This window comes from Phasianus colchicus, chromosome 5 (assembly GCF_987193195.1).
Source record: "Phasianus colchicus chromosome 5, bPhaCol1.hap1.1, whole genome shotgun sequence".
NCBI lineage: Eukaryota > Metazoa > Chordata > Aves > Galliformes > Phasianidae > Phasianus > Phasianus colchicus.
This window is the reverse complement of record NC_143440.1, coordinates 41,915,024-41,967,568: the sequence shown is the minus strand read 5'-3', so window position 1 is coordinate 41,967,568 and position 52,545 is coordinate 41,915,024. Positions and strand designations below refer to the sequence as shown.

Below are 52,545 nucleotides of genomic sequence, written 5' to 3'. Positions count from 1 at the left end.
TGTTTTTGAACTGAAGTAGTACATGGCATTCACAATTGTGCAATTACTGGCTGTAGTAGCTCACTTTTGAAAGGACTCTGCCATTGTGTTTGTCTGAATACTACTAACTCTCACTATAGAAGATCCGACTGCTGCCTGTTCAGTTTTATCACTGTTCCCCAAAGACTGTAATTCCATGAAAATAGTACTGATAGTGTAGATATTACAAATGGAACTTTAAAATACCTCCCTGAAGGTGGAGATTCATGGAGTATTCTCTGTTCTCATGATAGGCCTTCCAAATTGATGGGTGAAATGATCAATTGCTATCTTGTACTAGTCCAACAAAGCTAGTCTCTACTTCTGGCTGAGAATGGGTCTGATCCTGCTGGCAGGACCAGGCACTCAGGCCTCATAAAATTTTTAAGGAAGCTGATGCAGAGCAGCTTCTGCCTTGAGTCTTCATGTCTGCAAGAGACATAGAGTGCCATACCACAGTATGTTTGCTTACTGCATGCAGATGAACTGAGCATGGCCAAGCTTCATCTGTGATCTGACCCTTTTTAGCAGCAAGTGTGACAGAAGCATGGCTTAGTGCTTCACTGTAGCAAGAGTCTGCATGATGTTCCTAGTATCTGAGTTTGCATTTCCTTAAGTACGGTGTGGAGTGTATGCACCTAAACTGCAGGAACACAGTGGCCAGCCATAAACTAGCCATGTCCTGGATGTAGCTGAACTGCAAACGATGTGAAGTTCAGATATAAGTCTCCCCACAGAGCACAGAGATGTTCTTTAGATGTGTTGCAGGAACTAGCAGTTGGTCTTCAATTCAGTACCTGAAGGGCTTAAGGGCATAAAGTAGCCTGAAGGCAGGATCCACCCTTTTTTTAAGTGCAGATGCAAGCTCAGCACAGCAAGTGCTAGAAGGAAAGTCATCTAGCCGTGTAAGGGAGAAGTATGTATGGATAGCAGTGATGTTTAGTGTAATACCTAAAGAGTCAATTGGATGGTGCCAGGTTTCTTTTGCCAGTGATGCCCAGTGACAGGACAAGGTCACAGAGAGTTCCATATTTACATGAGAAAAACCTTCATTACTTTGAGGGTGACAGAACACTGAAACAGGTTACCCAGAGAGATTGTGGAGTCTCCTTTGGAGATTTCAAAAACCACCTGAATGATTTCCTTTGCAACCTACTGTAAGGAACCCGCCTTAGTCTTAGTAGGGGGTTGGACCAGATGATCTCCAGAGGCCCTTTCCAACCCCTACAATTCTGTGATGATAAATATGGACAGATGGTTGAGGCTGGAAGGGACCTCTGGGTCTGTCTGCTCCAACCTCTTCTCAAGAAGGGTCAACCAGAGCAGGCTGCCCAGCACCATGTCCAGAAGACTCTTGGAGCTCTCCAAGGAGATTTCACACCTCTATGGGCAGCCTGTGCCAGTGCTCAGCCACACACACAGTGAAGAAGTGCTTCCTGATGTTCAGACCAAACTGGGATTAGGTAAAGAATGAGGTGGTGTAAAAATTTAGTACGATCTTAGGTTTTAGAAAGCAAAAAATATGAAGATCGTTAACTTGACTGGGTAAACTGATCTTCAAAAGAAATTCAGACTAAACCATTTCCTATTTAGGTTCATGAAATAGTGAGAGAAACTGATAGGAAGAGATTTTGTGTAACACACAAGGGCAAGTGCCCATGTTTATCATCAGTTATGGATAGCAGTAAAGTCAATGACATTAGCCTTTAATCGCTGTAAATGTAATATGAAGAGGCTTCTCCTTGCAACTAAACAAAAAACTGATAAATTGCATGTCAGGGTGGTAGAAGCAGAAGTACTCTGTTCCACGTTAGCTTAGGTGGAAGTTTTAGGAATTTGCTTTTAGAAGAAAAAAACAACCATTTGACACATAGCCAATTGGCATTTGAGATCACCAACTAATGCCTTAAAATATAAACTTATCTATAGAACTACATTCTTTTTCAATCATAAAAGTTCCCTGACATTTTATGCCTGGTCTCCTTCGTTATTTTCTTTAGATAAGGGTACATTTCATAGTTGCTGTCTTTTTCTATACGTTAATTTTCCTATACATATATATAACTTTCCCATCCATTTCCAGCAGTATAATTGTAACAGTATCTTGTGACCTGTACTGGTACGAATGTGAGACAAGAAGTTTCAAGTGAAAGAGTTGTCTTTCTGAAGGTGCATCAGCCATCACAACGGTAGGGTAGGGGAAAATAGGGAGAAAACATGCACTTCTCACTCAATCTACTGTGTACAAAACAACGTGTCGACAAAATTGTGACTGTGTGACTTTGAGACATCATAGCTCAGTTTGCTTGCATTCTTCCACAAGAATTTGGTTTTGCATTGTCATAGCAGGAAGGTAATCGTTGACTGGGTCTTGGATGCTTGTAAGAATCTGACCTAACCCTCGGCTGATTCTCTGCCCATAAGAGCCGCTGCTGTTTTTGACTGACATTGTCTGACCTCTGTAGACTTGAGCCTGATGCTCACATATACCAAACTTGCTCAGCAGGATAAACACATCTCTTCGGAAAGCTTTGGTGAAAATAGCGTATAGAAATGGGTTGGCACAAGAATTAAGTGGGTAGAAAAGTACCAGCAAAATCTTGGAATTAGTGACTGTTATCAATGGTTTGTTCATGATAGCAGATAGGGCATGGAAAGAGATAGGAGCCATGCACAGAAAGTCAGTGAAAATCAACACAGCCATCCTCTTGGCAATTTTGGTGTCTTTGTCTCCTGACTTGTACTGAGGGTTTCGCACAGTGACATAGATTTTTATGTAGCAGACACAAATGATAACAAAAGCAATAATGTTACATATTAAAACAAAGACAACATAGGCTTCAGCCACTGGCGTTTCAGTGTCCATAGGTAAGCAGATGCTGACTTTGCTGTAGCTGCTGACTCCAACCAGTGGCAAAAGGGCAAGAAGAAAGCATGAAAGCCAACCTCCCAGCATGATAACCAAAGCATGCCGGAGGCGAATCTTTCGATTGGGACGCATGGCAAAGGTGATGGCATACCAGCGCTCCAGGGTGATCACAGTAAGTGTGTATACAGAAAGCTCACTGGCAAAGACTGTGAAGAAACCTGCTGTGTTGCAACCAGGCCCTGTCTGCCACTCTATAGCATGATTATAATACTCTGATCTGGTGTAGAGGTCCACTGAAGCAATCAGGAGAAGGTATAACCCCATACAGAAATCAGCAAAGGCTAGGTTGCACATAAGAAAGCGTGGTACAGTCAGTTTGTAATGGCTGGTTAGAAGGATGAAAAGGACAAAAACATTACCTACAATGGCCAGCAAGTTCACAAACCATACCACAATCCTCAGAAACTGGTATCCCATTATGTCCTCACAGGGATTAAACTCATCAGGCTCCGGAGTGCATATTACATCCTCACTGCCTCCACAGACAAGATAGTCATAATGACTGTCAAAGGCCTGCATGTCTTCAGTTTGAGGGTTTTTGAGCTCTTGGCCAAACCCAACATTTTCTTCCCCGTGTTCTTCCAAAAATATATAATATTGGGAATTTTCATGGAAATTCCTGAACTTGGTGTTTCTGTCATAAACAGAATCAGTGCGGTCTGTGTATTCTTCTGTATAATCTTTGTAAAATGGTTCTCTGATAGCTCTGAACGATCTTCTATTTCGAAAACTGTGACTGCCAGTCTGGTTACACATCAAGTACTCCAGAATTCTGAAAGAGGACAGAGGGAAATCACCACTGGCATTTACAGTTTGAGGTGAATAAAGGGAGGACTTAAAAAAAAAAAATTACCAAAGGAAAATGTAGCTATAATAATGTAATCAGTTACGTATTTCTTAGCAGAACATAAGGTAAATGAAAAACTTGAGAATTTCTGAGATCAAACAGAAAATTCATTATCAGAATAGCTGCTGTTTCTTAACTTACATCTTTCTTTTCTTTGAGCCTATCAGATACCCCCAGAAGCAAGTTGGTCTGCCATCTTCTATAATCCCCCTTATTTCTCGGAATCCACATTCTTAGTCATTCACAAGCCTCCTTATAACTTTCTAGATAACACACAGTATTGTATTCCTCTTTATTTTTACTCACAAACCAGTTTTTCACAGATCTTTAATAATTATCAATTCTGTTCTGTGCATTTTCTCTATCTTCCTTACAGCTAACTACCAACATAGTATCGCAGAATCACAGAATGGCCAGGGTTGGAAGGGACCTCAAGGATCATGAATCTCCAGCCCCCTGCCACATGCCGGGCCACCAACTTCCCCATTTAATACTAGACCAGGCTGCCCAGGGCCCCATCCAACCTGGCCTTGAACACCCTCCAGGGATGGGGCATCCACCACCTCTCTGGGCAGCCTGTTCCAGTACCTCACCACTCTCTCTGTGAAGAATTTCCCCCTGACATCCAACCTAAATCTTCCCTCCCTCAGCTTAAGACCATTTCCCCTCATCCTGCAGTTATCTACCCTTTCAGAGAATTGATGGCTGAGAATACTGTACATCATGGTGTCATGCATCTGCCTTTGTTACCAAAAATGTATTTTTTACTAGAAAGTTAGCAGTTAGGTAGTTCTTTTTTACCTCTGCTATCCATTGTCAAATAAGCTTTAGCATTTTTCATTTCCAGTTGTTTAGAATTTGAAGTTATTTACAATTTGAGATTGCCTATAATTAAATCTGAGAAATGTTTGTGTCTGCTAACAGACAAGCATGTCTCTGTTTCATTTTATCATTTGATTGTGCTGAGCTCTCTCTGCACATTCTACTTGTCTAGGTTTTGAATCTCTCTCATCCTCTGTTTTGTTTGATTGCTCTCATTTTCCCATTCCATTGTAATTGTGAATAGTAATGGTATATGAGTTTATTCTTGAATAATTCATAAATTTATCATAGCATATTTTAGTATACTATTAATTCAAACTACAAATACTGCATTACTGAAGATTGAGGCTGTCTTCTTAAATCAGAGAACGGCCAGAATAGCAATTCATAGCTCTTAAAACTTATTCAGCTTTAGAGAAAATTATAGTGGATTTGAATTCTGCGTTCTAGAATTGTGCTGCTGACCACAGCACAACGTTCCTCCCCATGTGCATTCCCCCAGCAGATGAACTGCTGTGTTCCACTAGGACATCTATAAAAGCTTTTTTTTTTTTCCTCTTAAAAAGCTCTCAGCACCTGTTCTGATGAAAGGCTAGAAATCCTTACTAAATAGTTATTTCAGAATCATATATTCTCAGATTTTCAGTTAGAAAGTATCTGAAACATGAGGTTGCAAACCTCCCAAAACTTATTTTTGCAGCCATTGATATAGCACTGTTTTTTTTTTCCTTGTGGGTTTAGCAAGAGGAAGAGCTTTGCAAAAGGTCCTACTGATCCTGTGATGTATCAAAAATTACTTCCTTTCTGAGCTTGAAGCTGTATCCCTTTGTTTCAAAGAATGTACTCAAGAACTAGAGAAAATGTTCACAAAAGTGCTGATCATGTACTTTTGTATTAATATTTAAAAATTGTCTTCTGTCTTTTAAAAACTCACCCACTGTTCTTTTTCCAGTTCTTGAAAGCACAGCAGTGACTTGGATAGGACAGATCAGCTCGAATTAGCTGAAGAAATATCTTTACAGCTGGTAATTTCTTTAATGTCCATGTGTTTTGGGCCATTAGTTCTTTAAGGCTTTCCAATCCTTTGACAGGAAGATTAACAATGACTGTTCTGGAGACATCCCTTTGTAAAGGAAGAAACAGACAAAACTGAGAATAGTAAGTGATTGGATCTGAAATGTTTCAAATTCTCACAGCGGTTTATGAGTTTCATAGAATTCTATAGCAGAAATAAAATCCAGGATAGGTGGGGATTTAGGAAGCTGCATAAGTATATTCCACTTCCAAAAAACAAAAGAGATACAGCATATTCTTATGAACTAAATAAACCTTAACTTTATACTATAGAGTAATTAAATCACTTAATCTTCAGATTCTGATGCTTTTACTAATATACAATTATATATATAATTTTATGTACATTAACATAGCCTTCTTTAGGAATACTATGTATAATTTGTAGGTATGTATGTGTTTTAAAGTTCATCTTTAATGTCTCACAGATAAGAGTGGAGATGATAAATACCAGGACTTTAAATTTACAATTTCAGAGACGATGTACAAAAATAAAGTTCTCAAAATTCTTTAACAAAACTGCATTTGCCATTGGAAGAACTATTTTCCTTCAGGCTTCTTTAGACTCATTTTAATATGTTCAAGCAGCTTGTAATCTCTAAAACAATGTCCTTTATAATCTGAAATTAAAATGCTCTATCCCAGTCTATCCTGAAATGCTCACAAAAAATTAATATTTGCTGCTTTTTATTTTCTGGAACTGAGTCTGACTCGGCGGAAATGTTGCACTGTTTATGGATTTCCTTAAGCCAGTTGAATATCATCAGATCCTGCAAGTCTTTGGCACTCATTTATTTGCTTTGTACCAAACTTAATGCTGGAGGTCAAGGTCATTTCTCAGAGTTAGCTCTGTAAAGAAGGAAACCAGTAAAAAAAGTTTCTGTTGTGGGAGCGTTAAGCACTTTCATAATGAAACATCATGCTAATAAATAGTTCTCCTTTTTTCCACTCATTGCTTTCCAAGAGTGCTGTTGTTATCCCTCTAATTCTCACCCACTCTGGCTGGTTTCCTGCATCTAAAAGAAAATAATTACTAATTTTATTCTTTGAAAAAATTGCTTCTAAACCTCTTGTTATTACATTGCCCTATTTTTCCTTTTGACTTGTAAGTGTTAGTAAGATAGAAATTGCTTCCACTGTCTGAAGGAGGGCTTTTTACACCTAATAGCTTCTTTGCTATTATATGTATCTGAATATGTCACAACTAGTTGATTTCAGTGACATCAGCTTCCTTTTTGTTCTTCTAGATCTTTTTCAGTAGGCTGTAAGTGTTTATGCTAAGCCCCTGAGATGGGTCTTACAGCAGTCTGAATGCTGCATCCTGTTATTTTGTCTTTTATAGAGTCGCAGAGTAAGTTGAATCCAGAGGTCATCCAGTTTGACCTCCCTCCTCAAAGCAGCCACTTGGAGCCTATTGTTCAAAGCTTTGTCTTGTTGAGTTCTCAGTACCTCAAGAAATGGATACTCTACAACCTGTATAGTCAGCTTGTTCAGCATTTGACTATCCACACAGTAAAGAAGATTTAGTGAACTAAACTTCTGTATTTCATTTTGTGCTTGCCTCTTGTTCCGTTGCTACCAATGAGAGTCTGGCTGCGTTTTGCCAGCTCCAACCCCATCCAATATGAAATATGATATACACTGGTAAGTGTCTCTTGAGCCTTCCCTTCTTCAGGCTAAATGTTCCCAAATCTCAACCTTTACTTATATGTTGGGTGTTCTAATCCTTCAATTAACTTAGTTGCCTTTACCTGTGTCTTTTTATTTTTCACTATTTTCTCCATTTTATATAGACCTCCTTCTAAGCAAAACATCTTGGTAAAGTAGATCTTGGAGCAGATCTTACCAAGATAAAGCTGGCCTTTTGGCAACCCCCATGGGTCTCCATCAAGTCCTCATGGTGGTGGTAGCTACCTGCAGGAAGGGAACATGGTTAAATGCTGTGTGATGGGAGTTGCTAAGGGTTTTTGGAAGGGAAAAGTGGCACATCACAAATTCTTGGGCACTCTTTGAAGATGTTCTCATATAACCACATGGAAAAAGATGATGCAGTTTGCACAATGAAGTTTTTATTTTTGAAAAGCCTTGACAAAGTCAGGTATCAAGGGCAGTTATGGTAACTAAGAGGTTATATAACAAGAATAGCTCTCGTGGATTAATAAAAAAATAAAAATAGTGAAGAAAAAGCTTGGGAATTTAGCATAAATTGTCATACTGGAGAAAGAATGGAAAATGGTTTCAAAATATACACATCATAGCAGCAGAAGTTCACAGGGCCTAGGCTAGTGCTGGTACTACTGAAATACTCATAAATAATCTGAAAAGCCAATGAGACTGGAAGCAATAAAGTTTCCTTCTGACACAAAATAGTGTAGGGTATTGAAAGCTAAGGATGCCTGAGAAAAGAAGCTGAAGAATCCTGCAATACTAAGTGACTGAGCGGTAGATGTGATTCAATATTGATGCAAAGTGCATTTAGGAAAAGCTATCTTAACAGTAGGTAGATTACAATGATGTTTAATTTACCTAGCACTCTGGGTAGATCTTGAAGTCCTCCCTGCAAATCTCAGCACATTGTTATTCAATAATGTTGAAGGGAAATAGAATGCTTAGCATTTTTAGGAAAGAAGTAGAAAATCTTCACTCCATAAATCTAAGATGACAACATCTTAAACACTATATGCAGTTCTATAAATACTACGTGCAGTTTACAATGGGTAAATAAAGTAGAAAAGTATAGAAAGCTACATCAAGGATGGTCATAGAATTATCAAATATTTTTATAGAAAGTAATAAGGACTTATTTGTTTGCCAGACTATTGTATCTTAGTCTGCATTAACATACATATAGAACACAAATTTTCCAGAATGATGTTTTTATCTTGTTGCGCTGTATGATTAGTTCTGATTCTGGACTACTAAGAAAAATAGTTATGTCAGCCTTATTAATATCTAATTATATAGATAACTAAGACATTATTAAAACACAGCCATGTTTACAGTGCACAGAGTATCCTGCTGCTACTGCAAAGCTATTGCTGGTTCACTTTTAAAAAGAAGAACTCGGATAGATTTGACTAAAAGAGACAGGAAACTGACAAAATGAATGATGAGTAACCAGGACTGGATGGTTTTCACTGAAAAGTTCTGAAGGAACTTAAGGAGGAAAGAGTTGTATTAGGAGAGGAGGTGTGCATCCTCCAACTTAGCCCCATTTAGTCCCAGAACACAAAGGCAGCAAATGAGTCAACAGTTTTGGAACATTGGGAAGCTTGTGCCTGTCGGGCTCTGATGTCTGCACTAGACTTTTTTTAGAAATCTAACAAGAAGAACAATTAATAAAGGTATAGACTAAGATGATGTGCCTGATGGAATCAGCAAGTAAAGGTCTTTGGTAAAGTCTTGGTTTAGAAACAAATCTCTCTGAGCATTGTGATAAAAACCTGCTCTTGTAGTCTCTTGTAGAACTTCCAAAAGGCCTTTTGCAAACCTCCACCAAAGGATGATATGGAAACCAGGCAGCCACATTCCTTGTGGAAGACACCAAGTGTTCAGGGATGTGGTAAAATGCTGGAAAAGTTCACTTCCAGCCCAGATCCAGCATTCATGTTGCCGGGGTTTAGAGCTCATTCAGCTCTTGGAAGTGATTGATTTGCAGTAGCAGATGTACACGCTTTGGAGTGTGCAGTAAACACAAATGCCTTTGTCCATGTTTAAAATTTTTTGTTTTTCCACATGGTTTCTTATAGATCCTATAACGTTTTTCAGCTTATGGGAAATTTGAATGTATAGGAAACCAAATGTTGCATAAGCCATAGGGAAGCTTCAGATGAATACACAAATAAAGCATAGCTTCTGATTTAATAAGCTGAGCGATCTGTATATATGATACAAGTGTTGAATGTTTAACTGCTCAGATTTGATATATTTTTAAAGATTATTATTTTTGGTCTTTATTTTTTAAAATGAAATTCAAAACTAGAGGTAACTGGTGAGTTTTTTCAAGGTTTTTTCACAGTCAGAGACATGCAGCTGTAATATGAAATCAAATGATAATGAAAATTTAAAAGACAAATTAATTGAGAAAATGAGAGTGAATGTATAGTAGCACAATTAAGGAATTTTTATCTAATCATACCCAGTCTTCTTAATATTGTACTACTATAGTAATTATAAAAGCTATTCTAATCTGGGCTATACTACACATTATTTTCATTTAAGCATAGTCTTTACATCTACAAATTCTTACTGTTTGCTTAACAGAATGCAGACTGTTTCCATTGCTTGAAGAACTGTTTTTGCCCAGTGGCATGAATAGAGTGAATCTTCCTAAGGTAGGACTGATTTCCTATAGGGGAAGCAATGCTTTAAAAAATGCCTCTGCTTTCTACAGATAATTAATTGTTCACAAATATCTTATGCAAGAATTAATAATGTTTTGAATTCAGACTGTATATTTTGCAAAATCTAACTATATTGTAAGCCTGATTATATTTTCATTGTGCTCTGCTGAACTTGTATTCTAAGTGTCAGCTCTTGTTGATACATTTTAGTAAACCAGGTCCTCTGAATCCTAGTCAAGAATTCTTTTGAGGGAAGAGCACTGCACTGTCATTATGCTGCTAAAATAGTTTTCCAAAGGGAGCAGTCCATACATCTGGATATACAGCAATGAGAGGAATCAGAATTACTGGCATTTTTTCTCCTCTCTTCTGTGATCCAACTCCCCTCTTTCTTTGCTATTGCAAACTGCAAATTTATAAACAGAAATATACCTAGATTTTTAATATCTTTCTAAACCTACCACCTAACCTGAATATACCACCTACAGCATGCCCAAACTCATGTAATTTATCTAGGATAATTCTTTTTAAGTTAGATATATTCCACTGGCTTTCTTTAAAGTTGAAATGGAAGAAAATTATCCTCTTGGGGTGGACCCAAGGTAATTATTTTAGTTTTTAGGTTGCTGTCGCTGCTGAAGTCCTGATCAGAAAAAAAGAATAGTAAACTATATATCTGTGGAATAGAAGTTCCATTAACCATAGCTTCAAGAATGTATAAAAGAATCACAAGATGATAAGTTCTGCCAGCTTGATAGGGTGACAAGGCAGAAAGAGTCTCATTTGTTGAGATCATTTTGACTATTGTAGGCAATAACATTCATTGCTTCAGGGAATGGAATATTTATCTTTTGGCAATCCTTTTCCACAGAATTATTTTCCGAGAGGAAAGAGTATTTTGAATGGAACTTTCTTCTTGAAGAAGATCCAATGTCCACAGATTCCCATGCCAGCTAATGAAACTAACAACAGCTAGATGCCTGAACCAAAAATGACATAATTATATATTAAAATCCTTCAGATGACTATGAGGCTGGAAGCCAGGTTACATGAGAAAGAAGATAAAGCAGCATGACAAATAAATTTATTCTGACTGAAATTCAATTTTCACCTCTGTTTCCATTTCCTTTACAGGTATGATACAGCAGTCCCTTGTTTTACAGTTGTACTCCCATTTCATGGTCATGAGACAGACTGTAGTATAGAATCTTTCAGAAGAAAAAACTGGAGAAAAACTAATTTTAAGAGCAAATTGATCTCCCATAGAAAAGCTTTTGCTGATCATCTTTTTGTTAACTTGCGATTCCCACCCCTCTGTTCTACTATTGATGACAGTTGAAAAGAAAGTGTAAACAAAATTACGTTATTTTTAAGGCTTTCTTTACATCACTTTCTCCTACTCACAGTAGAGTTGGTCCACTATGCACTCCCAGAAATGCATCTTCATTGATAACTTTCAGGTATTTGTTCTTGTGCAGATAGCTGCAGAAACAGACAAAACACAGGCATTTGGTAACAGTCATCCATAGGTGAAAGATATTCAAGTTTCCTTGTCTAAATAGATTGACAAAAATAAAATGTGAAGGACCACCCCATCCCAGAGTCAAGTTAAAGTTGCATGGTTAAAGGCAGGCAATGCAATGCTATTGAACACTGAAAAAAAAGTAATACAACCCAACTGAAACACTCAATTTTAAGTTCATTTTTGCATTTCTAGGTTACATTAATAGTGACTAATCTAGAATGAATCTTATTCATTTTTAAGATGAATTCCTGTTTACCATCGTCTGAAATGATAATGTGAGAAATGTAAAAATACATAGGCTGCTCCAAAAGTAATGCCTCTTATTCGTTTCCATGGATACTGCAATAGTTACAAAGAGCACAATAATACTGTTTGATAGAGCAAATTCTCAGCTGCAAAACCCTAGTTTTCAACATAGTCACCACCTCTGGCTATTCATTTTCACCAGCAATGAACAAGAGCCTGCATGCCATGCTCATAAAAATCTGTACCAGCAGAGGTGACCCACTATTTCACAGCTGTTTGGATGACTCTTGCAGTCCATCTTACATTGTCCTGAACAGTTGGAAGTCAGAAGACACCAAATCTGGATTATACAGTGGCTGTAGTAGGACAGTATAGCCAAGATCAGAAATATGTTCCATGATCTTCAAACTGGTATGGGGCCTGGTGTTAATGTGTTGCAAGAGAAAGGTTGTATTCTCAGGACTGACTCTGGAAATATGAGCCTTCAGCTTAGTGATGATGTAGTTTTGTCTGGGTTCCTGGAAATCCCGAGGGATCACCCCATTCTTAGCCCAAACAATGGTGCACATCACTTTACTCCCTCAGTGCTGTGTTCTTGATGGGAAATTCACATGTTGCCACTCCATAGACTGCCTTTTTTTTTTTTTTTCCAGCTCATAGTGATGTCATTACATCTCATCTCATTACTAGTAATGATGCAATCCACAAAACCATCACTTTCAACCTTATATTGCTTCAATAGATCCTGACAAACTTGCATACAGTGTTCTTTCTGTTACTGTGTTACTCGTGGGACCTACTTGTAACTAAACTTTGCTATATTAGAACATTACCACCACAGTTTCCAAAGGATTGAAGCCAGCATTCAGCTCTATATACAGTTCTCTTTTCATAATCTGCCAATTTGCATGGATTAGCTGATCAAGACACCCTTCATTGTGTAGCGTGGCAGTGGTGCATCTGGAATATGGCTTGTCTTCCAACTCACTCCTGCCACTACTGAAACATACTGCACACTGCCTTGTTGTGCTCACATCCACTGTTTGTTCTCCATCAATGTTCAGCAAATGCCAATGACTGTCAGTGGGTGCCATTTTTTTGAATGGAGGAACTAAATGACACGCATTTGCTCCATCTGGTTTTTCATGTCAGACTGCCCCCCTTCTGCCATCAGAACAAGGGAGGGAATCTTCAACCTCTACTGCCCTACCACCCGCATCCACCTCCAACGCTGTGGGCCAATATAGTAAAATAGAGCATTACTTTTGGAGCAGCCCTTGTATATGGATTGCAGGTAATTTAGTCAAGTTGCAAACTGCAATTGAGAGGCTACACATCTATTTCTGAGACTTTTGTTCTCAATGGCCCAAGACAGTTTATGGAGTTTTTGTGGAAGAAATTGGGAGAAATAATTGGTTTTGGTAATTCCACACTTGCAGGTCTACAAAGAGAAAACATAAACTCAGTAAACAGTAGAAGCACAGGCATCCTGCTTTTGTGCTGGAGGCACAGTGGATGTAGAGCACTGAACACTTCTACGAAATTTCTGCAAAGAGCAGATATACACAGAACATGGTGAAATGGAAAAACAAGCATTATTTTTATGTTCATCGTGTATTTTATGATGCCAGCTTCTGTATGAGTTGGGTACATTTGACATAGGGTTAGAATAAAAATGTGGTTTGGGAGAAATGTTCAGCTAAAATGTACTCCAGAAAATATCAAAGCACATTAATTTCCTTGATGAGGTTGTACTTCATGCCATCCCCTTGGTTAGCCAGGACTATCAGCAGCCAGACCTTTTAAACATAGACAGGACATGGTGAATTTGCTGAGCAATGAAAAGAGACTGAAGATTAGGTTATGATATCTATATATATATAGATATGTATGTGTTTATATGTACATACACACTGCACACATACACAGGGATGTGGATAGGACTTCACTGTGATGACTCCTTCCCTCAGCAAGCAGTTAATACCTGTGTTATTTCTGCTTGGTTCAGTCAAATTCTATCTCAAAGTTTACAAGTGAAGAAGCTTGCAGACATCAAATCTAGTCATGTTTGTTAGCTTAGTTTCATTGGAAACTGGAGTCCTGTGATGGCAGTGAGAGTCATTTACCAGATATGTTTGTCCCTGAGGAGGAAGGAACAAGTATGCAGCTCTCTTGGCTGAGGGGCACTGTATAAGCAGTGATACCCAACACTTCAAGCATCTTGTTTCTGTGCTGTGCTAAGGCAAGACCTTTGAGAGAAGTTTGAACTAAGACAGCAGTGTAGATGGTAAAATGCGGCAGGACTGAGCTTCAGGGTAGAAATACAATATGACTCATTAAGGAGAAGAACGTAGAGAATTGCTAAGGAAAGTTTTCAGGGGGGAATGAATGATCCCCTTGATGAAAGAAGGCAAAATGATCAATGCTGTAAAGGCCCTGAAGGAACGTGGTGCCTAAGGCAACTGACTCTCCCCTTTATATTCAAAATATGTTTCCTTTTTATCAATTTTCTGTATAATGGAAAAAGTAAAGGCACGAGTAGCAAAACACAGATTAAAACATGAGATGGCAGTCTTGGAGCAACAACAGCCCCAGACCATTATTACAGATAGCTTCGGTTAGCAACAACAGTGGTCACTCAGGATGAACAAGTAAAAGCATCAGGATTCCTTGACATATTGCCAGCAAAGGCTGATGGAGGTCTTGCAGTGCAAGAATGATGAAGAATAATATGACATGATGTGAGGACTATAAAACATTGCTCCTCTTAAAGCCAAGTGAAGGACAGAAACCTTGCATGGACAGCAAACAATCTGCCTTGTGGAGGTCATGTTTAAAAGGACAGATAAAAGCAGAGAAAATTGCCAATTATGCAGTTGATGTCAGGATGTTGGGTACTGTAACATTTATAAACTTTTTAAAGTTAGCTTGTGATGTAGCTAGGAAAGCAAAAAAATATAAAAGAAAGATTGTAACGCCTGCTCTCAGAGGATGTCAATGAAAATGCTATGCCCACTGTGCCAGTTAGCAGAGGAGGTATGTGACCTGTCAAACCTTTCTTAACTCTAACCTCTGTAATAAAAACACCATTTGAAATTAGTCAGCCAACTCAGAGAAGTGCAGAAGGATCACCATTTTACCTCTGTGCTGGGAGAATCTTCTAAATCGAGATAGGTGAACGGGGGGTTAAGCTGTAACAGTAATGAAGTCAGTGCGATTGTTTTTTGTTTTGGAGAAAAAAAAATTAAAAAAAAAAAAACAAACAAGTAAAGCTTTTAATCCCATCCTGGTTGAAGTCACTGGCAATTTTTCCATAACATTTGTTGTATACAAGCTCACACTGATCACCATAGTGAGAAATGAGCAGAAGTAAATGATCTTCAGCTGGGTTATTTAAAATAGAGTCTTAGGGAACCATGCCAGAATAAAATTTCTGGCATGTTATTCACTGGACAATGCCAATGCCTAAAGCCTTGCTTCTTACAGAGAAAAATAGGTTATTCTTTCTCCTCACCTATTGCTGTTTGAAATAAACTTTGTTTCTTTAAATGTATGAAGTATTATAGTATCACCTTACATCTGTAGTTTTTGAGAACTCGAAGTCTGTAAATGACAATTTTTGTTTTGAGCTGTTGCTTCATTTTGCAAATTTCAAGACTTTATCACCAAGTTAATACAAAAACCAAAAACAGAGCAAGAGCTAAGAATAATCCAGTGGTTCTGAAGGACACAAAATCCTGCCTGATCAAATTAAACTGTCTGAATTGATAACTAGATATTATTACACAGCCAGATAAACTATTTGTCCAGTTGTGAAATATTTTCCCCTGACACTTGAATAACACATTCAGTGATAAATCTGAAATTTTATAGTTCACATATGTGATAAAAATCTTCAAATTGATGAATAGAAGTGGTCCAGTGGAAACTCATGGGAAGTTCATAACCATATGTTAACAAGAAGTGGCTGTAGTGTTATTTGCCAGTTTTCACACAGATGTCTCAGGCTCATCAGAACATATAATTTCCTGATGATAATTGATTTCAGTTTAATTTTTTACTCTGATAGGTACTTCTTATAAATGGAAAAAAAAAAAAAAAAAAAAAAAGACTGTGATAAACAGTCATTTGGCAAAGAAATTTAATGTATAGCTAACATAACTCCTTACAAGAGCACCTTTAATCGCACTTTTATGCATGGCTTAATGGTATTGAATGTTATTTAAATGCAGTGCAGAAAAGGAAAGCACAATAGTGGTACACGTCAAATAGTGATACGTGTCAAAACAAAGGTTGAAAGACTGAGAATATCTGTCCTCAGTGGGGACACTAGAATAATAATCAATTTGGAGAGTTAATGGAAGGCAATCAGAAAAACATTAACATCACAGTGCAAAGTGTGCAGAAAGCATAGAGTAGGATAAGGTGATGGTTTAATTGTGCTATAAATGAAATGACAAATATTTGAATATTCAGTCATTATCAACACATACTTCATAAAGCAACAAGTTAGATAGTACACCTGAGGAAAAGCAACTCTTGATTTTAGCTTTAGAAGCTTGCAGAATCATATAATTATAGAATCATTTGGATTGAAAGGGACAATTGAAGATCATTTAGTCCTGCTCCCTGCAGAGAGCAGGGACACCTACAGGTCGATCATATTGCTCAGAGCCCTGTCCAGCCTGACCTCAAATATCTCCAGAGACAGGACATATTCCATCTCTCTGGGCAATCTGTTCCAGCGTTTCGCCATCTCTATTATAAAAACTACTTCTTATATCCACCATTAAATAGGCTCTGGACATGTAATGCATTAGTCTAATTAAATATCCTGTTTGTTTATTAATTGGAAGTTAAAGAAATGGAGAGTCTGCAAAAGATGTGAGCAATGTTAAGGATTCATCATGTGCTTCTACTACACTGTTGTTTATCTCGTCTCTGAGCTTGACCAAGCATTAAAAATTATCCCTGAGAGCGTATACCAAAATAAATATATTCTTTTGGAGTTATTTTTGTAATTAGATTTTGAAGTTGCACACTCACCATTTCAGTAATTTAGCTATGTAAAAGCTCATCTCATGCATTTTGCCATTCACTGGAATTATATTCTTAAGAAACTTCTTTCCTCATCAATTTCCTTACAGAAATAAACACAGTTGCAGGAGCACCACTTCGCAAATTCTACAGAAGTGTCAGGATTTAATGGAGAGATGTTTTTGATGAAGAGATTCAACTTTCAGATGGACACTGTTCAGTAACATGTCCATCAGTTCACCTCTTCATTCACGTTCTTTTACTTCCCTACCATTATAAAACCTGTATGGAGACATCATGGTTTGCTATAAACACAGATTCTTGTTGAATGAGAAGACCTAATAGGTAGCACCATTGCTTAACATGGCAATCATTTATGCACAACTCCACACTTACGTCTGTTTGTTTTCAACCTCCCTGAATTATGTCTTTCAGTACTGCAAGACTGGTTGAAAGGCATACCACATGGTAGAAGGTATTCTCTTGGATTCCCAAAATTTCTTACTATTTGTAGATAACATGAGGAATCTTTGATTCATCAAAAATGAAATTTTCTTTTCTATTGTTATCCTTTTTTTGCTTGTTTTGTTCTTTGAAGTAATCAATCAAAACCCATGAAAATCTTTCCCTTACTGATTTTCTCTTCTTTTCTTTTTGCTCCTAGTTTCAGCTAGTCCAAAGGGCCCTGGATCAGACCCAGAGAAAAACAGGTCCTTTCTTTGCTGTGCATTGCCTGATAAATCAGAGTTCAAATTAAAAGCGTCAGAATAAAGAAAATGAAATATTTACCTTTTGCATAAACTTAATGCTGCTACTAGAAACAACAAATCTCCACCCTTGCACTTAACAGAATTATACTTTATCTTAGCACATGGTAATCAAACTACTTAAGAAAATTAGTTTAGAAATTTCAATATAGTTTATCAAACAGATAATGACTTCACCACTGATGTTCTGCTCCATAGTTTGCCTTGTAAATCTGGAGATGTGCTTTGCTCCAGGTAAATCTTATATGATTTAATTAGGAGAAAACTCTTTGTTGTTATGAACAATTTTTACTTCTGGTAGGCAAAGCCCTGAAGGTAAGCCTGCTTTTATTTTCTATTGATTTATTTAAATAATTTTAACTAGTACATCATAAACAGCCTCTGGAAAAATTCACTTAAACAATATTGATTATAAACTTTTTCTGAAAGAAAATAAGCAGCATTTGCAGAAACTTATATATGTTTTCTCCTTCTCCTACCCAGTCAAATAAAGCAGAATGCCACAGACTCTGAATCATGTAGAACTACACTTCCATTTAATTCTTTAATAATGAGAAAAATTCCAGTGAGGCCAGAAGCAATAGCATTCGCACAGTATGAGAGAAGAAAAAAACAAACTCCTATAGAGTCATATTTAAAATGTGTTTCATCAGTATGAGAGAAGCTGAAGAGCTACACAGTTTTTCAACTGGCAAACAGAAGAGGATTAAGAATTGCATATAAAGCTTGGATTTAGTCGAGATGCCACATTCATTTAGATGTATTTTACTTCTTGTGATTTCCATGGACTTTAGTATCAAACACTGTGTCATCAAGAAAAGATTTCCTTTTTCATACAGAAGTTGAATGACTGAATTCATAAGATCTACTCCAATTCTTTAGGTTTCAAGAAGTCCAGATAAGTGTTAAGGGGGAAAGAGGCAGTTTGCAAAGATTCAGCCCATGTGAAAGATGGTCTTTCAGAATTTTTATACAACTCAAGACCTATTTAAAATAAAGAAGTAGGAAAATTTTCTGCATCCTCATGCCTCTGTGGTTAACTTAAGAGTTCACAATGAAGAAATTTCTTTAACTTGTGAGATGTTTTGATAACCAGACTAAAGCTGAGTAAGCTCTGCCAATGCAAATGGAGCTCCCAAAATCTTTCTAGATTTGTTCCGTGTGAACAGACCATTTTCAGAATGATGTGAAAAGTATATTCAGTTGATAAGTAGTAGTTTTGCAGAAATTACAATAAGAAGGTGAAGAGAAAGCTGAAATAATTGCTTCTTGCTTTGGACAGACACATCTCTCATTTTTAGGTTAAGTGCCTGGTTTCTCCCAGTTGCCTTTTTTTTTGTTTTTTTTTGGTTTTTTTTTCAGGTAAGAGATTTCTGTGAAATGTCGCTGCTATCATTACTAGTGTTACACTTATTAAAATAAACTGCCTTGTAAGATCTCAATTGTCTTTGAAATCTTTTTGACCAAAAGATATTTCATTATAACTTCAGGTCAGAAAGTTAAACAAAATTCACACTAGATTCACCTGCTGTGATTTTATTTCTGAACTATAAATATATGCATATAAAATCAAAGTACTCTGCAAAAGACATCAAAATACCTATATTTTTGTTACTGGCTGAAATTAATATCCTCTCTATGATCCTAAAAAACAATTAGAACAAGATATTTCTTTGAGAACCTCCAGTAGGTAGGGAACATTCATTATAGGTTGGTGTATTTTGCTTTATTTTTCCTTGCATGTGTTGTTGTTTTTGTCATTTTTCTGTGTGTGTTGCTTTTTTGTTTTTGTTTGTGTTTTTTAAACGAAGAAATTATCTGGTACTTACATAGCATCCAGATTTGTCCCATTAAAAGCATGGCCTTGAATGCTGGTAAAACCATTATTGTAGAGTTTGCTGCAAACAGAAATAAATAAATTAGTGTATTTTTGTGTGCTTCAGTAATGAAATACCTATTATCTTATTTATCATTTTTATTTGCAACTGCACGTTTATGAGTGAGTTAATTTCAGTGTCTTGAAGAAGTAACAATTGTAGTGCAAGGTTGAGCAGATGCCACCAGATTTCCTAAATGTAGCCAAATTAAGAATACCATGTGGCAGGTATGCTATCTTTTACTTCTTTTTGCAGTAAATATAGAACTAGACTAAAACATTTTGCCACAACTTTCCTGCTTCCAAGCTAAAACAGGGAAATAAAATTCTGCAAGGTCAAATGAAGGAAATAATAAATTGCAGTATGGGTACCATTTTACAATAATGCCTGTCTGAACTTCTAGAAGTATCATTACTACATATAATGCCTATGATGTTTCTCCATTATAAACTACTGGAGAATAGAACTGAGGTTTTTTTTTGTTTGTTTGTTTGTTTTTTAATGTAGTACCATGTGCTTGAGGGATTAAGGCAAAAAGGATTGCCTTTTTGGCTTAAGCTGGAAGAACTTACAGAGTTAGAGATTCATTACAGAGCCCATGGAAAGCATTTGCAGGCACTGAAGTCATGAAAGGATTGTCTGCAATTTCACTGGAAAAGGAAAAAAAAACATCACGGTCAAATATCTGCCTAACAGAGCTTCTCCAGAACAGTTTTATTATTCATTTTTCTCTGCCTTGATAATAAATAAAAGTGTAGAATAATAGTTTAGTTACACCTACAGCTGTAAGAGGCAAGCTGGGATGATTAAGAATCAAGGATGTTTCAGCATCCAAGAAGTGAGCTTGCAAAGTCAATGGGTTTTACAGTCCTGGTGAGATGTGCCAGCCTGCATGATTTCTGTGGTGAACAGCAAAGACAGATTCATTCTTCCGAAACCCAGATGATTTGCAAAGTGAATCATGCTGCAATGTCAACTGAGTCAGCTCAAATGACTTTAGAGATGAGATCTTGCTGTTTAGCTAGGTAAAATATCAGAGAATACATTATAACAGACAGAAGCATTTTCCCTTATAGAACTGCTTCTAAAGAAAGTGAAATAAAATTTTACAGTTCAGCATGTCACTATAATGGTATGGAACATTTCTTTGTCCAGTTTGTGCCAGCTGTCCAGGTGCCTTCCACTCCCAGCTTCTTGTGCACCCCCAGCCCCTCACTAACAGTGTGAGAAGGTGAAATTTCCTCAGTTCCATGCAAACACTACTCAGCAGTAAACTAAAACTTTGGCGTGCTATCAATATCATTCTCATTCTAAACCCAAAACACAGTACCACACCAGCTAATAAGAAGAAAATTAACTATCTTTGCTGAGACCAGGACAATCATGAGGGTAAATAGTAATATAATATGAAATTAAACTACTTGTGCTAGTGCTCAGCCACATCATGAACTGTTTTCTGATTTTCAATTAGAACATACTGTGTTCCAGTTTGTATATATGGCCTCTTATTCTAACACTAGGCACCACTGAAAAGAAGTTATCTTCATCTTCTTTGCATCTCCAGTTCAGGTACTTATACACATTGATAAGATCCCCCCAGCCTCCTCTTCCCCAGGCTGAACAGTTCCAGCTCTTAGCCTCTCCTTATAGGAGAGGTGTTTCAGTCCTCTAATCATCTTGGTGGCCCTGCGTTTCACTCTTTCCAGTTTGATTAGGAACACCATTTATCAGTATTGAATCAACATCTAGGTCAGACCACCAAGCCTTTGTAAATTACTTTCTAGAAAAAAACATCAAGCTTTTACTTAATCCATCCAACAGTCAAGCCTATTCTGGCTGAATGGTGCTATGATATGCAGACTGCTACCACTAAATAGCCACTGAGATACTTTTACTTTGTGTCAGCCTACAAGTCTTTGTCTTAGCTGCTCTTCTTCCTTAGCTTGATTGCAACCCTGATTTGAGCTTTAATTGTAAGTTAATGTACAGAGACAGATGTAGGCTTTGCTTTTTGGAATGCAAAGAAACACCTGTTGTTGTCATAGCAGTAGTGTTTGTTTCTGAAATAGCTTTAAGGATAGTAAAGGTTGGAGACACAAAACCTCCACATTTGTGTTCCCTTTCTTTGTCTCCAAGCTGTTCTGCAGTTTGTTCCAAGAGAAAAAGGAAAGAAGAAAAAAAGAAAAGAGGGGGTCCTTTAAATCAGCTAAAGTAAACCTTTTTTTTTCAAGTTGTAAAAAAAGAAGAAGGTTTTACTGTAATATAGAAATGCGTCATGTGAGCAAACTCAATTAAATTAGCAAAGCTGCTAATAGGACAATTCTTTCCAGCTGAGGACTGTAGTTAATGAGGGCTTCCCCAGGAAGTCTTGCTTAAAAATAGGTAATTGCTGCTGCTTGGTTTCTTTAATGGGATAGTAGAGTTGTGCATGAAGTGTGACTGCACAAGTAAATTTAGGCAAAGTATATGTTCATATGGAGTTGTGTTGTGATTCTAAAAGGTGGCATCTCAATCAGCTGCTGTGAAATAAGGTGAGTAACAGAAGGGAAATAAGCAGTCCTCTTTCTTAAGAGTGCCTGCTGATAGTGTAGCCAAATAGTAGTTTTCAGGAAAGATATGGTTCTTTGTTTATGGATTTTTAGGTGCAGGGCTTTTCTACATTAGCTTGGTATTGGCAGGCTGTTTTAGTAACAAACAGAAGACTTGTTTTCCTTCACAGTGAGAAGTGACACAAGTACTTAATAAGTGGAGGGAAAGTGCCTGGACAGAGAAAAGAAAGGAGTTCAGAGTACTTATGCTAGTTAGGGGCATGGCTGATGCTGGTGCTATGCCAATCACCATGGGCATGAAAGGCCATCTTGGAGGCTCCTGCAGCTGCTTGTGCTGAACATCCACTAGCAATTCTCTCAGTGTGCTACAGCCATGTATGTTTAGGGGAAAGGTGATGGACTCTGAAGTAACACTGTAATGTTAGGAAAGGGAGAAGTGTGCTTGCTATTATTCTGAAACAAGGCTGTGACATTTAGGACTAATGGAGCCCATAAGCTGAGGGTGGGATTTCACACATGGGATCACTGACCTGCAGGAGCTCCTACCACCACCTTCCAAAGATATCTAGTGCTTTTACACCCTGTCATTAGCAACTCATTAACAACCAACCACCACCGGATGCCTGGTAATAAAATAAGAGTCTAGTAGCACTAAGTTGCAACAATCTAGATTGCAGAAATGCAGGCAGGCTCACAGGATGAAGAGTGGATGTGCTCGACTGTAAAAATTCTGTATTTTGGGATTCAGCTAATTGAAGAGAAATGCAATTATGTGTATGTCTCATCCAGTTCAAATACACAGTGCAGGATGACCTGACATTTTCCAAATTTGATACTAAGAATAACTGAATGACAGTTTGAGGAACAGTATCTTGACATGCTTATTTTCTAATTTTCTCTAAAATAGAAGTCTTCACTATAGGTTTTCTTGGGATCTGAGGATGGCAGTATTCTCTCTGGCTGTAAGTAGATACTTACAGTAAAAAGTTCACATCAGATGAAGAAATTTTAGTGAGGTCAGGAAATACCTTGAGTCCAGTATTGAAAATACCACTAAAATAGAGAAGACGGAGAGAGAGTTACATGTAGTGGATCACAACAAACATTTATGTATTACAGACATTTAATGGATCAGAAGAATAGCAAAGTTAGCAATGAATTTCTAAAATATTTCCTTGCAAATGTAGTCAAAGTCCCAGCCCCTATTCTAGCTGATTTTTTGTCCTTAAAATAAAGCAGTAGGGAAAAACCTTACAACCAGTTCCAAAATGAAATGCAAAAAAAACCACTATTGTGTAAAGAATTTAGAGAGACATCTGAGAGGCCAACTACTTGCAGGTGCCAAATACTTACAGGTATTTCAACAGCGGAAGGTTCTTAAAGGCATCTGGATCTATGTAATCCAAGTTTCTAAGATTTCGAATTTCACTGCAAGGAAAAAAAGAGGGATGAGGGAACGTTACCATAATATGTATTTATTATAACAGAAACCAGCAATGTTAAAATTAAATTTCAGGGAACTACTTTCAGAAAATTTGACGTTTGCTTATAGATCTTCAGACATTTCCCTATGGTTAGGGCTCTTAGAGAACATAGGAATGGCACTTTGTAAGTTTGAGTAGAAAGAAGAAAATTTAATTTAAAAGGAGAAAAATTAAAAACAGTAATAAATTTTGCATAAAGCTACATCAGTGCCACTGTTACTATTGCTGAGTAAATCTACCTGGTAACTTAATTTGAGTGTCTGCATGATTAATAAAAATCAACATAGATTTTAAATTTTTAAAACACATTAAATAAATATGAAGGCAGAATCTTCCCTAGGGAAGTAGGAGTGGGATTTCCATGTGTGAATTTATATATTATTTATATAATTAATATTGCAGCACCCAGAACAGCAACTGGAGTGAAAGGCACCTTTGGAAAGCTAAGGCTGTGCAAAATATAATTTAAGTTGGTCTGGATCACAGATGCTTTTCTTCTCTACCTATCAGAGCCATGTATCCCATGAATGACCAGTCTCAGGACAGCTCTTAGACTCTCAGGACATCTTGTTACTTACGTAGAGAAATTTTACAGAAGACAAGTATGTGTGGCATGGTAGTGCAGTTTCTGTGCGTGATATTCTAGTCTTACATCAGTCCAAAAAGTGGTGCTACTCAGTATAGACACAGTAGAAACTGGTATTTAATTTGCCATGCCCTAACATCAAGTAACTCAAGCACAAAATAAAGCTAGCCAAATATTCTGAGAAATATAAGTGGGAAAAGAAACATCAGATAATTGGTATATCAACATGTGGAAGACTTTAGCCTCTCTCTATATTCTGCTCTACAGAGAGAGTTTCTGCTCATCTTCCAAGCCTTCTGTTCTTACTGCATCTACTTTATGAGGAAACAAGGGTTTACATTCTTCTTGCATGTTGAACTGATATAGTTAATAGTTATGCTACTGCTATTATAATGCTGAGTATTCTTCATGTATGTTAGCTTCTTTAACAGTATCGTTTTTGTTATAAGAAATCTGTGTCAGTCTCTTGCTTCTCTCAAATTACTTTAATAGTTATGTAGCAATCATACTCCCAACAGTGGAATTTTCTCCATAAACTTTGACGTGTTTTTTCCATCACTGCTACATTTAAAAAAAGTGAAGTCAGGAGCTTCATGGCTACATACTCCTTTGTTGTGCACCAAAAATATTGCGGGGAGAGATCAGTATTCAGACTGGAAATGGATAATACACTGTAGTGCCACAGAGTCATCAGGTTTTGCTATTCACAGTACTCTGCATAAATGATTTGGGTGAGAGTATTAAAAGTAAGAATTTGAAATCTGCAGATGGTACTAAAATTAGGAGCACAAAATAATTAAATGAGATTCAGTCCGATTTTATTAAGTAACTAGGCCAAGAGAGAGCAAGTGTTGGTTGACAAAGGGAAATGAAAAATGAGAATAAAAGATTTGGAATTACCAGATGAGACAGTTGGCCCCATAATCAGAGAAAAGCTTAAAGAACTCAAGTAAATTATTACATACAATGAAGAATGGGAAAAGGTTTATGCCCTTGCTATTCCAGTTTCTTGAATTGGTGATGCTGGGATTAGGGAAGAAATATGTTTTAAAATATAATGTATTTATACTTCCATTTCATCCTATACTTCGTATTCAGGAGGTTTCTTGTGGTCCAAAAGGGAGGGAGGAAAAGGCCTATTGTGGCAAGTGCTACATAAATCAGAGCAGGCAACCAGTTGCATAGAAGTCTCTTTTCAAAATTGATGAGAAAGTGGATGAGAGAGGTAAAATTAAAAAAAAAAAAAGGTGATTTGAAAAATTGATTGTTAATCTTAAGAAAAAGCTAGGAGAGAAATCCAGTTTTCTCAACTCCTAGTCCAGGCAAATGTGACTTACTAAATATATGAACTCTCATTTCATATACTATATTGATATTCTATATTCATGGAATCATAGAATCACAAGGTTGGAAAGGACCTAGATGATCATCTAATCCAATCGTACTTCCATTACCATTGCTACCACAAGATACTAAACCATATCTTGTAGCTCTTCATCCAGACACCTCTTGAACATTGCCAGGGATAAAATGAAAAAGATACCAGGGATAAAATGAAAAAGAGACAACTTTAAAGTCAGATCCATCCATGAAACTGTCATCATCACTATCTCAGCACTGGAGAGAATCCTCCCTAAAATCTCAGATTAAAGGATACCTGTAGCTCCATCGTATAGGAACCTATGAAGTGAGCTCAAAAGGAGGAAAGGTATTTTAATAATCACATCAGTTAACAGCACAACGATACACAAGATGGATTTTGATTTATTTCACAATCAGTCATGAGTAGTATATTCAGAGGTGCCAAACTGTTATAAGACAGCGGTCTTCAAATTCTAATCAAAAGACTGTTTTGGCTTAAATATTACTTATAAAGGATTTAAAAAAAAAAAAAAAAGTGCTGAGAGGTGCAGTTGATATGATGGAAGGGTTGCCATACATAGGGACCTGAACAAGCTTGAGAAGGGTACCTAATAATGTTCAATAACATTGAGTGTAAGATGTTGCTCTTGGATTGAGGCAACCTCTGACGTGGACGGAATGGGAGAAGAACTCCTTGAGAGAAGGCCCAAGGAGAAAGACTTGGAGATCCTGGCAGACAAAAAGCTGGATGTGAGCCAGATGTATGTATAAGATGATGTGAGCCATGTGCTCTTGCAGCACAGAAGGTCAACAGTACCCCAGGCTGTATCAAAAGAGGGAGAAGGAGGAGATTATCACTCTCTGTTCTGTTCTTGTAAGGGCCCATTTGGAGTACTGCATCCAGGCCTGGGGCTGCCATTACAGGAAGGATGCAGAGTTGTTGGATTGGGTTCAGAGGAGGGCCATGAAAATGATCAGAGGGCTGGAGCACCCCTCCTACGAAGACAGGCTGAGGGAGCTGGGATCATTCAGCCTTGAAAAGACAAGGCTCTGGGCCTTCCAGTACTTAAAAAGAGCCTATAAATTGGAAGGAAACAAACTTATTACATGGGCAGATAGTGACAGATCCAGGGGATATGGTTTTAAGCTAAAAGAGGGGAGATTTAGACAGGATGTCATGGAGAAATCATTTATTCAGAAGGTAGTGAGACACTGGCATAGTTTTCCGAGAAAAGTGTGGATGTCCCATCTCTGGAGGCATCTAAGGCCAGATTGGGTAATCCCTGAGGAACTCAATCTATTGAGTTGCATCAAATTCAGTAGTTTGCAACCCTGTTCATGACATAGGGGCTGCAACTAGATGGTCTTTGAGGTCCATTTCAACACAAAAAGTTCTATAATTCAATAGATTCATTAGACTGGCTTGCAGGTTTATCAATAAACTGTGCTGAATCAGTGAATTGAAAAAACTGAATCTCACAGATTTAGAAACTTTAGGTGACTTTTGAAATAGAAATTTGGCATGCTATATAAATACAACTTAACCTTAGCATGCTCTGCTTAAATTCTGTACCAGCTGCAATGTAAAAATTTTGACTGCTTCTGGGAACAAAACATTTAAAGGTATAGAAAACTAAGATGTTTTATAGGCAACTTGCTGAAAATTTATGCAGAAAGGTGCTTTGAAAAACCATTTAACTGCACAATCCGAACTAAAATTAGAGATGCTAATAAGAAAGAATGCTGCTGCTACCTACAGCTTCCTACCCTGAAGATAACAATATTACTGGTGGAACACTTACAAAAGTACTCAACATTACTTTACAAAATATTCATCTTCTGTTGTATTTTTATTTTTTGAAGTATGGAAAACCTTTAAAAATTGGCTTATGTATGATGTAAATACAATCAATTTTTAAAATTATATTTCTGTCACTCATACTAGTAACTAAAAATGTTCTAGGTTCACAATCAAAACAAAAATTTTACCGTCTGTGAATTGCACCTGAGTTTTGCTTTTTAAAGAAATTACTTTAAAAACTTTAGAGTGGCAGGAACAGATGTGCAGAGAAAATTACTTAGTGATACACTTAAAATCCTTTGTCAATATTTATAAATAACTATAAATAATACTTTTGTGTTTAGGGACATATGTGAATATTTAGTTCCAAATCAAAATGAATCTTAAAATGAAACTAATAATTACTCAAATATTACTGTGATGAATTAACATAATGAGCCATACATTTGCAAAGTAAACTCTTGAAAGGTCAGTCAGCTACTTCTTACATTATATACATTTAGTAATATTAAAAAAGCAAAAATATTAATGTAAGCAACTTCTAAAATTTGTTTACCAGACATGTCTTTCATACGTGCCTTGCAGTATTGACACATCTCTGAGTTTTGCTTGAGACCAGAACCCGGATATTCTAAATCTGACCAGAATGTCAATGTAATCCCGCTATGTTTCATATGTATGAATAGTAAGGAGATCTAGCTCAGCTATTCGAAAACATTTTAAATCAACTGCTTTCTTTTTCTTGTAATAACTTGTGAGTCTTCCCTGCTTCCTTACATTTACTTTGCTTTGAATTCCATGGCCTCCATCACTTGTCCATGTTTTCCCCTCCCCCTGCAGTCAAGATGCAGTCCCACTAAGAGCAGCTCTCCATGGCTTTCCACCTGTCAAGTTTTGGCACTGCTAACACTAGAAAATTGGTTCAGGCTCTAGCCAGTCTATCCTCTACCTGCAACAATCAGCTTTTAAGATTTTTCTACACAACACTTTTTCCAGTGTCCTAAAATTCACTGCAGCTATATAACACTTCCCTTCATTCAGTTTCCTATTAGGGCCAGCCCTTCCCTCCGCCTCTATGGTTACCCCTCAGACGTTGTCATAAAACCACCTCTCCTTTCTGCAGCCCCATATCCCAAGACCTGGCTCCATGGCTGTCCATGTGCAGAAGTGCCCCTGCACCCACTCTGCACAGAGATGTGGAGTAGTCCCTTCAGCTCTTGAAGTGATGTTGCATATACAAAGGTAAGCCACTTGATCCACAATCTTTGGCTGTATTCCCAAACCCTCAAAGGGCTTCTCACATAGTTGTTCAAGAGGAGAGAGTGTTTGGAGTATGGAGGAGTGGGGAGAAATGAGGGAAAGAGGAGCATGAGCAGAGACACAGAGGGATTGAAAAGAAAGAGTGCATATTCCTTATCTAAGAGTGTTTTTTCTGGGAAATGAAGACCTGCTTACAAAAGCTCCTTAGTCTAATGCCATCAAGTTACAGCTTGCTAGTAAGATTACACAGCAACATAGACTCTTTTGCATTTGCATCTAGAAAATACAGTTTTGTCACTGTATGTGAAAGGCAGTCCTGAATTGTTAAACACAATAAATTTGTCTCACAACCATACTTAGAAACAGTAATGACAAAAACAAGGAGCTAGAATACATCGTAGATCAACTTAACGTAACTGGGGAAAATATCAGCATAAAGTCTTAGCCCTGATTTTAATCTTAGTATAGTTTGAATTTTACCAAGACTTACATTTGAAATGAGATCCAGCTCGTAAAATTGCAGGAGGTGATCTGTACCCTTAGTTTGCAAAATTTGCTCAGCGCAGAAGTTTAGGTTTGTATAGATACAACATATGCTCAGAGGTTTCTCTTAGGGTAACAGGGGACCTAAGAGATGCATACATGCAGAAAGTCAGGATAGAGGCTGTCATGGTTTTATGATTTTTGGTTATCAGTATTCCACATCATAACATCATGTAGTGCACTGGGAATTAAACTGTTAATGCTCCAATTTCGGGCACCTGTCCGGAAGAAAACTACTACACACCCCAGGGGGCTTTGCGGTCAGAGAGGAGATATAACTCCTGGCAAGGTCACCTGATGCACTCTTCTTCTTCATCTGCTCTCCTCCCTGCTGCTCAGCCGGACTGTGCATCTCACCTCAGTGTTATGGTGAGGCCTTTCCACCTTTTGGACACTCTCTCATGATATTTGATTTATTGGCTTCAATTCTAATTATGTTGTATTATAGCATGTTATCCTGTATTCCGATACTATATTTAGTAAATTAGTTTGTTTCTCCTCAGATCATTGCCACTTTTTTAAATTATTTTGAGGTCCCATGTTCCCTTTTCCGGAGGTGCGGATTTTGTGAAATCCCTCTGCCCCACCAGTCACGGAACCGGGCCGAACCAGCCCATAAGCCGTTGACAGAGGCACATAGGAAGAACTGAATGTGGACCAGAAAAAAAAAAACAGAATACTGACGTTCAAAACTGAGGCACACCAGCAGGCTTGGCAGACAGAATGGTGATGAACACAGGATGTCTATTCATATGACATTTGACTCAAGCCAAAGTGATTAGTGCTTTCCTTCCATAAACACTAAATTTTCTTATAAGAAGTTTTGTAGAAAAACAAATCTTTTTGAAATTAAACTGTATGTATAAGCTTAAATTGGGGTAAAAAAGATTATTTACATTAAACTGCACTCTATGAAAACTCCATGAAAAATTGATCCTGTGAAAGCTAAGCTCTGTGAAATGACTTATTTGCAAAACTGTTAGTTACTTCAAACTTCTTTAAAACAATCTATGATAATCTTCATCCGGCAATAATACTTTCAAAATAACTATGTAAGTGGAGAACATTAAACAAATGTACAGCACAACATAACATTTATCCCTGAATGATCTTGTTGTTTGGAAAGTAAATTAAACCCATCAACAAAAAGCATTAACAAATCAGACTATGATTTGTTATGGAAACAATTCAGAAAAACAGTGAAATCTATAAATAGCTTTCTCTTCTAGCTTATATGCAACTGCCTAGTTTTCCAGATGTCTGGGTATCCTCTGATTAAATAATGTGCGTGCCTTACATCCAAACAGATTTTTAAAAGTGTTTGTAGTAGTTTTGAGTGGTAGAGTATTTTGAGTAGTAGAGATGGACTAGCGAATATTTGGGCTTTGCCTATAGCTTTTGTGAGTAAAGAGTTCCAGTGTCTTGTCTTGAGAAGTTGTTCTGATTCTTTCATGGGAAAAACCAAAAAATATATTTTGTCTATTTGTATTTTCTGTGTGGTATTTGCTTGTGAGAAATATGAGGAGTCCTCCATTAAACCGAAATAACCAAAGCAAAAACCTCTCCCCGCCATGCCTTCCTGAAGAGCCTGTGGCATATGTGCAGTAGGAGCAGATGCCGTTGAGCTCCACTGACTCCTAGACAGGCTGCAAAATGGCATGTGCAGGCTGTGGGTTTGACCTGCATGTGATAATGTGGTGGTATCAAGCCATGCTGGTGTTCTCTGGCCTGACTTTTGGAAGAGAGGGAGGAGCTGTGACATAGAAGCATGCAGATTGCATGACACGCCATGACATACCAAGACAACCTAACAGGTCTCTCAAGTGTATGAAGATGATTAGATATGCTTGGAAGGCCTATATGGCAGTTGTGGATACAATGCCTTACAGCAAGCCAGTTGGGTGCTCCACTCTGAAGCATTCTGAAGAATAGCAGGTAGTTTCTAGAAGAGCCTTCATGTGCTATAGGAGGCACTGCCAACACCATAGCTCCATCCACCAGTCCTTTAAAATAGTCACACACTTCAAAATGCATAATTTATAGAAACATAGTTTATATTCAAAAGCTTATGCTACATTACCCCTTAAAGGAGAGCATCTTCATGTTATTAATTAATATCCTGAGGGAGATTTTTCTAGTCCAGTCTTTACTTTGGTCCTAACATAGAAACTGAAGATCATATCTTGGGTCATCTAATTTCATTGCAGAACCTTCTATTGCTTATAAAGGTGAACCACAAGACAACATCCACATGAGTAATATGTGGTGTGTAGTGCCAAATACTTAATTCACTGTTTATAAAATGTGATGCCAGAAAATGTTTCATTAAAAGTTCATTTTTGTTGAACAAGAAATCCTAAAGACACAACAACTGTGAATCAGAAAGGGAAAATATGAGGTAGACAGCCCTGGAAAAAGTACCTACAGAAGGGACTGCATTCAAAGCAAAGATAAATACTATTATTAGAGCAAAGATTTCCAGTGAAGCTATTTCAGCAATAATATAGGAGCATGTTATTGGAATAAAGTAAGTCTCAGGATCCTAGACTTTGCTCCTAGTTTTATTTATCAGGTATTCTTAGGGGAAGCACTTCAATTTTCTGGTACTAGTTGCTCCCAAGATACAACAACAGTAATGATATTATCCCCTTTATTTTTATTAACCTTTTCATTTACAGTGTGTAAAATAAATGGGAAAAAAAGTAAAAATAGAGCAGTATTAAGAGATCATTTAGTTCAATTTCTTTCTCTGAGTAAAGATTAAATAGACCCAGATATTTTTTTATTACACAACCTTAAAGGAGAAAACTTTCCTATGAAGTAAATATAGTGTTTACTTGTGTCAACCATAAGAAAGTTTTCTTAAACTTTACTCTCATCTCATTTTATTATAAGTATTGCTTGGTCAAACAACAATGAAAAATGGATTGCAGTTTCTTCCCTCAAAATACATTTATATACATTTACGATATATCTTCCTCTGTCATGTTTTCTTCTTGAACATGAAAGTCTTTCAGAAGTTTTCTGCGCTCATGGTCTCCCATGGAATCTTCACATACAAAAAAGCTATTCTGAAATATGCTGAACTATAACTCATCTGAACTTATTGATACTGGCATGCTTTCCATGCCCTGATTTGAATCAGTAATGGAAACATGGAAGAGTGCCAGATGCAAGATGGATCCTATGAAACTCTATTCAATTAGTTACCTTCTTATTATACAGGGTAATGCTGAATGACTGTAACTTTCCAAATGCAGCTATTCTACCAATTTGTTTATCTGTCCTAGTACCATTCTAGCTAGATCTTGTTCTGTCAGCCTTCTTATAGTTACTATCACAGGATATATTGCCAAACGCATTAGTACTGTAATTTTGACACCTTCCTGTTGCAGAGGCCCAACCTGATTTGTTCTTAAATCCATATAGTTTTAATATTTTGTTTTATAATATTCTAGGTGCTTACATACAATTGGTTTGATTGACTAGTTCCGTTTTTTTTTTTTTTTTTCAGGAATTGAAGATAAGCTTCTGAGCTACCAGTTTATTTAAACTTGACATTGAATGAGAGTTTGCATGTTACAGAGAAAGGAAATAAGAAGAGTATTTAGCTACAAAATAGAAAAGAACAACAATTCATACATCAACATACATGTTCCTCCACACAATTTCAAATGTATTTTATCACTGCATTCATTTATTTACTTTTATTTAATTACAGTACTTACATGTGAGTGACTTTACTCAAGCTGTTGAAGGAGTGGGCCTCCAGACTCCGAAGTGTTTCATCTATGGAGATATAGCTAAAAACCAGGAAACAGAAAAAGAAATAAGTCACAGACTTTGGCAAACCTTGGCCAGTGCCCAGGAAGCCACTTTTTCTCTTTCCCTTCATCCTGTGCCACCTGCCATGGGAGGCAGCACTGATGGTGTCAGGCAGAGGAACTTTTAACAGATTTAAATTTGCTGTACTACTACTAAATCACAACTGCATAACAATGCTATTAAGCAGCAAATAGAAAGATTTCACATTTCAGAATTCTTTGTCTTTCCTTTTCCCAATTAAAATCCTTTGGTGTTCACCAAGAAGACTTAGTTGTCAAGTGAATTGACAGATTTATGTATATCCAAAAGAAAAAAAGAAAGGAAAGACACAGAGTTGGACTTTGGGTCATCACTGCAAGAACTGTCACAAATTCTTTGTCATAGAGCAAATCATACTTGCTGCTGTTGAGGGAAAAATATATGCTGTGACATGAATTTGGAAAAAAATCTTTAGCCCCAGAGAGAATGTCATAAAGAGAATAAAGAGTAATGTGGCACCAAAGCAAAGCAAAGCAAAAAAAAAAAAAAAAACCAAACCAAACCAAAAAAAAAAAAAAAAAAAACAAAAAAAAAACAACCATACCAAACCAAAAAACCTTAAGAAATACTTACATACGGTTAAACTGAGTAGCACTTATGCTGATAATGAGCTGCTGAATATGAGAAACTAGCCATCACCACTAAGAAGATGATGGTGAAACTAGTCTGTTAAAGGTTTTGAAGTGTAAGGAAAGTTGCAATACAACTAGCAAATGCAAATTTTCAGAGTCACACTGACATTAACTATTTGGGTTACATCACCTAATTATGTCATTCAAAATATCTCTTAGTTTGAAAATTCATCAGTCCTGGAATAACATTTAAATGCCATATTCCTATGCTTGATATACTTTTTCTAATTATATTAAATATATTTCTAATCTATAGATCTTTTAAATTAATAAGTAATTAAAATATTGACAGTATTATCAGTAGTAATAGTAAATAGGAAATACAAATACAGTCTTTTAAACCAGAAGGACTTTGTCATGCAAGAAATTACAAATCAGATTCTTTTTTGTTGTTGTTGAAATTATATAGAAGTTAAATTTCAACTTCTTTCAACGGATATTTTAAAAATAACTAAAATGTTTTAAAAAATTGGAAACAATACTTTGTGATCAGCTTGTGCTCTGACAACCATTATTGATCCAGTGGAATTTATGTCCTGTCTACACTGGAGCAAGGCAGAACTAATTTCAACTTTTCTAACAGGAGATCTACTTTTTATTGGTAATTGAACATGTATTCAGCAGTATTTGAAAAGATATCAGAAAAGTAACTGGTAAAGATTATACAACCAGCAGATTCTCTTTTCTCAGTAATATTATATCCAAAAAGCCATTTGGCTCTTCCAAAATGAGGGAAGAAAATAAAAGAATATAATAAAGAAAGTATTTCCAGGCTGTAGTTCTGTGACTGAATGTTGCAGAATTAGATGTTTACTTGAGTTGCTTTAATTTTATCCTTCTATAAGCACTAAATATCTACCACTCAAGAAACTGTATTTCCACTCTTCACAGAAAAATGAAGTATTTAATTTTAGGAGAGCCTACATTTTAACATACCAAAAGATAGGTAGTATGTAGCAAACAGCTATATATAAATCAGCTTGAAAGAAAATTAAATGAAAACCAGAGAACAAGCAACCATCACATCCTCATGCCAAGCAGCTGGTTCTGGGAATTAGAAAGCACTTTTTTTGTGTGCCCCATAGTACTGATGGCAGTACCAGGCAGGGAAGGACCTGTCTGTCATGTATGAGAGGAGACAGAAGAGAAGTAGGAGCTGTTCTTCCTCTTTTCCTTCATCCCTGCAGCCGCCACCACTTCCCACCTGTCCACATGTCCCATTTCTACTACCCTAGCTGGCTTGGAGCTGCCTGAGTTACAGTTTTACATCTCAAACCTGCATGGTAAAGGTGGGAAGGAAATGGCATATTTTCTTGGCATGTTGACCTCTGCTTTTCTGCTTTGCAACTGTTTACATTAATTAGATGACATAATCACTGATTATATAAGTAGTCAACAGGATCAATGCTCAACAAACATGCACAAACATATTCAAACTCTTCTGAGAAAGAGGTGTTCGTGGTGCTTAAATATTTACTTGCAACTGTTCAGAGTCCTTCTGCACTAGACAGTGCCTTCATTGATGAACACATCATGCAGCACATTTGAATATAAGAAATAAAAATCACAGCAATAATCAAAAAGATTTTACACTGTGAAGAGACAGAAAGTACGTTTAAATTCCCATTTTGAAGGCATAACTCAGCAGTGTCTCCCTGTGCCATCTGTGTTTCACCTGCAGGTTTCCAGAATGCCTCTGACATCCACCATGAATGTAGTGCCAACCTAAACACCAAATTCACAACTTCTCTTTTGGAGAAGATCTTTTTACAGATAAATAATCTTTTATCACCATTGCCCATTCCAAAAAAACTGAGAATTCAGGACTTCAAACAGACAGCATGTGGCAGTAAAAACAAGGACCTTTCACTGTTCTTCATTCTCCCTTTCTCCACCTTCCTTTACTTTTTCTAGCTTCAACACCACCTGTTCTGTGCTGCACAGAATCAGTTTGCACAGGATGTGAAAACACATTGTGTTGCATAGAGAGATACAGAGCACAAGGGAAATGCTATGCTCTGCATAGGGCTGCTACCTCGTATGGAGAAGCTGTGGAGAAAACTGCTTGGGAAGCTACGTATCAGGTGTCCATGAGGTACTCACAGATGTAACACAAAGCATAACCAATATCCTCTTCAACTGCTCATAGCCCAGGAAAAAATCTCTATCTTTGACCTTAAAAGTACTATACGTTCAACCTGTTTGAAGTCAGAAGGGACAAAGTATTTCTACTGAGATTTTTCAACTGTAATAGATTTCTATTACATTTGAATAACTTATAAAACATTTTTTTAAATGTTGTTATTGCCAGAATGAAGCATATGCACCTGAGTGCACTGATGCATTTCTGATAGGAATTAGCCTTGCACTTGAGCATTTCACTGAAATGCTTTTTGTTTCATTCCTGTGGCAAAGCAGCAAAAGGAAACAAATCCCTACTTCTGGCTATCTAGAGTACACAGATACGCATGAACTTAAGAACATACTAGCTCTAAAATTCTTGTTTAAACAAGGTTCATAAAGAGGCTAACCTTGTTTCTATTCAGTATAGAGGGGGAAAAAAGGGCTTATTCATGCAAACTATATAGTAGAAATCATATAGCAAAAGAAAGAAATATATTTGGAGTAGTAAATACTGTCTCTATTACCTTATTGAAACTTCAGAACACCAGGCTGGATAAAGCCCTGAGCAACTTGGTCTGACTTCATATTTGGCAGAACTTTGAGCAGGTGGTTGAACTAGAGGCTTCCTGAGGTCCCTTCCAAATTACTAACTGTGTGTTTCTAGGGAGTGAACTGGAAGATATCAGAGAAGTTCCCTGTGTCAGTTAGCCATGTGTGGGATTACAGGCAAGCCACAAAGAGGAACTAAAAAAGTTGGTACACCTTTGTCTCAGAACTGCTGATGTCAACAACCAGGGCACACTGAGAACAGGTGGCCACTTGCAACAAAAGTGAATGTGAGGCAAGTATATAGATGATGCTGCCTCCACATTTATGGATTGTATCCAGGCATGTGTTTTATATACAAAAGACACAAAACAACAAAAGTCCCCCTTGCATCACACAAATATTAGTATTTTTGTGGAAAACCATTCCTATTCTAGAAAAGCTACAGGGTCTCCAGTGAAATGAGTTATAAATCATGCAAGAAAAAAAAGAAACAACAACAAAAAAAATAGCAATTAGTTTGAACCAGTAATGTAATATGTCATTTGAACTAAAAAAAAACAACAAAGCCTAGTATGCCTTGCTACAGACTGTTTAGTTTATAAACAATTGGATGATTACTCACTGATCTAAATTTTTGATAAAGTGGTAAAAGAATATCAGAAATAGAACTTACATTCTAGAGATGTTGGGGAGATTGGAAAATGCTTCACTTGGAATTGTTCTTAGATGAGTCTCCATAAACCTCCTATAGAAATAAAAGTTTGCCAGTTAATATTCTCTGTTAAGTACAATTTAACATTAAATAGTCATATGTAACTCCAGCTCTGCTCCAGTAATTCTGTTCTTATCTTCTCTTTTCCCAGCTTTTCCATCCTTGCCTTATTCCTACTCCTGTTTCATTATGCATCTTGGTTTGCTCGGTGTGCTCACCAGCCAAAATTCAAGTAAAGAGTAATTGCATGTTATCTCCATAAAATTCCCTACATGCTCTGTAGTAAATACACCATCCATAAACATCTGATGCGTGGGTGGTAGGTATGCTGTTATTTCTTATGTCCAGATGAGGCTGTACTTCAGGAGAAAATAGAAATATGTATCTCACTTGTCTGCAGAAGGTTTCAGAAAAACAGGTAATATTTAAGGGAGACATATATCAACAGCCAAGTTTTTAACCGTATGAATTCCCAACAGACTGACTGTTCCAATAAACAGGAGGAAATGCTTTAGAAAATTAGCCTATAATATCTTTAGACTTACAGTTACAAACGATCATTGCTGAATGAGGTCATTTTTTGTTTTCCAGTACATCTGGGATTATAGTTACATAATATACAGTCAACTAACAGTCTGAAGAGTAACCAAGAACAAAATATAGTCATTTCTCACAGTTTCTCCTAAGAACAACTTTGTATGATATGAATGAACAAACATTAATAATGTTTTCTGTTTTCTTCTCATATATGTAACGTGTACATATATATGTGTTACATGCATAAGCAAAGAGAACCTAAAGGTTATTTATCCAAAGTGGATTGATGTTTCTCCTAAATTTAGTACCTCAGTTTCCTTTTCCCTCCTCCACTTTGTAAAACTGGTTCCTCTGAAGATCACAATCCTGGGCAAAATGTTTGCAAACTATAACCCAGCTACAGTGTGCTGACCTTGCTGTTGTGTTTCAACATCTGTCTGTATTTACAGTCCTTTTAGGAAATCGAAAATGATGACTGAGAAATTTCTGTTTCAGATAGATTTTAAGAAGTATTGAAGTAGAACAGCGTGGACAGATCTTGGCAGGCTGGAGAAATGAGCTGACAGAAACCTCACAAATGTCAACAAGGTGGAGCATAAAGTCGTGCCCCTGGAGGGGAAAATCTCAGGCACCAGTATGTGCTGGGACTACCCAGCTTGAAAGCAATGCTGGAGAACAAGATTTAGGGCTCCTGGTAAACACTGAGCCACTGAACCTGGCAAACATTGAGCATGAGCCAGCAGCATGCTCCATAAATAGTGCTAACAGTATTGTGGTCTGCATTGGAATCTGTTCCTAAGACTTCTCCTGGAGACTGCTAGAACCCAGAAGCCAAGAAAAACATAGGTTAAGGCATTTGTAACTATCTAGGCTTGCTTTTAACCCGTCTTGTATCCCTCTGGTCCTCTTCATCTAGGAGATGTCAGCTCACAACTTCATACTTACCTCTCACACCAATCATCACAGAGATTAGTACTTAACCTGCAATCGCATATCCCAGAAAAGAATTTAAGCACTACTGTAAGTCTCCTCCCAGTCTCCCGCTTTTAAGTCAACCATTCAACCTCCATCTTTGCCACGTGGTAAAGTGAGCTACATATGGGCTAAGTGAGTTCACATTAATCTTTTATTGACATGCCTGGAATTTACACCCTGTCAGAAAAGAATGGAAATTCTGGACAATATATATGAATCCATTGCTATCAAAGTATGAAATAGCCCTACACTTATGACTTCCTAGATAAGACTTCTGTTATCTCAAAAACAGCACAGTGAAGTAACTTAGCCATGTATTTTAACTAAACAGCTCATAAATTTATTTATAGGTTGGAATGGGGAGTATCGTATTTCTTCATCTCTATTTGCTGGAATTTAAGAACATACCAATTCAGCAAATATGACAAGAAACCATAGGTGGCATAAGATGTGTGAAGGATAAGGACAACTAAGTATTAAGAGAAAGAAATCTTAGGCTGATGAAGATCAAAAATAGCACACTTCATGACAATAATTTGGTTGTGAAGTGAAATAGTTTCAGAGAATGTCAACAAATCTAAAAGAGCACTAGTTATGCAATGTACCTACTACATAAATGATTTGCTAAATAATAGCATATAGAGCACATAGTGTCCAAGTAGTTGGTGTTACCTAGCTGCAATTCTTCACCTACTTGCAGAGTTAACAGATAGCAGACAGTTTACAGTCAATGCTTATGCAAACCAAGAAATGGAGTCAGTGCAATGGCCCTAGAGTTAGGTGCAAATTTTTAAGCCAGCCTTTGTGTACAGCCCCAGTTCTTGCTGAAGAACCTGTGCACTGATACATTAAAGCAAATTGTAATCCACCTCCTAAAACAGTTTAAAAATTTGCAGAAAAACAGTTAGTCCCTAGTGTTTCCTAGCTATGAATCTGTGGATTATTACTGGAGGAGTAACACTAACTATGGTACATAGAAAGCTGTGAGATTGGTAGTTATTCCAAGACTGAAAAGAGGAGAGGCTGAGAAAACTCTCAACTAGAGCAGTCTGTGTTGGATCAAAAATGACAGCAATTATATATAATAGCTTTAGTTTAGTTTTTAGCCCAATCTAACTGCATAAAATGATGATCACAAGCTTACCCTGCTGTGCTAATACAATCCTCAAGGTGAAATGACCAGACAGTTTGGAATTTAAAGCCCAGAGCTAGAAAAGGAAGGCAGGTCAGGGCTTCCAGCTCCCCAGCCTTCCAACTTCTGACACCAGCTCCAGTCTTAACATACAGTGTGAGCAGATGATAAATAGTTGAGAATTCATTATATTAATTGTCTATGATTCTTCCTGTCTTGCATGCATTAGAAATTTTCTTTAAACATGCATATTTTAATTTGCAGTTTAGCAAGTGAGTCCAGTATCCAATATAATCTACAGCCTTCACTAAGAAAGTAAGCTTTTTTTTTTTTTTTTTTTTAAGAATAAATGAAAAAACTTCAGCAGGAAAATACACTTTACTTTTCCATGTGAGAAAAAAACAGTAAAAGTAATAAATTACATATTTAATGGCACATTTAATATCCTTTTTATATTAAAGAAAAGATGACACACTTGCGAACTTCCATTTATTTCTATTTTTATTTTCTCATTCAGCTTGAAAGCTTCAGTAAATAATAAATCTGGAAAAAGGCTTCAGTTCATATTCCATAAAATCTTTCAAAAAGAAGAATCAAAAGTCTGAGGTCATTTTCATTATAAATATGCTATCAAGATTTGAAAAGTTGCAGAAACAAACAAATCACATTTTTATTAAATGAGTTGTTTTTAAAACAGCAATAAAATATTTCAGTAAAACATTTTAAGTTTTATGTGATGGCATTAATTTGCATTTCTTCTTTTCACAGGTCTCTGATTTCTAATCTATTTGAAGTTTTAAAATTTTCTTTCTCTTTGATATTTGCAGCTAAGTTTATTCCGCATGTTCCTGAATGGCTTTGCATTGCATCTATTAAGAAAATGAAACCTGAACAAAACTCATAAGAAAGACATTAGACTAGTTGTTCAGAACGTTGTGTTTTTGCTTTCTTCTGTACAAAACATCTGCCAGCCTAGAATGCAGTTTCTTAGTCAAAAATCAAGTGCTTCAAATATCCAACTAATGACTGAAACACCTCCCTCTTTGATTCCTTTGACGTTCCAAAACAATCTTCAGCAAAAATTGTTTCCCACAGTTAACCTAGTTACTTCTCAGTGAGAAAAAAAAAAGAAATCATTTGATGAGTTTTTTTGTTCATTTGTTTGTTTATTTTCTTGTTGTTTTGGTTTGTAAAGCATATAGACTTTAAAATATTTTGTACCTGCACAGGAACAGCCCTGCTTCTGACTAATAGGAATGCGAGTTCAAGGACTGTGAAGAATTCAGACTTATGCATATTTGCTTGATTTTAACGATTCATTTTTAACAATTCATATTTTCTTCATTCTAACAATTTTACCAATTCATTTTAACGATATTTCTTTTTATTATTCTGAAATAAATTAATAGTAGTCTTCCAGTGGAGCAAAAACAATGATGAAAAGGCAAGTCACAACATGAAATGCACTTAGCTGACCAGAAGACGATTACCACCTAGTGTCTAACCCTAGTATTACGTATGATGTGGTAGAACTGTCAAAAAGACTCAAAGCAAAGTAATGCTAGAAGTAGGAAACCACTCAGGAATTCGGTAGAGGACTGCATATCTGCTTTCCCACACTTAAGCAGAAGTCCATAGGAATGTCATAAACTGTATGTCAAAACTGACACCACCCTAAAAAAATTGAAGAAATGCTAGAGCCATCCAGAACAGAAGTGGTCAGAGTTTGCTTAGTATTCTGTGTGAAAAATAATTTCTTATAACTTACATATCCTCTTCCTATACACTAAGGTGCATGGGGGTGCTGTCAGAGAGATAAGAATTGATTTCAGGTTTCTTACTTAATAATATTTAGCAAGCAGAAAATACCAGTCAATAATTACTGAACTTGTTCTTGCTCTGTTTGTGATCACTGATTGTTTCTTGCTGGATATAAGTGAAAAATGAAGACTTCACAAGAAGTGCTGACTCTGCTAAATGTTACTTGCCAGCAAACAAAATGAAATTCAATAGACTTCAGAACTGTCAGTGCTGAAAAAATAATGTGATATAAATATCTACAAGACAGAGATTGAGTTCCAGTTGAGATACTGAAACTACCCTAAAAAGTGGTAAGGAAGAATTCTGTGACGAACTGCATTCATAGAGAAATCTAAAGAAGGATGTTAACTGAGGAAAAAACTTCTAAAATATGAAGAAAACAAATAAACAGGAAACTATATAATTGCTTAATGTTTTGTTTTGTGTGCTTTTCAGTGCTACATAATGGTGGCTGGACGAGATGTAAATTATAATTATTCCTTCATAGTAAGATGAAGTGAAGATAACATAGTGAAAATAATGCTTCCATATACATACATATCAACCAGTAAAAGCTAATAAAATTTGAAGAACTTAAAGGAAAATATAAATGGGATATAAATGAGATTATAAATGGTGACTAATGATGACTAGTTGCACTTTAATTTATGCCAGATTGAAACTGGTCATTACAAAAATCATGCACAACTGCACTGCCCAGTTCTAAGGTCTTTGTAAGGCCCTTGTGTTTGCCTTTATGTATAGACACTAAGATGGTCAATCAACTGTACTCATTTTGAAGACATTTTAAGTCTTTTCTCCTTATTCAAAGCAAAGTTAAACAGACAGTAAGTTGAAAATACAATGTATCAATATGGAAAATATTAAGGTAAAAAAACCTCCAGACTTCTAAAAATAATCTTATTTTGCAGAGGAAGTTTTTTCCAAGCCTACAAACATATTCATAAAATGAGTTCTGATCAAAACTGGAGTCAACTTTGAAATTATCAGCTTATTTCAGTTTATGATATCATGTAATATTACTCAAAGGAAATTGTCAATGAACTCCATGGTACACCAGGTACTTATAAACCCAGTATATAACTGCTGTTTTGCATCAAATAAAGAAAGAAGAAGTCAAGTTAAGCACATGATGGGATATCCCGTATGAATATAAAACACAACAAAGACATGGAGTTTATTCACTGGCTGTATTTCTCACAAGATTTTTGCTTAACCTTTTGCAGTACCTGGATATTCTGTATGTACTTCTTTAAAACTCTACTTTTTTTGAAAACAGAATGTTTTAGTTGAAATTGTTTATTTTTTGAATAACACTAAGCTGTTTTCATGTGTAAAAGTATTTAACTATTTCTGAAATAAGCCAGACACGAGCTTTCTTAAAGTAATTGATTACTTCTTTACCAAATATCGTTAAACACACCAAATTCATTAAAATATCAGTTGTCTTCCAGGTTCTCATTTAAATAATTTTATGCACCTGGTACAACATAACATGCTTCCAAAATACTGCATTTTACATATATCTGTACTTTTAAAATTTTCTTTCAAATCTCATTCACGTTATTAAATTTGGCTACGTATTTTTCTTTAAAAGGCACAGCATTCTGTAATCTAACCACCTTAATGGAAGTAAGTAAACATAGTAACTTTGCACTTGACAAGAATAAGTATAAACAAAACATGATCTCAGGGTTCTTGAAATTGTTTTCAAATTATGTACTGCTTTGCAACACATCTCAACCACCAAATGAAGAATAGGAATGAGTGAGAGCAGGTGACAAGAAAAACTAGAATAGTCTAGACTTAAAATAAATACATTCCCCCACCCCCCCACCCCTACCCACCCCTCATTTCTTATATTTCCTTGCATCATTCTGACTTCCTTTGTAATGACATGGAACCACAGCCAGTGCTAGGAACCGTTCAAGTGCAAAAAAAAAGAACCATTCCTATTCTGAGTAGAAATAATCATTATCTCAGTATGCTTTAATTATATATGTAGTTTGCTTAACACAAAAGCAGAGAGATTACAAATGATTATTTTGTAGATGTTAAGAAGAGGCTTATTTAAATGACTGTGCTTCACATGATTACAAAAGACAAGGGTAATTTGGCAGTGGAAACTAATTTTTGTCTTTTCTTTGTCTAAAATGAAAATTAGTTGTGATCATCTCAATAGGTTTTTACACCTCAGCTTGAAAACTCTAACTCCAGAAAATATTTCAGATGTTTAACAGTTTGATTCTGTAAGTGTTACAGTTCACTGAATCTTGAATTGCTGCTGCAGTCAGTTTTCATTTCACTGTTTTCTTTTAACATTTTATTTCCAACCCACTCCTCTTCAGAAACACACAACAGCTTTCTCCTGGACTGAGGATCAGTTTATTGATATAAACCTAAAAGGAAAGAAAAAGCTTAAAGATTAGAAAAAATTCTCTAACTATTTTGGAGACGTTTACATAGTATTTTGCTAACAGCTAAGAATAGTATGTTTTCTGTTGGTATCAGTTGAGAAAGGAACTTTTCACAAATCTGACTCGTACAGATGTTTTATGTATTTGCAAAATCAATAAATGTTTGGTATATACCATAACATGCATTTACAGAATCTAAACAGAGTCTTTAAAAAAGAAGTGATTATGTTTTGAAAACAGGATCATTTCAGGAAATGTTATAAAGAAATCTAAATGCCTATAATGGAATAATTTCACAAGTACTGCAGACGGGCTACTGTCAAGTGCTGATTTACCAAAACAGGAATGAGAAGTACAGCGTACAATTTCAGTTCCTCAAAATCTTAACTTTAAACATGTGTTTTTGTGTTCTGGACTCAGCCCTCACACATCCTCAATATTTACAGGATTTACATAGAAGAATAACGAAAAAAGCCCTAACAAATTAAGTTGGAGACTTCTAATTGTCAGCTACATTTATGTGTCTTTTAATTTGTACCCAACATTTTAAAGAGTACAAAAAATATCTTATTTTTCTTAAGAAATAAAAATGTTCATATATGTAAAAATCCCACTTTATGCCAGTAGATTTTATTCTACTAAGGATTCTGCAGTCTTTCCAGGGCCCTAGTACCTTAACCAAGACAATGAGAAGCAATAATATTTGGGATTCTGGAAAATCCAATGCTCCTGACTGAAGTAAGCACAGCGATAGCACCTAAAGTGAATTTGTTGCAATTTAAATTTCAACATGGATAATGAGCTGCTGACATATGCTAAAATTGTACTAGTTCTCTCTTGATCTCAAGGCAGTGTGTGATCTGCGCGGATCTAAAGAGAGCATCAATGATTACTTTTACAGAATTCTTTTGAGTTTGTTTTAAAATGAAAACAAATGTAACAAAACATACAACAACTAGCTTTAGTATATCCCCATTTAATGAAGACTGATGTTTTGAATGGCAATCAATAAGAAAGGTTGTGTCATAGCATAGGAAGTCTAAGCTATTTTTTCTAATGGATAATGAGATCCTTAAACATAAAGACTGAATAATGGTTTCCTAAAAGTCCTGGCATAAACTTAGTAACATCTGTTCAGAAAGCTTTTTATTGGTCAGCTCACACCCAAATGCTTTGTAAAGACCAGGATGATTTATTCTGGCTAGCTCTGGAGCGGCTCTACCTGGCACTGTCTGCCCCTCTGCAGCCCACTGCTCAAAAGGGCCCCCTGCCTCACTCTGGCTGCACAGGACAGAGGACGCACTCCAAATGCATTTCTAAAGTATCAAGTTGAGAGCCTATTAACGGCCTTAAAAAAAGTTCAAATGGGAATGTGAAATTTCAGAAAACCTCAAATGAGGTTTATCTTCTAGAAGAACAGACTGTAATTGCTGACTACCATTGTTTCTAATTAGAGGACCTCTAAGTGCCTATAATTGCTGCCAGCTGCTCAGCAAAGGTCAAAAAGGCAAAATGAATGTTGGGGATTATTAAGATAGAAGTAAGGAACAAAACAGATATAATTGTTTTGCCACTGTATAGATCCTAACTGAAGATGTATCATATATAACACCTGAAAAAGGATGTTCAAGAGTAAATACATATATACGAGTCATCAGTTTTGCTTCCCCGCATCCTCCTGTTAGTCTTAATGGAATATATGCATGATGTTTGCCTTTTTCAGACATCATGAACTTCCCTTGCTCACCATGACCTTTAAAAGGTAATAAAAGAGTAGGCTCATAATGTCATTCCTATACCATTGTAAAATAATTCTAAAATTGTTATGTTCTAAGACACACAATTTCTCTCAGGAATGAAGAAATAAACTACTTTCAAGTCAGACCTGTTTATCAGAAAGGAAATATTTACCAAAACATTATCAAAAGACTCCATGTATCAGAAGACTCCATGTTAAATACGCAGTTGTATCTTTATATATTTAATTAGGGAGTTTGCATGGTAATGCAAACTATACAAAATATAATGTTCCTGCAGAACCCTCTGCAATGGTGTAATTCCTTTTCCTTCCTCCATCAGAAAAGATGCAATCTGGGAAAAGTGGAAGTTTCTGTGACAGCAAGAGAGTGAACAAAGGCTAAAACAGGAAATAATTTTATTTCTTCTTTATGGGTAAAGACAATTACAAAGAAAATATTATTCGAGGATATCTTCAGATATCTGTCTCCATTGCAATATTTTGTCATACCTGCCCATGGCTCCATCAATGCAGCTGAGGCTGAGACAATCCTGATGACAATTTTGAAATCTGTGTAGTTCAGAAAAAGATTTTTGTTCCTGATACAGTTTTGAACAAGTACATCCATATTGACTGGAAAATCACAACTCTGAGCTACAGCATTACCTTTTCGGTACAGATTCACAGAAAGAGAAAATATTCATCTTCTCCACCAAAAATTATGTTTTCTTTTCTAGCTAGCCCTACTTCTCACCATTTGCATATGCTACAGCTTTTATTTTTCAGCTTTTTTCTTGTTCATTTCATTTTCTTTTCAGACATATGAATTAAAAATTAGATAGAGTAAGCTGTATTTCCAGTAAAGACCAGTTTTAATGAAATCACTGTAGGTTTATTTGGGAATAAGGATTGGAATCTAACCAGCTAAGTAAAGATTACAGAACAGCATGCTTTAGTTAATAATTATATTTCAAACGTCATTTAAGGATTTTCCTGCAGTTCTATACGAACTAAAAAGTGACATCTGGCTTTGTGAGATGAAGAAAACCTCTGTGCTGAGATCATACGTACGGAAATGAAACAAGCCTAAAAGATCTTAGAGGCATTTCTAAATGACCAGAAACACTTGAAAATTCAGAAAGATCTCTGAAGCCCACTTTCTTTTTTTTTTTTTTAACATACGACAAACATTATGAACACATAGAAAAATGTAAAAAAGTCAATTATAATACTATTACAATTTACTAGAGGACTCTTAGAAAAAAATTACACAGGGAGTTACTTCAGAACTACTTGAATTTCTACTGAAACCAAATACAAATAATCCTTTTTTTTCTTTCTTTCCTTGTTTTTTTTTTTTTTTGTGATGAAGAATGCAGAATGTCTAGTGGCACAAAGATACACAGATTTCATCTTCTGAGACAAACAATTTATTCCAAGTAGTTTCCCTAGGGTAGTTCTGGCACTGTCCTTATGTGCAGCTCAGAGCATCAAAATTAGAAGCCTGAGTTTCTTGGAGTCAATACGGAGAGGTTGGCACCTCAAGAGTAGCAATTGAAAGTGAAAAATTCAATACCTAAGTGCAATTCTGTGTGCCAAACAACAGTAGCCAAAATAGAAAAAATCATGGATTCTCAAACATTTGAACAATTTGTCAAGAGTTGAATGTGACTATTGTTAATATTATTTTAAAATCAGTAGATGATTTTTCTGAACAAAGAAGCAAACAAACAAAGGAGCAAGAGCTTTAATTATCTGTAGCTACTGGGATGTTTTATGATCTTTCTCATGAAGAATGCCAGAACCAATGACCAAAAGCATTCTCTTGGCTTTAAAATCTATGCCTCCTAGCATATTAAATAGGAAATAAAAAAAAAAAATCAAACAGTGAACTATAGGATTCAATCTCCCTATAATTGATCTGTGTAATTCCTACTTTAAGGGCAATTAGGCTCTGTCAGGGGGAATAGTAAGATTTCTCTTTTCAGCTACCTGTCATTGCTGGTGGTAGACTATCAAGGAGAAATAACAGGATATGAAAATGGCATGAATTTATGGCATCTTGTTCATCATGACTGTAGGATATCTACATGTGCCTTACTAGAAAAATCAGAGAAGGAACTAGGAGCAACCTGAACCAGAAAAGAGGTGATACTAACAATAAGTGCTCTGCCCTAGAACTGTGCTAGTGAAAGAGAAAAGCACTGCCAGCTGTGAGGTTGGGACAGGGATCTTGTCATTACTGTATACATCCTGCCATGGTGTAAAGAAGGAATAGAGCCAAGAATGGACATAGGTGGAAGAAAATGAGAGTCAGAAAGGGGTAATATGAGGCCAGACAAGGCCAGCTGCCAGCTGTGCAGAGATGTGAAAATACAGCTACCACGGAAGTACTGATACCTAATATCATATTATTTAGCAGAATATTTCAATGTAGCTTAGACCTGCTTTCCTACAATAGCATGGTATGGATATATAATCCTCAACATCAACCAATGAAGCAAGGTCTGTCTATACTACACAGACAGATAAAAAGGAAAGAAAAGGGGAAAGAGTAAAATCTTGAAATCTTGTACAGAAAAAAAAAAAGCAACTCCAAGAAAAATATCATCTGTGCATAAAGCCACTCTGGATAAGCAACCACATCAACTATATTTAGACAAATAAATTAAAATTATTTTAAAACCAACACTCTTTCCTGGCTGAAGTTCTCAACAGTTTTTCACCAGCTGAATTTGGAAATATACAATTTTTGTAATTTCTTATAAGCACGACTTGTTTAAAAACAAAAACAGCTTACACCACTCACCTAAAGTAGGACCGAGAAATGAGAGCAGCCCCAACTGAATAATTGGAATGAAACTTTAATTGGAGTTTCAAGATCCCGCACACTGAAAAGAGTTATCGTCTCAATAACTGGCAAAGCATTCCTAGATTCACTACAGCCTCCCAGCTTTACAAATTCTACAAAACTGAATAGCCACATAAGAAAATTTTAAAATAAGCTGTCTTGAGATTTCACACACACACAAGCAAAGTTACTTCAAGAGACAACAGAATATACATCAGACTTCTGCTACTCAGATAATAGAGAGAAAATATACACACTTGATCCAGAGAGAAAACTACAAAGGCCACTTTTTCTTTGAAAAGAGCTGTGTTTTCCTTATATTCTTGGAGAATTTTCTTATCTATTTTCAAATCAGAACATTCCATGTTCTAACTTTTCTACTACGCACCATAAAATTACAATTGTCATTAGCAGAATTGTTTTTCTTTTCATGGAAATAAGATTTTCACTGTGTTCTTGTTTTATTTTGTTTTTAAACAGTAGCATATGATCTTAGCATTCCTTAGTGTTTAAACTGGTGATTATATCCCTAGAACTGCAACAGCCCACTGAAGCTGTGTACAGAGAGGTACTTCTCAGTCCTCAAACCAGCATTTCCAGAGAAAGCATCCAATTCCATTATGTGACCTCATTGTTACTATCAACTATTTTAAAAGCCTATGCGAAAGCATATTTCTCCTGTAAACTGAAGCTGCTTTATTTTCTACCTTGTCATGGTAGAAATTTCAGGGAACTTACTGTATGTTACATACAGTAACTTTACTGCATGTTGAAGATAAATAAACCATATATATGAAAGTATAATGGCTGACATAAAAAGTATTTAATCTAAGATTTTATCAATTGCAATACTTGCATAATTGCATTGTACTATCCAGAAAGGAGAAAAAAAAAAAAAAAAAAAAAAGACACCAAACAGCAACAACTCAACAAAACACAACAAAACAAAACAAACAAACAAAATCCAAAAAGTCATACATAAGCAATGTAAACATCACAAATCAGTTATTCTCTGTCTTTTCAGATAAGTGATTAATTTGCTATACCTTTAGTGTTAGGTGTTAAAAATCTTGATAAGCCCATTCAAATACCTTCAAATACATTAATGGCTCATATTTTAAAATAAGTCCCAAGAGTCTTTATCAAGATGTAAAATAATCTACTTCTAATGGTTTTATCTTACAGTTAAATGAGTTAGAGTTTATTTATTTCTTTGGAAAGTAATTTGCTAATAAATGAACTTCCTTTTGGAGACTAGAAACTTTTTGTGACTTATAAAGTAAAAGACAGACAGTCATTCAGCTGCTTTGCTAAAGATGACTTCTGCCATTTCCATTTCCCCATAGTTTCTGTCCCATAAACAGATAAAGAGCTGACAGGGCACATGACATTCTTTGGACTGTTAGAAGGAATCCAGATGTGATACCTTCAGGTAACAGGAATAGAACTAAACACTACTGCTGGGTACCGGAATTGCTCTAAAATGTCTATTACTTTTGCAAGTCCCAAAATCGCTGCAGTATTACATGCTCCACACTTCTGTATTTCTGAAGTACTCTATTTTCCAATCAGTATTTTGGGATTACTGGCTCCCATGGATTCCTTTTGTCAGGCTTTGACAAAGATGCTGAAAGTGCTCAGAAGCTTACAGAAAACTGTTTGCAAGATGGTACATACAAGTCCCATTCTTTTTGCTTTGTAAAACTGTTTGATCTACCCTTTCTCCTCCTCCATACATGGGATATACAAAATTCAGTCTTCCCCTCTTTGCTCACACACAGTCCGGCCATCTCATACCCAAAACTGTTGAAGTCCAGCAATCAAGAACCTTTTAACAGATCTGTAAGGCTTGAGGGGCACTTTTCTTAGGTCTGCCAGGCACACACAGATTCTCTTCACTGCTGTTTCCCACTGTGTTTCACTGCCCAGGTGAGTTACAGCACTTTCCCACTTGACACCTCTCACAGAGCATTTACTCAGAGCATCTCATGCTTGCAAAATAAGAATATTTGCGACAAGCTCGTCCTCTCCTAACTCACCACAGCTTACTCACAGGGTCTGAGTGTCCTCTGGAAGGCTGGGAATGAAGTGGATGTCCCTGCAAGTAATTTTGTAGTCATCCCAGTCGGAGCACTCGCAGAAGGCTGACGGGCACCTTTCAGCGCCCTGGCTGCACAGCACCAGCACCAACTGGAAGGCGATAGGCAGCCACAGCATCTTTCACCACCCTTTCCCACTCTGCCCCTCGCTTCCCGAGGAGACAAGAGGGCACAGCCCACCGAGAGTAGCGGCTCGGGAAGGCGGCACCTCTGCTGAGCAACCCGCCCCTTCCCGCAGCGGGACCAGCGGACGGCTCTCAGAACCCCGCTCGCCCGCTGCATGGATAGGGCTCCGTCTACCCCGCCCGGCCCCCGGTGCCCACCCCGCCCCTCCCCGCAGGGCCGCTGCTCCCCGTCCCCCTCCCGCCGCTCTCCGGTACAGCAGAGTCTCCCGCAGCCGCGGGGCTCCGGGGCCGCCTGCCGAGGGTGGCCGCTGCTGCAGTGCTCGGCACCGGGCGGCCTCGCCGCTTCGCTTTCACGGTCGGCTGTGGGACGAGCTCGTCGAGCTGCCTTCTAACGCGGCGGAGTGACTTGAGGACGCTGCACCCGTTTTCCAGCACCTCTGCCGCAGAGAGGGGGGACGGGGCTGTTCAGAGCAATACCGAGTCGCTTGGAACAGCAGCTCGAGCTTGAACGGGTGATTTTAGGGACGTGGTTAGTGGGCATAGTGCTGATGGGTCGACGGTTGGACTCAGACGATTGGATCTTAGAAGTCTACCTTAGTAATTAAATGATTATATGATCTTTAAGGGCCCTTTCCAACCTAAACTGTTTAACAATTCAGTGCTTTTCACCAAATAAAAATTCCCTATCTGTGAAGTAAATATGTAAATACTTGTGGTAAAGTAGATAAAAACAGCATTAAAGATTTGAAAAAAAAGTGATTTTGAAAGTTACATGATAAAAGAGAGTAAAATGGAAAGAGAAACTTTTTTTCAAATTACCAGAAATGATAAAATCCTTTCACATAAGATGAGAAAGAAACCTTGAGATAAACAAGGTGGAACCACTGTCATTTCAAGCGGTCACTGGTAGGGTCACTGATTTACTATGTGCACACACATCACAGCAGTCAGGTCTGCATCTGACAGATATAAAGGAAGCTGAAAAGACTTAGTTAATACTAAATTAATTCTTTCTTCATACACACATGATGCTTCCTAAAAACAAATATTTTTAAAAATATAAATATATAACTGTTGAATTCAATGAGGTAGCACAAAGAAAATTCATTAATACTTTGCCTCAATACTTTTACTCTTTTTTTTTTTTTTTTAGTCATTTCTCCTTCATGCACATATTGTGCACAAAGCAAGAAAAATGCCAAGCAAATGTCAAAAAAAAGTGTTTGTAACTCTCTAGGAAGGAGGAAATTGAGAGAAGTAACCTGCTCACAGTAAGAAATTAGACATGGTCATAATTTGAAAAAATGCTATATAGATACAACAAAAACAAAACAAGAATAAAATTTTAGTGAAATAGAGCTAGGCTCAGCTTGGGTCCTTTACCCAAAGACAGTAGTCAACCACTTAGCCAGCTTCTTCTAACATACCATGTGTTGTAATATTCAGCATGCTTCAGCTGCCTTCAGGATTTTTCTAGAATAACAAACTTCTCTGCTGATTTTCTTACTGCTAAAATAGCCAGCTTGTCCCAGGGATACTGCATTCTGTATTAGCAACAGCTTGTCCCTGGGATACTGCATTCTGTATTAGCAACAGCTTGTCCGAGGGATACTGCATTCTGTATTAGCAACAGGACATGAAAATCTCAGTTCCTCAGTTCCTTCTGACCTGGGGAAATAAATGATTGACACAGGCTGACACAAAGGAAAACAAAATAATCTAGCAAAACAAATAGATTACCAGAGAAATCTCTGTCTTCTCTGGATCAATGCTTTTAGCTGCTATGAGTCTATTCTACACTTGATTTCTAGGCAGTGACTAAGAGCCATAGTTGAAAGCCATAGTTTTTTACACAGAAAATATTGCCTGACATTGTCCAGCAGTGGCTTGTCAACTTTG

The 52,545-nt window shown here is 36.7% G+C and overlaps 1 protein-coding gene and 1 long non-coding RNA gene across 3 annotated transcripts; one reads left to right on the top strand and one right to left on the bottom strand.

Annotated features, from left to right (window-relative positions):
* Positions 1–1,941: 1,941 nt before the first annotated feature.
* On the bottom strand, positions 1,942–52,206 carry TSHR (thyroid stimulating hormone receptor). Of its 2 annotated transcripts, none has more exons than XM_090141472.1 (10): positions 52,074–52,206; positions 36,913–36,984; positions 32,799–32,873; positions 23,388–23,462; positions 23,013–23,087; positions 20,058–20,135; positions 19,438–19,506; positions 11,438–11,515; positions 5,551–5,739; positions 1,942–3,719 (listed from the first exon to the last, which is right to left on the bottom strand). In XM_090141472.1, the coding sequence occupies exons 2-10, from the start codon at positions 36,975–36,977 to the stop codon at positions 2,309–2,311; spliced, it is 2,115 nt and encodes a 704-aa protein (XP_089997598.1). In that variant the 5' UTR covers positions 36,978–36,984; positions 52,074–52,206; the 3' UTR covers positions 1,942–2,308. The 2 variants fall into 2 exon arrangements, with proteins under 2 accessions (XP_089997598.1, XP_089997597.1); XM_090141471.1 differs by lacking the exon at positions 52,074–52,206 and adding an exon at positions 50,476–50,739.
* Positions 21,886–32,887, top strand: LOC149917877 (uncharacterized). The gene is made up of 3 exons (XR_016467016.1): positions 21,886–22,016; positions 28,391–28,509; positions 32,585–32,887. It is a non-coding gene; the product is annotated as an uncharacterized LOC149917877 (long non-coding RNA).
* Positions 52,207–52,545: the final 339 nt, after the last annotated feature.

What these genes read in the sequence shown, in the direction of transcription:
- TSHR (XM_090141471.1), bottom strand. Translation starts at nt 50,639, where the DNA reads ATGCTGTGGCTGCCTATCGCCTTCCAGTTGGTGCTGGTGCTGTGCAGC. An exon ending in CTCCCCAACATCTCTAGAAT is followed by an intron (nt 32,874 to 36,912) that starts GTAAGTTCTATT and finishes CCTGGTTTTTAG; the next exon opens with CTATATCTCCATAGATGAAA. An exon ending in AACTGGAAAAAGAACAGTGG is followed by an intron (nt 3,720 to 5,550) that starts GTGAGTTTTTAA and finishes GTCCTCTTTCAG; the next exon opens with AATTCTGGAGTACTTGATGT.